Source organism: Uloborus diversus, chromosome 1, assembly GCF_026930045.1.
Source record: "Uloborus diversus isolate 005 chromosome 1, Udiv.v.3.1, whole genome shotgun sequence".
Classification (NCBI taxonomy): Eukaryota; Metazoa; Arthropoda; class Arachnida; order Araneae; family Uloboridae; genus Uloborus; species Uloborus diversus.
Genome location: NC_072731.1, coordinates 267,725,364 through 267,797,452, shown reverse-complemented (window position 1 = coordinate 267,797,452; position 72,089 = coordinate 267,725,364).

Here is a 72,089-nt window from a genome sequence, read left to right as displayed (position 1 = left end):
TTCCTCCCCCTGATATAACCAAAGATTGCTTTCAAATGTGGTCTTAAAGCTTCAATTTCTAAACATTTTCAGGGGGGAGGGGGGCATGGACCTTTCATTTCCTAACACCACTAAAATGTGAATAACATTTGTATTAAGAAGGACAGTTTCGAAAATGTTTCAGGTGAAAATGTCTTTGAAAAAAGAAAGTTTTGTTAGCAATTATTTTTTTAAATCTTTTCATTCACAACAAGTTTATTTGAACATTTATGAGATATAAAAATCGGAATTGTGCGTAAAAGGCAGAAAAAGTTGTCCATGCCACTCTAAAGAAAACGCCTAGATCCGGCGCAAGCAACACCAATGCTCAACTTGCACCGCGAATTCATTTTGTCTTTCATTAGTAAAACTGGTATGTTAATGCGAGCAGACGATCACGAAATAGTTCTTTTAATAATTAGATAATCTCTTTTAAATTGTATTAGAACGAGCAGACGTTTCTTGTATTTAACTTACTTCTAATGAATTTATTTTTACCAAAAGGCAATGGGCAATGTATATGTATGGGCAAACGATAATTTGAAAAAAGGCGTGGTCGCCTCGTTTGGCTAAAATTAGCCATTTTACTGTTTTTTGATCACACTTGGCTCGAAAAATGGAAAAGCATTATCCGAACTGATCTGTATTTCGCTAAGAAATGTAAAATTTATCGATCAGAATATTAAAATATATAAAGAAATATTTTAAAGAATAGGTTTCGAAAAACAATAAAGGTTTTTTAATGCAGAACCAATAAACCTTGCACATACATACACATGAAATGCCTTTTTAGTATTTTATTATGACTGCAACTGTTTCCATTATAGTATCTGGAAGAAAGAGAGGTTTCTCTGCAGGTTGGCTATTTTTCGCTAATTTCACGAAGCGTTTTGACTATTTTCCTAAATTTCCACCAGTCAGCCGTAAATTACCATTGGAATTCTGCGTCAATTGCTTTTATCTGTACAGCCACACCCGTTTATAACATAGCCGTATATAGTGAATTTATAGCTATAACGTGATAGCTTATTCAATTTCCTTCCACGCTTTAGTTTATTATTTAAATTTTTATGACGAAAATACAGCTATAAGGAAATTTTTATTTGATCCCTTAGACTTCGTTATAAACGAGCCCCTGTATTATAAAAGATACAAATTTGAGAATTTTTGAACTCCTGGAAGTTGTCCGCTTATCATCAAAGAATACGTGTTAACGCTCGAGTATTCCTTTTTTTTTTGTATATATTTATTTAACACTAAATACAGACACTTGAATATTTACAGATGAGAAGTTTATATTCATGCATCTTATGATGAATATCGTGTAACGCAACATGTAATTTACTTTTTTTACGAAATATTACCTATCGTGGTTCGCAGATTCTCAGTTAAAATCTTAAGAGCGCAAGAGTAAGAATGTTCTTTTCTGTTACCAGATTCACTAAATATAAATAAAACTAGCTGCGTCGCTCGGCTTTGCACGGTTCACCTCGAAAATAAAAGTTATGTCAAGTGACGCTGGTTCAACACTCAGGCTTGAACCAAAAAAAAAAAAAGAGGTCAGTGAAATTTTGCGGCAGATTGCAGAAAACCCCAAAAGAGTAAACATTTTAAATCCCCTCTGATTACAGGAAAGCCTCAAAACAAAACAAGAATTTTATCTGTTCATATTCGAGAAAAAAATAGCAATAGATCTGTCATCTCAATGATTTTCTTCACTGCTATATACATTTTAATTCGGAACTCCAGCGCTCGAATACGCTACCTTGCGGTGATTTACAAAACTGCCGATGGAACTAAAACATTGCCACGTTGCGTTCCACGTGTGTCTGTTGACGTAAACACAGGCAGTTTGTTCTGAGTATTTATTAACGCAATCGATGAGTCTTAGTTTGCTTTCAGCTACAGAAATTAATTCGTCCCTTAGTAGTATTCTCGAACTTCTCAAAATAATGTTAGTTTTCCTTATTTCCTTCTAAAATATGAGTTGATTGAAAATGGTGAAAGCGAAAACTGGATTAACAAACTTGGATAACGTTATACAAGGTAAAAAATTTTATTGTTTTGTATGAATTTGTAAGAATATGAGTTTTTTTAATCTTAAATTAATTTAACTAACCATCTTTTACAGCAGCATTTAGTTGAAATGGACGGTATGCAAAATATTTTCTTGAATATATTATCGTAGAACAAAATGAAAAATGTTTAACCGAGAAAGAATTTACTTTATTCCTTTTATTCTCAGCTGAAAGGTTTCGCCAAATTTGTTTAGGGCTATAGTTTTAGTATTGTGCGAGCAAAGTAGCCTTGGCGAGATTTCGCGTTTTTAGTTAAACCATTTTTAATTTTTATCATGAGTGGAATAAAATGATAGTAAGATTACAGAATTCGATAAGTAAAAAGAAATAATGGTCAATCAACTGAAAAGAAAACTACCACCATATATAAATTTTGAGTACTCATTTTATTTATTTCATTCTGAGTGAATTTGAATAAATCAGTTTTTCAATTCGATGAAAAAAAAAAACGAACTTAACAACATTGACTGGACACTTTTCCTTAACCTAATTCCACATAAATGATTTAAATAACCTTTGTTACTACAGTATCCTACTGAAATAGAGAGTATGCAAATAAATTTTCTTGAAAATATAAAATCGCAGAACAGATTGAAAAGTCCAGAAAGAACGTTAAGAATTTGAACAATAAAAAATAAAAGTTCGCCAAAAATCTATTTATAGGGTTATGGTTTTAAAATTGTGTGAAAGAATAATGTATCTTGACAAGATTTCGCATATCAGGTAAATCATTTCCATGACGAATGAATTAAATGCATGATTTCTTTGGATATCCAATCATATAGTCATAGAAATAAATTATCTAGTGTTAAACGTTACTCTTGACAGTCTGCCACGTATGTGCACTATGTGACAAAAATGTCAACAGATGCCGGATATGTCACGAAACTGAACTTAATATGTACTAATGTATAGAAAAAACGGTACAAAATGAAAATGCCGTTCGAAGCGAACCAAAAATTTATGAATTCCGAATTCAACATCGTGAAAATGGCTGCTAAAGAACAACTTACTGTGTGTTCTGCATTAATTGTTTACTTTCGTAATACTTTTTGGTTTCTAATCTCTTTCTATATGGGTCAGAATAACCAAAAGACTTTGAAAAATCTTTTCAAATGAATAAAGCGAAAAAATCATACATACGAACAAAAATCACAAAACTTTTAGCATTTTCTTCGTTACCACATGCGTTTGTTTTAGTTTTTAAGTCGGCCATTAGACAGTGACTGCAGTGCCCCCTATAGTTCGTTGGAGTTGCAAATAAAAGTGTTGTTGCGGAAAGTTGAGATGAAGCACTGAATAATAATTTAAATGGAGGAAAGCCTTCGAAAAAGAGGAATTTTATGTCGAAATATACGTGTCATAATTGATAGTTTTTAATTGATATCTCCGCTAATTATAACCATAGGATTATGTTAAATAGCCAAGCATAAAGACGGGAAGATTACGAATCCATCGATACCTGGTTCGATGGTCATTTCACTGTCGTTCGGAAGAAGAAGCTTGATCATACATAGATACATAGGTACGCTAGGTTTTCAATTATATAAGAGATTAGAAACTAAACTAAAGAGAGTTAAAACTTAAGTGGAGTTACAACATATCAAGAAGAGTTGAAACTTAAGTGGAGTTACAACAACACGGGCAGCCCTGTACCAGCCTTTTGCCAGAACTCGTTACAGACATTATGAATTCAAAAAGAGCTGTAAACGCTTGACCAAGACCGAACAGCGTACCCCTCTAATAAGCCGTGAAGGCACCATTTATTCGCTTCACCTCTTCACCCCAATCGTCGTAAATAATAATTCATTCGCAGCGAAAGGGGTTGTGTGTGGGAGGATGAACTGACCTCTTGGCGAAGACCTCGGGGGTCGAGCAGGTGATGCAGGAATTTTTCCTCCACAATCTGAAGAACGTTTAAAATAGCTTTTAACCTTTCGCCACTTTCGGATATTGTTGTTACCCTGGGTGCGGGTGACTGACATTTCAGTTGTGAATGAGTTATTCAACAAGTAACTAAAGTTTAAAACTTAAAAAACCCTCGACGGGGTCGCAAATGAAGGATCAAGAGGGAGAATTGAAAATCCTTTTAAAAGCCTTATACTATTACAACGATAAAATTAAAAATTAAAAAAAACCCCCGACGGGGTGGCAAATGAAGGATCTAGAGGGAGAATTGAAAATCCCTTTAAAAGCCTTTTACTATTACAACGACAAAATTAAAAATTTAAAAAAAAAAAAAAACCCGACGGGGTCGCAAATGTAGGATCAAGAGGGAGAATTGAAAATCCTTTTAAAAGCCGTATACTATTACAACGATAAAATTAAAAATTTAAAAAAAACCCGACGGGGTCGCGAATGAAGGATCAAGAGGGAGAATTGAAAATCCTTTTAAAAGCCTTATACTATTACAACGATAAAATTAAAAAATTAAAAAAAAAAAAAAAAACCCCGACGGGGTCGCAAATGAAGGATCAAGAGGGAAAATTGAAAATCCTTTTAAAAGCCTTATACTATTAAAAAAAATCAGTTACAATCATTTTATTTGTTAACAAATAGAAACTGGCAATAGATAAAAATTTTAAAATTTCCTTGTCGGCCAACAATGAATTCGGTTACCAATCGCTGAATAAAGGCTTAGCCGTATTTAAAATCTGCTTTAAAAAGCGTTGTAATTCAAATTCTATATAACATGGAAGTTCCAAACACATTCTATCAGACGCTGGGAAAAACTCTATTTTTTAAACCTGACACACAAAGGAAGGGGGTTAGAAACTTCACATGTCTGTGTATCTGTGTGTCTGTCTGTGGCACTCTAGCGCCTAAACGAATGAACCGATTTTGAAAAAAAAAAAAAAAAAATTGTTCGAAAGGAGAGTTGATCGAGAGTGTTGTTAGCTAGGTTGCATCTTTGGATGACATTCATTAACGAAGATATTAATTGAAAACCTCTAAAAGGTTTTTCGCGATTTTCGCAGAGAAAGCATAGTTAAAAATTTAAAATTTAATAAAAAATAAAGAGAATTTTTTTCCGCGTCTGATAGAATGCGTTTCGAACTTCCATGTTTCATAGAATTCGAGTTATAAAGTTTTTTTAAAGCAGATTTTAATAACGGCTAAGCCTTTATTCTCGCGATTGATCACCGAATTCATTGTATGCCGACAAGGAAATAAAACGAAATGATTTAAAATTTTTATCTGTTGCCAGTTTCTATTTAATAACAAATAAAATACTTGACATTGACTTTTACTAATACAAGGCTTTTAAAATTATATTCAATTATCCCTCTTGATTCCACAGTTGCGACTCAGTCGGGGTTTTTAAAATTTTTTTAATTTTATCGTTGCTTGTAATTTCTCTGCCGGCCAACAATGAATTCGGTTACTAATCGCTGAATAAAGGCTTAACCGTGTTTAAAATCTGCTTTGAAAAGCGTTATAATTCGAATTCTATATAACATGGAAGTTCCAAACACATTCTATCAGACGCTAGAAAAAATACTCCTTACTTTGGTACTAAATTTTATAATTTTTAAATAAATTTTCACTGCAAAAATTGCGAAAACCTTTTAGAGGTTTTTAATTAATACAATTAATGTCATCCAAAGACGCAACCTAACACTCTCGATCAACTCTTAATATCGAACAATTTTTTATTTTTTTTCCAAAATCGGTCCATCCGTTTAGGTGCTATGGTGCCACAGTCAGATGTTATGAAGTTATGATCTCTCAAAAAATATTGTATTGAAGTGTAAGGATAAATTTCAACGGAAAAAGTCGGTACTTTTTATACTATGAAATCTAAGAAAAGCCTGGATAAGGTTTACTTTTCCGTTTCAGCAACGGAAACAGTCGGTACTTTTTATACTATGAAATCTAAGAAAGGCCCGGATAAGGTTGACTTTTCCGTTTCTGTTCTGTCGCGGATCCTTTTCTATTTTCCCTAAACAGGGTAAAAACAACAAGCGCTTATTTGCTTGTCAAATGTTTTTAAATTCAATGTTGCAGAAATCTAAAATTTTAATGTTTGGTTTTCCAAATAAGAAATAATGCAATCCATTTAGTAAGATTAGTAGTTACATTGAAATGCGGAAAAAAAATTAACCGCACAAATGAACTAAACCATTAAATTTATGAAATCTGGAAGTATCAGAATAAGGTTTATGTAACGAGGTTGTTTCCTTCAGTCAAAAGTACTACTTTTAGTCACTGAAATGGATAGAATGAGCAAAATAATAATAATAATAATAATAATAACATGGACCCAGAAAATACTTTCATTTTCCGAACAGTTATTTTTAAATTATTTTTTTCCAAATGTCCGATTTTTCAAACAAGGCGTGGTCTAGATGACGTCACAAATGATGCTTTTTGGCGCATCTTTGTACCGCGTTTCCACGTTATGATAATCAAGAAGCGAATTAAAATTGCGCTCTACGCTTGCTATCAACCCTATCGTTGCCAATACACGTGAGTAAAGATGCGAATTAAATATTTTGCTCTGTGAATGGCAACTCAGAATGGCATTTCATCATTTGTGATGTCATCGGCAAGAAATGTAAACAATGAAAGAGCACCGATTTAAGTAATTTTTCAAAATTATAAAACTTAAACAAATTATTTAAAATATGGTTAGATCCTATGTTTTTAAGCATGTTTTTTCAAAAAAAAACTTAAAATATTGGAAACGATCCCACTGTTGAATTTGTTTTAGCGTTAATGTATTTTTCATTCTTTCTGTTGTATTGTTTTGCTAATTTTCGGCTGCATTAATTGAAATTTATTTTCTACGACTACTTTAGAACAACTGTTGCTTGTTTTGTTCCATTTCAGCAAGACATTCAGAAACACTGCCACATGAGAATAATTACGTAAGAATTTGAGGAATGAAGTATTTTACTGAATTTATCACCGAAAGTGCTGCTCCAAAAATTGGAAACGACTTCGACAGAGCTCCAATCCGCAGATAAATTTCCCGGTTTCCTTGCATTAAGATAACAAAACAAGTCTGTTTACTTGTATTACCTTTATACCTTCCCACCAGGGCTGTGGAGTCGGAGTCGGAGTCGGAGTCGAAGAGTCGGAGTCGGACTGATTTTGGGGTAAAGGAGTCGGAGTCGGAGTTGTTAGAAAACTTGCCGACTCCGACTCCGACTCCGGGTTTCTTTTTTTTTTCCTTTTCACTGACTCTCCTTGCATTTTTTAAAAACTGACTACCAATTGGTTCAATTACATGTATAAAAAGATACTAATGAGAAAATAACTGCCATTATGGCAATCAGCTAGCCTGAATGCTTACCGAACTTACTGTAGCCGTCCTCTAGTTTGCTTGCTTTTTAACTTAACTAATAGCGACTGTCAGCAAACGGTTTTGTTGCCTAACATTTTCAAGTAATCACTTTCAAATAAAAATAGAAATATAGTGTTTTGTTCGATCTCAGTTATAAAATAGCGAAAGAAACGTAACAAATTAATAAGTCGAGGCCCGTAGCTAAGCTTGAAACGTTTAAGGATGATCGACAAATTCAAAAACGTTCTGGCGCGAAAGCACGAACCCAAAAGATCCGATGAAAAATAATCTAATGTTTTTTCTTTATTAAGACTATTTCTATAAGCTTGGTACTCACTAAAAAGTATGGAACAAAATAAGTGTAAATGATTTCTTGATTGCAACACTCAATAATTGCAGCTAATCTTAAAATCTTAATATTAAGGTTAATTCTAAAGCAGACAATAAAATTTAAATTAAAAATTTAGCGAAGAAGAAATATAGGTATAGTAAAAGCTATTCGTACAAATTTGTATACCGCCGCATTTTGTGTAAAATTAGCTCCTGATGTATATGTGCCCTATTTTCGTTGAAATTTGATTGATGAAATATAATTTAAAATATATTCGCGAAAAATTTCAGAATTAAAGTATTTATAAACTCTGAAATTAACTTTGGGTGTCATCTACCTGATGGGTGTCACCCAGGGCAAACCACCCCCTCTCAAGAACTTGGATTTAGAAAAAAAAAGCTTTTTTTCTCTCAAGTTACAGCTTTCAAAAATTGAAAGCACACGATTTGATCAATATCTATTTGTTAAACATTAAAGGGGGGCAAATTACAGATAATCCTTTTCAAATTTTTTAAAAGGGATTTTTAAGTCATCTCACTTCTTAACTCGTAACTGTTGGAAAATTTGATTTTTAAATTGAATTTCTAACATTGTATGCGTCTTGGGTTTACAATAAAAAACAAAATGCGAAATTTTCATGAAAAGGAATCAATATTTCGATCTCTGTTTAGAGGTTTTCCCCCTTCCCCTGAAGGGAGAGAGGGAGTTGAAAAAATACAATTAAAAAAATCAAAAACATCCGGAGTCGGAGTCGGAGTTGGAGTCGGAGTCGGGCGTTTCAAAATCCAGGAGTCGGAGTCGGGGTCGGAGTCGGCCATTTTCCTTCCGACTCCGCAGCCCTGCTTCCCACCCTCCACAAAACTGACACATTTTTTCTTTCGATCAGCGATTTATTTTCCGAGATGAAATCTTCTCTTATCTTTATTATGGCACGTCGTCCTCAGAAAGAGAATTCTATGCGCCTCCCCAACCCACATTTCATTTCTGCTCTCAATACAGAACTCTCCCCATAAATTATTGCGCATTTCCAACTGTTTGGGAGTAGCCTTCATTTTACCACATTTGTTCGCTTGAAAGAGAAAAAAAATAGGTATCCACCACGAAACAAATCTGCAAAAAATTCTCTTTTCCGAAGGGTCAGCTGTGTAATGGATATATTGCTGTTGAAAATTGGTATGTTTATAGGTTCGGTGGATGGTGAGGAGCTGTGATTGTGTTTATCTTTGGCATATATGTATGGGGCATAAATTACGAAAAGAGAAAGTCAGGTAATGACAATTTATGAGATGGCTTTATCCGCTTCTCATAGTTGTCGGATGCTTTGTGCAGCATAAAACGGACCATGCAAAGATGGCGAAATTATTTTACGGTTGTTGATTTGATGCTTACAGAAAATGAGTTCCAACAGTCATTTTAATTTTAAGTCATGTGGGACGAGGCTGCACTCCTTCATATATTTTAGTATACAGTGAAACCTCATCACAGCGACTACCAATGCAACGAAATGTCCGTTTCAACAAAATACTTATTCCGTCTCGTTTTAATTGAAATGAATGATGGCGAAACACTTAATTGGAATTCATTTTAAAGTTAAGAACACTTTAAATTTTAAGCTGATAAAATGCCTTTGTTACAGTAATATTAATTTGTAACCGAATTGCCTCAGCGTTTGTTACCAGTGAAAAGTTAAAAAAAAAAGATTCTTTTTTTTTATAATTTCAAAAACAAATTCAAGGTAAAAAATTAAATAAGCCATTCATTTGAAACAAACAAACATACAGTGGCTCCCAAAAGTGTTCGTACACCTACGACTTTCAATGAAATAGGACTCTATCCATTGGTTAGAATTAATATTTTGGAATAGGTATTTAATTACAAGATCTATGATCATTTTTCAACAAAACTAGATGAAATTTTTAAAAAAAAATATTAAAACCTAATTTTTTAAAAATCAAAAACCAAAATGTGCCGGAAATTTTATTTCACAAAAGTCTTCGTACACTTTAAAAAATGTCTACATATTATTGAATAATCTAACTTTTTATTAAGTTATTATTTAGTACAATATCATACAGTATCAACAACACCTTTTAAACGTCTGGGAATATATTTCATTCTTTTTTCTTTCTTTTTTTTGCGTAATTTCTGAGTAAGTGCTCAACTACACTGTTATAACCAGAGGTTCCAGACGAGTGAATATATTCCCCCTAAGGTGAAAGCATGGTGACCAAAGGTGCCAAACTGGCCAGGAAGTAAAGCAGAGGTGCGAAAGTAGCAGACAGTCGTAGACAGGGGTGCCAAAACAGCAACCAATCGATAAATGACTTGCTGGCGCATGCGCTTCCGGCATACATTCACCATTCAACCACTTCAATATGGCGGACGAATGATAGGTTGCACTACGCGTGGCTTCTACGTCTTTCACATTGAATGAAGTACACTATTGGATTAAATCTCAGCTTTTGTAGGATAATTCTTTAAAATAACAAGTAAGTACAGCTTTTGATCACTTTGTAGCTTTTAGGGCTTTCAAACATGGTTAAAAGTACGTTTAATGGTTTTTAGTTACCGTTAGTCCGTTACGATACCGTAGTACCGTTAGTTGTTTATTTTCAGGTTACCGTTACTGTCGTGAAAATTCCATCATTCAAAACGCTACTAAATGTATCTATCATTATTTTCTTGAGTACTCGATAAGCAACATTTAATCACCGAAATAGTAACCGCAATGATATTTGCAATAATCAACAAGTGAGAGCCTAAATAAAAATGATTCTTGTGTTTCGTGTAGCGAGCGCAAAAAATAAAAAAGAAATCTCTCTCCGTCTATCTTTTTCTTTTGCTTTTTCGTTCAAGTGTTTGAATCATTTCCTGTTAGCGGTTATTCGATAGTGTTAGGAATTTCTTTAAATTTTTAACTGTCGAAAAATTTTATGCGCATTTTATTTTATTGTTATTTTGATTGAAATTTTGAACGTTTGAGAAACGATTTTGTTTTTCCGTAACTTTAATATTCAAGAATATTTTTGGCTGTTCATGTAAATAATTCATAAGTACATCTACACTTTACTTTCGGTGTGGTTATTTCTCACAAATGATCATTAACTTAACTATGATTATTCAAATAATTACTCGTCTTTAACTTTAAATATATTTGTGACAACTCTTTGATGAGTACGCAGTATTTTTTCACAAGTTTTTTACCGCCCCGAGAGTTATTATAATTATTATTATTTATTTTATTTATTTTTAAGAAAAGGATAAAAATTTCACAGGTCCGCAATGTTTTTCATTTGTTTTTACCGACCCGTGGGTCAAAAGAGGTTGAGAAACACTGATGTAGAGAATGATCAGATGAATTAAAGCCGTGAGCACTTCTTAACTATGTTGAAAACTCTGAAATATGGTCAAATGCTGTAATTATAAGTTTTAATCATTTCCAGTACTGAATTCATGCAATGTGAAAAGTGTGCAAAACGTAGACTATCATGAATCAAAACAAAACTATTAAAAAAAGAAAAATACACAACTGTATTCAAAAACGCACACAATACGGGGAGGGGGGAGGATCTACAGTAAGGGTGCCATTTCTCTCTCCGAAGGTTCATTCTTTTCACCCCGGCTGCCTATTTTTTAAAAGGTGCCTGTTTTTCACCCTATTTAGAGGTGCGATTTCGGCTCCGTATTGGGTGCCGCTGGTGAACAAGCGTTTCACCCCTGAAAGGTGCCGAATGCATCCTGTAGTTTTAACAGTGTACACTTCGAGTCTTTCTGTTTCTAGCTCTATTTTCGTTTCAAAGCCGTATTTTCGTAATCTAGCCTCCAGATATCTCTAAATATGTTACATTAAGTTTAAATCTGGAGATTGAAGGGATATTTTCCAAACTTTAGGACAATTTTTGAAGCACTAGACATAAACGTTAAAAACCGTGTGCTTCTTATCGTTATCTTGATAAAAAACAAAGTTGTTTCCGATAACCAAATTTTTGGCTAATAGTTTAAAATTGGTTTTTTAAATATTTAAATGTGCAGCATTATTCATTATTTCATCAAAAAATTCCAAACTACCACGTCCTGATGCTGATATGCACCCTGATACTAGAACACCTCCACAGTCCTGATTAACTGGTCAAACTCAGTTCTTAAGATTAAATTCCTAATATTTTCTTCTATTCACAATTATACAACAATTTAACCAAAAATGTTAAATTTTTCTTCATCTGTAAGTTTTCTATTTTTCGCACGACCACAAGAAAATTTCTGCGGGAAGAGGTCCCATTTAATCTAGCTAATCAGAGAACTTGGCGAACAATTTTAGGTGAAAATTAAATGTAAAAAGTTTCATTTAACTCTGCAGAAACCTTTACAGCACTCAAATGTGTATTTTTCATAGTTTTTTTTAACTGTAAATCTCCGATCACGCTTTGTCAACTTTACCGGTTGACCTTTTCTTACCTTGTTTTCGGTCCAATTCTTATATTTGAAGCATTTCATCAAGTACTTTACTATAGAATGGAATAAATTAACTAATTTAGAGACATTTGAAATCAATTTACCGCTACTGCGAGGAAAAAATTCAAATTTCGAATGGTGTTTGTGGTTTTTTACGAATACCAGCCATTTTAAAGTAATAAGCACAAAATTAGGGAATAAATTAACAAAAAATTAAAGCCAAATGACTTTTAAGGGTCCACACAATGCAAAAATAATGAAAAAAGGACATATGATAATTTTAACTATAAATTTATTCGAAAATATTTGAGTGTACGATGACTTTTGTGGCGTATTATTTCTCCGTCTCTTCGTTTTTTGACCCATTTCAAAAAGAAAATCCGTCAATATTTCGAAAAAACTACAGGGTTTTATTTAGAATGACATAGGAATGATGTGAAAAAATATTGGACTTCATATTCGAATTCAGTTTCGCGTTATTTTGGCTTTACTAAAAAATTTCAAAGTGTACGAAGACTTTTGGGAGCCACTGTAGAAAAAGTAATGAATCAATTAAATACAAAACAAACAAAACTAAATTTACTTGCAATGCTTGAAATTCCTATGACATCGGTCCATTAATGCGTCAACATCGAAAGATTATCCCCAGAAAGATAATTTGTACTGTTATAAAATGACCCCTCAGTTTTTTTCACACAACAATTCTTTAAGCATTTATCCACAAAAGAACTACGAAATTTCTTCAACTTTTAAAAATTTGAAATTCGAAAGGAAAAAAAAAACTCGCTTACCAGATGTGAGTTTTGAAGAGAAAAACTTTTAGAAACTCATAGAATTTAGATCGTCTGCAGTAAAAACGGTTTGATTCATTCAATTAGTTAGTGAAATAAAAAGAATGAAAAAAAAAAACTAACTGCAACAAAAACAAATTCTAACTTCAGAGAAAAATAATATTTCACGCTTGAGTGCAGAGAAAAATAATATTTGCGTGTTTCAGTAATAATCATTGAGTCGATTTCAGTTTATTTATTTTAGGTCAACATTGAAAGCTTCGTTTCTTTTAATCAGTTGCCATCTCTAAAATCTAAATAACGTGAAAAAGAAAATGATTTTAGTAATTCTTCATTCGAAAAATGTATCGTCTGCTTGATGGATTTAGTTTGATCTTCATTTCTTTAAAAATATTTGTTTTTAATTTTGGCAACTAGTGAACATTCCGTTATTTATTTGAGCTTGAATGTGCTAGTATTCTTTTTGAAAGATTAGTGCTGTAATTTAAAGATTGCAATCGATAAGTGAGTTAATTAACTTTTTTGTATGAATTTTTATTACTTTGATATTAATTTTCGATTTTTAGTTCTGAATTATGTATTTATCATGTTCGTGTTATTATGAATGAAAAGCTAAAATGATGAACAATACCATTTTGTTCTTGTCTAATAGGTACATTAATAAGTTCGAAGAAATAAACTTGAACGGCGATTTCGAAAGATATGCTTGTTTTTTTTTTTTTTTTTTTTTTTGTAATTTTTTGTTTTCAACTCCAGGCATTTTCTGTTTTTTCTTTATTTTATTACATAAGATATTTTTGAGTTACATTCTACGTTATAGTGGAATTTATTATCAATTTCACGGAAACAAAGACCAGATAGATATTGTAAATTTAAAACTTAATTTGCGAGATGTTGAGCAAATTATGAAGATTTCTATTTGGCAAAAATATTTCCCATTGCTTAAATGGTTGTTGCCAATAGCTGTTGCCAATTTTCTTCCTCACACTTTACTTTGACATTTCAATAGAACTTTTCCTATTACGTATGACTTTGTTTTTAATTCTGAAAAAATTATAAATGAGAAAGTGACATTGTTTGTTTGTAACCTTTTCAAACCTTAACTTCTCAACAGGTCATCATGAAATTTTGTGTACACGTTGTCAAGGGTGCATAGTAGAACTAGGGTACCCTTCGTTTAGAAAAAGAAGTATTCCATGTTATTTTCAATTTCAAATCCTTACTTCTTTATCTTTACTAATAATAAAGCTAAACGTCTCTCTGTCTGGATTTAACGAGGATGTCTGGATGTCTGGATCTCTGTGACGCGCATAGCGCCTAGACCGTTCCGCCGATTTTCATGAAATTTGGCACAAAGTTAGTTTGTAGCATGGGGGTGTGCACCTCAAAGCGTTGTTTCGAAAATTCGATGTGGTCCCTTTTCTACTCCAATTCTAAGAACAAATATCATAAGATGGATGAGTAAATTACGAAATTATCATAACGTGGAACCGTAACATGGGCACAAGCTAATTGGCGAAATATGAAATTATCATAACGTAGAACCGTAACATGGGTACAAGCCAATTGGCGGGAAAATTCACCACAAATTATTTGTAAATATACAGGCGAACCAAAAGACCTTTTAATTTTTCTATTACGGGCAAAACCGTGCGGGTACCACTAGTTAATAATAAAGCTGAAAGTATCTCTGTCTGGATATCTGGATCTCTGTCTGTCTGTATGTCTGGATCTCTGTAACATGCACAGCGCTTAGATTCTTCGGCCAATTTTCATGAAATCTGGCACAAAGTTAGTTTGTAGCATGGGGGTATGCACCTCGAAGCGATTTTTCGAAAATTCGAATTTATTCTTTTTCTATTTCAATTTTAAGATAATTTTACCGAGAAAAATATCACAACGTGGAAGAATAAATTACGAAATTATCACAACGTGGAAGAGTAAATTACGAAATTATCATAACGTGGAACCGTAACATTAGCGAGCAAATTGGCGAGAAATTCATCATCCATTATTTGTAAACATACAGGCGAACCAAATAACCATTTAATTTTTCTACTACGGGCAAAAGCCGTGCGGGTATCGCTAGTCTTTACTAATAATAAAGCTCTATGTCTGAATCTCTCTCTGTCCGGATCTCTGTCGGTCACTATCTCTGTCTTTTGTTCTTCTCTGTCTGTCACTCAGTCGGGGATTTTTAAAATTATTAATTTTATATCGTTGCTTGTAAGTTAGTGAATCAATATAGAAAAAACAGGAAGTACGTGTGTGTGTGTGTATGTTCCCAATACAAATCCACAGTTTTCGTCGGATCTCGACCAAATTTGGCAGGGAGGTACTTGGGTAATGGGCACCCGAGAAGGAACGTAGGGGGGGTTTTTGAGCGCCAAAAAAGAACCGAACGGATCGAAATTTAATTTTAAGACTCGAAAATGGCTCTTTCTACCCGAAATATTCATCTGATTTCTTTTATTCAGGTCACATTCGAAAGCCCGAAAAAAAAATCCCACAGGATTCATCCACATCCTTCAAATTTCAAAACAAAAAGGCTGTAAAACCACCGGGAAAAAATTAAAAGCACTTTAAGCGCTAATGTAACTCCATTTTCATTTCAAGACATTCGTTTGCGCGATCTCATTTTAAAATTGGCGTGAATAAAACCATTCAGAAGGTTGCCACTTTTTTTTCTCGATAATGACTAAATAAAACTTTGTTAGGTTTCGGAGGTAAAAATTTCTCATTTTGGTTATGATTAGGCGATTTATCATCTTTCTCTCTTTCTTTCTTTTTTTTTTCAGGATTTTAGTCGTATTTATGGGTGGTAGCGTTTAATTTATTCGGGAATTTTCGATTTGACGTTTTCTTTCTTTGAGAATGATTATTTTGACGGGAAATTTTAGATTTTTTTTTCTCCTCTAATTGACGTCTGATTGTTGAATGCGCGTCACTTGACATAACTTTGATTTTAGAGGTAGACCGTGCGAAGCCGGGCAATGCAGCTAGTAAAGAATAATGGAGTGTAATCTTTATTACTAATAATAAAGCTGAAAGTCTCTCTGTCAGGATGTCTGGATCTCTGTGACGCGAATAGCGCCAAGACCGTTCTGCCGATTTTCATGAAATTTGGCACAAAATTAGTTTGCAGCATGGAAGTGTGCACCTCGAAGCGATTTTTCAAAAATTCGATTTTGTTCTTTTTCTATTTAAATCTTAAGAAAATTTTCCCGAGAAAAATTATCATAAGATGGACGAGTAAATTACCAAGTTATCATAACGGGGAACCGTAACATGGGCAAGCCAATTGGCGAGAAATTCACCATACACTATTTGTAAATGTACAGGCGAACCAAATGACCTTTTAACTTTCTACTACGGGCAAAGCAGTGCGGGTACCGCTAGTAGTTTATAAAATCATTCCAATAAAATTAGGAAAACAAATATTTTTTTGCTAGTTAGTTAGCTCTTTTATGTAAGCAAGGCCTCTTCCGAGACAGAACCCTCTCCGCCACTAATTTGTTAAAATTCCCTTTGAGCTACTGTCGTCAAAATTGAATTAGCACCTGTGCCCTCAGAAGTCAGCATATGAACAAAATTTTGTTCGAATCCATCCCTACTTCGTAAGATACAACAGTCAAGCATACCTAAGAAAACATTCGATTACTCCATCCCACTAGAAAGAATTGATGCAAAAAATTAATCAACATCAGTTCACATGTCGGTACATGTGTACCAAATTGCGTTCAATGTCATGCTGTAATTTTTGAGCCGGCAAACATTTGGATAGAAAACGATTTTTTTCTTTATGCGGCAAAATACTATTGACGTTTTCTGTTTTTATTAAACCACTTCTACCTGCATTGCCCTACGTTGCACAGTCTAAAGCTGTGTCAAGATTCGAAGTAAATTGAACCATTTAATTCAAAAACCAATCATGCGACAAACTCTAAAATTTCAAAAAACCGTTTTTGCCTTCGTATTAAAATTTTTCTACAAGCTTTACAATGTTTAGAACTAAAAGGGATACATATTTAGGTATATTTCTTTGAATAAACAATGTTGTAATCATCATTGAGTAATTTAATATGGTGATAAGATGGTTTCCTAAAATTAGCAATTTTGTCGCTGGTTTTTGAAATAAACGATTCAATTGTGGATTTGCATAAAGAACCTTTCGCCCCCCCCCCCCCCCGCCTATTCCTGAGGCAAAGGATTTCCAAATTGGCCAAAGATACGACGAAAGCTATATATTTATTTCAGGAAAATTCCCCTGCCCTATGGAGAACGGGGGGGGGGGGGAGGTTTGCACCTCGCAGCGGGACGCAGATGTTAATTATTGGTTATAAAAGGACATCTGTGCGAAACTTCGCAAAAATCCGACGTAAACTGAATCTGTATAAGGAGCAAAACAGATGTAAATAAATTATCGCGTAAATGATATATGAAGAAATAAAAAAGAATGATTATTTAGCATAAAAATCAAAATTTGGAGGAAATTGTATGATTTTTTTTTATGTGACTGAAATTTTTTCTGAAAATACTGAATGAGAATGGTGGTGAAGAGCATTCCGAAAACAACCATGAAATGAGATTTTACTGCAAATTACTTATTTGTTGACAATTCTGCCGTCAGATGGCAGCATGAATGGTAATATTACTTTAGGAATTCCATGTTAGATCAAACAAAAAAAGTAAGTTTCGAAACCCACTATTTTCGATTTTCATAAAGCATGGCATCATGGACACAACTGCAAAGATAGTAATTCTGCCAACATTGTAAAAAAACTCAAATTGTGCAAAAAAAAAAAAAAAAAGTATGTTCTTCAAAAGACTTCAGTTCTAATTACAGTAGAACAAAAATTAAAAAACAATTGTAAAGCTAAGAAATAGAAATTTCTTTTGAAAAATAACATTACTTACTTTTCAAAGTCATTCACGTTGACTTTTGGCCTCAAATATCTCAACCCTCGACCCATCAGAAATTTTTGAGCACACTATATTTTGCTGCAGCAACACTATTATTCCACTGTATCAAAAATTAAGCTGGCACCACAACAGCAGGGCACTACAAGGAAAAAGGCATGTTTATATTTTTTCTGTAGATATTTTATATCGTCTCTGTCATAATACAATTATTTTTATTTTTATTTTTCGGGTTTTATTATCCGGGTTTTTAAAATGTGATAGCAATTTTATATGATGAGCATAATTCTTAAAACAGAAAGAAGGTGCAATGAGTTTTCAAAGATTTGGTATTTGCTTTTACAGACGGGGGGGGGGGGGATACATTCAAATAGCTTTCCTGGTGAGTATCGTTCCAATAAAAACATTCTTTTTTTTTTCAAATAAAATGGTTCTAAGTGTTTCATAAAAGTTATGATAAGACGTTAACCGAGTTTTTGAGTATCGTTGGGACACATTTCAAACGTTAGTTGCGAGGAGAACCCTGCCATTATGCGCAAAGCTTTGCCATTCGAAAAAAACTTGCAGTTTTTGATTGGGACGAATTATTATCAAGTGCAGTAACCAAGTTCTTACCATTTTGTTTATCCAATAAAATTATCATCACATTCTAGCTTATATTCAAAAAATCTATCGATCACTGAAAATATGTTTCATGAATAATGCATAAAAAATATGAAAATAATTACATTATAACAAAAAGAATGTTAAATATCGATCACTGAAACTTTGCATGTTTCATGAATAATGCATAAAAAATATGAAAATTATTACATTGTACTTAAAATACACCGCCAGCTCAGTTTTTCCATCCGAGGACTGCAGTTTCGTGCTTTTTAGCACTCAGAATAGGAATCACATGAGCTGGAGGCGAAAAATCTCTTAAGGGAGCCAAGAGAGCCAAACTGGTAGCTAATGCAGAATTAGCAAACCAGATGAGCGACCGCAACGATGGTGTGGTTCAACTCAAAGATGGATGGCAAAGCTAAGGTATTTCAACAAAGCAGATTGATGGCAAAGCTAAGGTAACTGAGCTGGCGGTGTATTTTAAGTATTTCTGCCTTAGCCCTGGCTTTAGGGCGGTAACTTACTACAAAATAATTACATTGTAACAACAAGAATGTTAAATATCTACAGAAAAAAAAAGAATTTTTTTTTTTTTTTTTGCAGTGTCTTCCCTTTGCGGTGTCAGCTTAATTTTTTGTCCAGTGAAAAAATAGTGTTGGGGGCGGGGGGGGGGATACAATATGTTTTTTTTTCTTCAAAAATTTCTGAGGGGGGGGGGCTGTTTTGAGATGTTCAAGGTCAAAAGTCACGGTACATGAGCTTAAAATTTATATCTGTCTTGAGAATGTAGTGCATATGAATAGAAAGCACCATTTGTTAGCTTTATAGTAGTTCTTGAATTTGTATTCAACTATAATTAGGAGAAAAGCTTCAGTCATTTGAAAAAATAAAAAAATAAAAAATAAATAAATAAATAAACACACATTTTTCCTTTTTTTGCCGCTCATTTTGAGTTTTTTTTATAGGCCTTCATTTTCTACAGTTTTCAAAATATAAATCTGAAAACTGGCAGGATTACTTATGTCATGCATGTCCTTTGGGACAAATTTTATTAAAATTAAGAATAATGAAGTCAACAACTCATCGGATTGTATTTATCTGACACGGAATTGCTCATCTGCGGAAAATGAGTTTACACTAGCCGCCTCGGCCTCGCCGCGTTCGGCGGCTCGCACACTCCGCTGCCATATCAGAGTCCCCCGGTGGGTTGGTGTACAACTCTGTTCTTCTAAAGTACTAAAGTACTTCCTTCGACTCCACTGTAATGAACTTTACTAGTACGGGATTTAACCGCAGTGACATCAGAAAAGACGCGGAAAACGAATGCACTACTTCTTTTACGTTCTAACTTTTTGGGATGAGCAAAACTTCTCGACGGAAGTTTTATTCCTCCTCAAATTTTGATCGAAATATATTGAAACTATGGGTAAACTTTTTAACTTCAAAATAGCTTTTGCAAAGCTGCAGCAAAATCCCTTTTTTGTTGTTTTTCTGAAAATAATATTTGACATTACATTGCTATTCTTTTTTACATCTCAACCAAGGAATGCTGGAATCTGCTGCAGAAAGTTTTGGAAACTGGACAGAGGAAGAAATGTACCTGAAATCTAAATACGAGATTTTGAAGAAACTCAAAGCAAAGTCAGGTCGAGCAAGATCCGGAAAGAAACCCGATGGAAAGGTGGTCACTCCGCGAGATTTCCCGAAGCAACGAGCACTAAATATGCTCAAACGCAAAGTCGATAAGAGTAAGTCGACGATTCTGTCCAAAGGCACGGAAACGAAAGATTTTAAAAAGGCTCCTAAACGAGGCTTGCAAGTCCAGCCCATGCAAAAGAGGTAGGATTAAATATTTTGCTAAAACAAAATGAAGTGAAAGCTTTTTTTTTTCTTTCTCTCTTTAATTATTTTTTTTTTTTTTTGAGCAATCACGATTGCTTATTGTTCTCACTTGACAGTTTTGGATTCCTATGATTTTATTCTCCCCCCGCCTCCCTATGCAGCACCGCGGTCGACCGGCCACCTCAAGATGCTGCTTCTCTAGCGCAAACCGTCTCCCGGTTGCGTCCATATTCTACACACACGCGCATACATACACAACTACACACACACACATACACACACAAACACATACACACAAACACATACACACACAAACACATACACACATACACACACAAACACATACACAAACACATACACACACATACATACAGACACCTAAATATGCACACACATACACACAACTACCCACACATTCATGCCTGCACACAGACACAGAAACACACACACACACAAACACATTCATACATACACAAACACATACACACACACACACAAACACATACACACACAAACACATACACACACAAACACATACACACACACACACACAAACACATACACACATACATACAGACACCTAAATATGCACACACACACATACACACAACTACCCACACATTCGTGCCTGCACACAGACACAGACACACATGCCTACACACACATACACACATACCCCCCACACATAAACACACACGCCTACATACACACACACACTCGTGATTGCGAAAAACATAATTTGAATTCAAGATGTCAGGTTCAAATTAATTTTTTTTTTTTTCGTTTTTGATGTAAGGTATTCTGACCTTAAGAAAATTGGACCGAGTTTCATAATCGTTGTTTTACTACAGCTGGTAAATCATAGTTCTTATACTTCATATTTAACATCGAGTTGAGGCCTCCTTGGGCGCGTGGCTGTGACTGCCTATGGACGGTACATATGGGGAGATGAGGCACGTTGGGCAAGTTTCAATTATTTTAATGCTATTAAGTTTTTTTTTTTAATTTCCGACTAACAAATAGCACCTATGGCCCTACAAATTCTATAATGATATTACATGGTACAATTATATTGACAAATTTTATTGCAGAAAGTGTTATTTCAGTACTGCTGAGCAATTTTCAGAGAACTGCAGCTTTATTTTTTTAATGGGGTTTCACCAAGATTTCAGGAGAAAAAAAAAAGAACTTCTTTCTCGAAGTAAGTTTGTTTAGCACACAATTATTTACAGTTTTATTTTTTTCATCACAAGGAAAAAAATTATGTCATTAATTTTTCAGACCAAGAGCATGGGGAACGTTTGATAAGACCAACCTACCCCAAATAATTTAAAAACTTTTTTTTCTCTTAAATCTCAATAGTTATAGCAATATTCTAAGTGTGGGTATATCATACATTTAATACTTTTCATGTTACCTGTTTGGAAATGATAATAATAAAAACTTTGGGTGAGAAAATCAATGGTATATTTAATGATTTTTTAATAAAAGTTACACTAAAATAATTTTACCAAAAGATTTATTCCATATCTGCACTTTTTTACTATCTATATTTCAAATATTCTCCTAAATTTTTACAGACAATTGTTTCTAAAGAGTAAAATATGTGATACAAGCTATAACAAAGTTCCTATATTAAACTTAATTTTTTTCCCAAGCTAGCGTTCTACATATAGAAACAAAGCAAAACAAATAATTGATTGAAAGAAGAAAAAAAAAATTTTTTTTTCTTAAGATTATCTAATTTCTTTTTTTACTTTGAATTTTAGAAAACAAAGATATACTAACTTAAAGATGCCAATTTTATTGTACACTTTTTCTCTGAAGTATATGGTATTAGTAGAACAGGATTCTTGTCTTTTTGGAATTGTTTCATGCGATGCAATGAAGAAAAGAGCTTTCCCCCCCCCCAGCAAATATTGATGTAATTGTGCGTAAACGTGACATATGACTTAATATTCCAAAACCCAGTGTCTTCTCAGGAAGTAGTATTGTTATGCTCCCAGATATGATTAACGCATCTTTTGTTACCTTTATTCTGTATTAATTTTCTCATTAATATTCAAGAATTAATTATTATTATTTTTTTTATTTTTAAAACATAATTGTGTACTAATGGTGAATGCTTATTGCTGTGCTTCAATTAAAGATGATTTATCAATTGAAATCAATTTAATATGTTACATTGATCTTTAAACTTTACGTTTTCCACTGTACGCGTAAAAGAAAATGATTTCATTACAGTATTGGGTAATATTTATCACTAAAATTACAACAGAAGTTGTTTTCGTAATGCGGTCCAGCGTGCCCCACAAGGTGGACCAACGTACCCCGCGCGTGGGGCACGTGGTCCACTATATAAGGTCCCTCTTCTCTCAGCTTCAATGAGATGACATCTGCCTCCGGCTTGGTTATTCACTATTCATGACTGAGGAGTTCTAATAAGAACGAAACTGCTGTCTTAGGATGTGATAATCGGGCTGTCTGGTATCTTGCATGCATCATTGGGGGATGGTTTTCTCGGTCATTTTTTGACGTCACAAAATTTAGAACCAATAGAGAAATTTACCAACTCGAACACTTTTCGCAGATCGGATGGAGAAAACAAAATATCATTATGCTAACGTCAAAATAATAAAAATAAACATTCATTATACTCAAATTATCTTCAGGTACATTACGCAAGAAGACGAAAGTGAACCCAGATCCATAATAGTGAGAGGACGTAACCTGACAAAAGATTTACTGAAAGACCTTTTCAGTCACGCCGGAGACATACGGAAAATACGAATGGAGCACCAGGAAAGCGCCGTCATTACGTTTCGAAAGAGAGAGCAGGCAGTAGCGGCCGTTCGAACAATGCACGGTCAGTCACTCAACAGTGAAGCAGATGGTGGAACAATGCACGGCGAATCGGTCGATGGTGAAGTAGGAGCTCGAGGAACGCTAGGTGGATCAGTTAAAGGTGAAGCAGCTCGAAAAATGCATGGTGAATCGGTCGACAGTAAGGCAACAATTGGAATAATGCACGGCGAATTGGCAGACGGTGAAGAAGGAGTTCATACAATGCACGGTCAATCGGTCGATGGTGAATCAGGAGTTCAGTTAATGCACAGTCAGTCTGTCAACGGTGAAGCGGCAACAAAAGTAATGCCCGTCGAATCAGTCAACGAAGCACAAGGAATTCAACCAATGTGCGGTCAATCGGCTAACGGCGAAGCAGCAGCTCGAACAATGCCCAGTGAATCCTTCAAAGGTGAAGCAGGAACTCAAACAAAGTACGGCCAGTTGGTCAACAGAGAAGCAGCAGTTCGGACAATGCACGGTGAACCAATCAACGGCGAAGCTGCTACTGCAGCAGTGCACGGCAAATCGGTCGATGTTGAAGAAGGAGCTAAAACTATACGCGGCCAATCAGCCAAAGGTGAAGCGGCAGCTAGAACTACAGCAGGTAAATCGGTCGACGGTGAAGCTGGAGCTCGTACAATGCATGGTAAACCAGTCAAAGCTGAAGCAGAGTTTGGAACAATGCTCGGTGAATCAGTCAGAGATAAAGCAGGAACTCAAACAAAGTACGCCCAGTTGGTCAACAGTGAAGTAACAGTTCGGACAATGCACGGTGAACCAATCAACAGCGAAGCTGCAACTGTAGCAATGCACGGCAAATCGGTCGATGTTGAAGAAGGAGCTAAAACAATACGCGGCCAATCAGCCAAAGGTGAAGCGGCAGCTAAAACAATACGCGGCCAATCAGCCAAAGGTGAAGCGGCAGCTAAAACTACAGCAGGTAAATCGGTCGAAGTTGAAGCTGGAGCTCGTACAATGCATGGTAAACCAGCCAAAGGTGAAGCAGAGTTTAGAACAATGCTCGGTGAATCAGTCAGAGATAAAGCAGGAGCTCGAACAATGCTCGGTGAATCAGTCAGAGATAAAGCAGGAGCTCGAACAATGCTCGGTGAATCAGTCAGAGATAAAGCAGGAGCTCGAACAATGCTCGGTGAATCAGTCAGAGTTAAAGCAGGAGCTCGAACAATGCTCGGTGAATCAGTCAGAGATAAAGCAGGAGCTCGAACAATGCTCAGTGAATCAGTCAGAGATAAAGCAGGAGCTCGAACAATGCTCGGTGAATCAGTCAGAGATAAAGCAGGAGCTCGAACAATGCTCGGTGAATCCGTCTACAGTGAAGCAGCAGCTGGAATAATGCACGCTAAATCCGTCAACAGTGAAGCAGGAGTTCGATCGATGCACGGTGGGTCAGTCATTCTTCACGTGTCCCTTGTGAAGAAAAGGAACAATTCTTGGGGAGACCTGAGTATCGAAGAGAGCAAGAAAACGCGTGACGCCAAGAGAGAGCGATCCGTCTATGTGACTTTCCAAGGACTCCTGTCACAGAGCGATTTGCAGGACTTCTTCAAGCCAGTCGGGAACATCAATCGCATATTCGTGGACAGAAGAAAACAGTTCGGTTTCGTCACCTTTGACAGTGAAGACCAAGCCTTGAGAGCCATCAAAGAGTTGAACGGTAAAAAGCACAATGAAGTGGTCGTCACGGTGTCGGCCCAGAGAGTCGGTAAGAGGGATTCTAAAATGATTTTGAATGACTCGCAACTTGGAAATGATCGCGAAATGATATGTTATGATAGCGTATAAATGGTATAAAAATGTATAACATAATAACGCATAAATGGTTTGAACTTACCAGAAAACCAATGTTGAAAAAAAAAAAAAAACCTAAATAAGTAGTAATCGAAAGAGCAAAATGAAACATTTTTCAGGGTGCATAAATAAATTGCCTTCGCTTCCCTGTTATCGGAATACGAGGTCTAAAGCCGGCTGAAGTTTTACAAAAAGCCACCAAATTTAGCGAGTTTTGGTGAGTAATAGGAAACATTTATCACTCGCTTTGCAGGTGGATGTTCTGCCACATGCAGAAGAAATCGAACGCGAGAAGTTTGATCCTTAAATTTTCCGCTAAGTCTTTAGTTTAGACGCCTTTCGTGAAGTTTTGAGAAACTTTAAGATCTTATATCTCTATGACAGGACCACGTGGACAAATAAATTTTTCGTCAAGAAAATGTCTCAAAACGCTTTTTCGAATATTACCCACTTTAAGTTTGGTTTCATTGTTTCTCTATTTGTGTGGTTCCCTGGTTAGTAAATATTATGATAACGTATAAACGGTCAAAACTTACTGTTACTCAATAACATGCTAATGGCTTGAACTCAATAAAAAAATTTGTTATGTCAATGGTATGATTGTTTTCAGCAATTATGATTATTGCCCAAAAGAAAAAAAAGTAAATAAACTGCGCGAGCCCTTGATTCCTTACTCTTATTACGTTGACTTTAATGCTAACACGTTGATAATTTCTGCAGTGTCATTCCTCGAAAAATGTCAAAGAGCCAGTGGAGTACCAATGGGGTCTAGCGACTCTGGAGAGAGATGGCATACCCCATCACACTATTTTATAGGAATTAATTAAATTCAAAAGCATTAGCAATTCATTAAGAAACATTAATACTTTTCGTTCTTGACCCAAAGACAGGGTACATTTTGCAGTTCTATTCATAGAAATGTATTTATTTTTTCAAAAGGACAATAATTTTGAAACTTTTCTTTAAAAACACCAGAAAAATATAAGTACAGTAAACATAATTTACACATTTACTCTCTTAAAAAATTTCAGCGATTTTAACTCAGACTGAGTAAATTTTCACTCCTTTCCAGTATCGAAAGCGCACTTTCCTTATAGGAGTGAATTTCATTTCTTTTGCGGAGCGGTTATTTTCACTCCTTTTGGATAAGCTAATTTCACTCCCTTTTGATAAGTGTTTTTCACTCTTTTTTAAGACTAAATTAATATCCTAAATGAGTGGCTGCTTTCCATTTTGGAAAGCCGCTATTTCACTCTTTTTTAGAATAAAATAGGTAAAATCATTTCACTCTCATTTGGTGAAATTGTTTTTTAAACGTGTTTTCATGTACTTATGCTGTGTATTTGAATTCAAAACTGTTATTTCATTTGAAAAAAAAATTTAGTTTTTAAGTTAAAAAAAAGAAAAAAAAAAAATTTTTTTAGTGTTTCCGAAGAGGATGAACAAAAACTGTATGGTAAGTACGAAGAATTTTCTTTTTTATTAAAACTTTAGCTAGTAATATTTTTTGAACTACTCGTATATCGTTACAAATCACCCACGTGCAATATTACGTACATTTCCGAATCTAAAGATTGAAATAAAATTAAAAAACCCACACAGTTCCAAATAAATAAATTTAAAATTTTGAAACTCTATATTGATATTCTCGGTGTGCCTTTTAACATTAATAATGTTTTAAAAGTTACATCAATCCAAATTAATTTAAAAAGTCACTCATAAATTGTGACAAAATACGTTTGAATTCAATTTTGTTTCTTCGGGGCCATTCATTAATTACGTAAGGACAAATTTGGCAATTTTTGACCTTCCCTTCCCCCTATGTAAGGGTATGTAAGACTCCCCCCACCATCTTACGTAAGATTCTTTTTTTTCTTCACAATAATAAAATAACAAATATTGCATCACTGGGATCGTTCTTAAATTAACTATCATTATTTTTTTTAAACATTTTTGAGTAAAGAAATGTTTACTGTAAGGAATCTAGACCGAATGTTTTTTCGACAAATAATTTTTGTATATGATGCGATAATAATTAAAAATAAGACATGCAAAACACAGTGCGATTCTTTTATTATATTTTACACGTTTCATTCTTTGAAACACAAGTAAAAAACAGCTCATCCTATAATACAAACTTTTACCTTCCTGAAGCAAATGAAATATAATATTTGCCAAACCACTTGACCGCGGATTTCTATATAAAATATCGGCTTGGAAAATATTACGAAAGAATGGATCTAACCCCCCCCCCTCTCCAAGCATGGGTATGTAGAGAATTTTCCACCCCTTCCCCCTCAGGACCCTTACTTAATTAATGAATGGCCTGTTACACATATGAATGAGTGTACTATACAAAATTTATGATACTCTTTAAAGTTTATTACACACAAAAACAATATTTGATTAATTAAAAATTATGCAGTGGTTGGAGCTCCGACCATCGGGAGCGGATTCGGTATCCGACCTATAGATTTGTGCATGGTCAGGTCTGTAACACCTGCCTAAAATACATATACAGTACACACACACCAAAGATGCTAACGACTGTTTCAAATGTCATATTTTTGATTCGAGGACCGAAACAAAATTGTTGATGAAAGTTTCATTAATTTGGAAGAAAAAGTTACAAAAATTTCGCCGTAACATTGCACGTGGGTGATTTGTAACGATATACGAGCAGTTCAAGAAATATTAACAGTTACAAGTTTTAATAAAAAAGAAAATTCTTCGCACTTACCATGCAGTTTTTGTGCATTTTCTTCAGAAATCTCATTCGGCAACAAATATTGTTTAAATTCAATAAATGAAGACTTAGATAGCGACATCCACTTGGTATTCGCGACCAACGTTAGTTAAGCCGAACGTGGAGGTATAGAAGATTCTCCCTAAACAAAATCACGTGACAGAATCGAACCAATGAAAATGTTTTTGAGTCCTTCTTTTAAAGAGTGTTTTTATTTTTCGCTCATCTAAAGGAGCGTTTCCGAATTGCACGCCAATAAGGACGAATTTTAGTCTTGGTTTTTTCGTAAAGCGTCTTTTTTCGATAAAGTTAGCACTCAGAAAGAATGAATGCACCCGCAATAGATTTCACTCTTTTTAAGAGTTATTTTTTCGTTCTTTTGAATTAAGAGTGTGCAAAAGAAAGAAAAACGAACTTTAAAAGAAAATTTAAAACGTTACAAAGATTCTATTATGAGTTGAAAATTTAAACCAGTATAAAAACTAAATTTCGCTCGGAGCCTTATTTCGGGTAACTCCAAAGGACCTTAATTTTTTCGAACGCATAGGTAGGTAAACGCTCTTGCGATTCATTTCGATAGTTATTGAGCAATCACGATTGCTTATTGTTCTCACTTGACTGTTTTGATGTGCTATCATTTTATTTTTCCGCCAGCACCCTTCGCAGCATCATCGTCGACCGGTTCCTCACGATGCTGCTCCTACAGCGAAAACCGTCTCCAGGTTGCATCCATATGCTACGCACACGCGCATACATACACAACTACACACACACGCGCGCACACAAATACATACACACACAAACACATACACACGCACAAACACATTCAAACACATACATACGCACACACACGCATACATACATATACACACACACAGACACCTACACATACACACACACGTACACACAACTACCCACACACTCATCACACTCATGCCTGTACACAGACACAAACACATATGCCAACACACACATACACATTCCCCACCACACACAAACACTCATACACACAACTACCCACACACTTATAACTGCACACAGACACAAACACACATGTCTACACACACATACACATACCCCCTACACACAAACACACATCCCCCCACACACACATAAACACACATGCCTACATACACACACTCGTGATTACGAAAAACATAATTTGAATTCAAGATGTCGAAATTCAAATTAATTTTTCCTTTTTAAGTTTCATTTCATTTTTTTCAAGCCCGATGACATTTGAAGCAGATGGCCTAGGATCTTACTTTACTGGCGGGTCATGCCTTTCCTTGGTAAACCATTTCAATCCAGGTATTACGCATCACTGTGATGTAGACGTTCAAGCCAAAAAGCAAATATAAGTTGAATAGCCGGAGACAGCTTCTAGAAGCTCGTTCAAAGAGATACTATAGAGGATTGTTCAGGAAGCTATTGTGCTTTTTTACCGTTTCAGCTGATCGGGTGGGGAATGCCTTTGGAGGCATTGTTTGCTGGGAAGATTTCGGTACATTTTATCCTGCCACTGATTCGATTCGTCTTTTTATTCCATTTCTTCTTTACCAATAATAAAGCTGAAAGTCTCTCTGTCTGGATCTCTGTGACACGCATAGCGCCCAGACCGTTCGACCGATTTTCACGAAATGTGGCACAGAATTAGTTTATAGCATGAGGGGGGGGGGGGGGGGGTTCCCCTCGAAGCGATTTTTCGAACATTCGATTTTGTTCTTTTTTTATTTCAATTTTAAGAAAATTTTACCGAGCAAATTATTACAACGTGGAAAAGTAAATTACCAAATGTAATTAATTCACCTTCATTTAGGGGCAAGCCTTTGCTCTATAACTTCATTTTTTTTCTGGCAGGTTCAATTACCACGCTCCCCCCCCCCCCCCATCCCCAGCTTTGAGAAATTAACGATGAGCGAGGTTTTTGTATTTTCTGATAAACATTGCAATGATTATACACTTTCCTCTTTCCCCCTGCAAGAACTCGAAATGACAGCGGTACTAGATCAACGGTTTTCTGAACTCCAGTTTTAAATCAAGTTTCAACGAAAAAAAAAAAAAACGACAGAAATCGGGTGAATTTTTTGCCTGGCGTAAAGGTCGAGAGGATTGCCCTGATTATAAGAGATATTTCGTTACGCTTATGTGTCGCTCTTGATTTTCAATACCATAACAGGGGTGGCCATTCCCCCCCCCCCCCAAGTTCAATGGCGCAAATCCCCCCCCCCCATTTTTCTTAACCCTGTTTCCCTTTTTTACTCACCTTTTTATTTTATTTATTTTTTCAAAATATTTTTATTTATTTATTTATAATTATTATTATTATTTTATAAGAAAAGTTCTGTGCTACGCCAATAACATACGCACCCACAAACTAAATAAATAAATGAAATAAAATATAAACAGAAGAAAATTAAATAAATAATTTAAATCGAAAATAAATCAATAAAAATTTAAATAAATAAATTAAAAAATCCCCCACCAAAATTTTGATGGCGCAACTCGCGCCATAATCCTCCCCTGTGGGCACCCCTGATAACAAAAAATAAAACAAAATAAAGCTATAGTTTGATTTAATTTTTTCTGCCCGAACTGAAAATTTCCGGCCTCAAGTGCTACGGGACCCTAGGCTGCGCCTGATCGTAAATCATTCCCTGTTTTCATGCGTGTTTGTAAATTTATATATCCCTTTTGTTCGCAAGGATGAAAATAGATGGCAGCACAGGAAATGCTTTAATGAAATGAAATCGGTTCACTCACCTCTACTCGATTTAGCTAAATTGCATGAAGCAAAAAGAGACAGATTGTTCGAAGTCACGATTTAGCATCTAAGGTTCTATTAAGGAATTAAGGAATTAATTAAAATCCATCAAAAAGAAGAATGAACGTCGACGATGCCTTCATTAACGATTTAAAAATATTAACCTCATTTCCCAAAGCAGTGTAGCTCTCTAATTAAATTTAAATCGATGAAAGGATGATTTTGTATCGGAGTTTTTAACGATGACATTTGCCTCTATGATGCAGCGATTAATTTAAATCGTCTATCAAGAAGTATCATTCCAGAAATTGCCGAAGCGTAATCTCTCCATTTTAAAGTAGTACAGCGTAATTATGAAATTCAATTCATTTTAAGAGATTTTTTGGCGCGGGGGGGGGGGGGAGGTTAATAATATGATCCATTTTACCACTTTAATGATAAATTGGACGGCATAATAAATTAAATGTTGCTTTGAATTGACGCATGCTTTTGTTAGCCAGGTGTGGTCGTGGAATAGTCGCATGGAATTGCTGATGAAAGTAATAAATTACTTTTAAATTTAAAAAAAAAATCGCTTTCTGAATAACCCCTAAGAACTAAAAAGCAAAAAATAACTGATTACACGTACGTACTATTTCCTACCCGAACCTAGAAATGAAATTTATTTTACAATTCCAATACAAAAATTGACTATACTATACACCCAATTATACGATGAATTATTTTAAATCCTTAACTAATTATATACGATCTCTCAATTTTTAATAACCTTTTGAAGTCGGGGCCTCCTACAAACTACTTAACGTAACTGACAACCCACCGAATCCTGAATTAAACACTAAGTCTTTAAAACTAAACCTACTCAGTTAAAATAAAATTTCATTAAAATAAACGAAATCATAACCCCCTTTTTTGAAATCGGTTAAAAATAATGAGAGAAAGAATGCGAATTTTCTGGTAAATTGTTCACAGATATGTCAAGGTTACCCCGCCCAAGGTTTTATTGCATGGCCTCGAACACCTTGGAAAGAAATTAATTATCTTGAACCATTAGTTAAGCAAGAGCATCTATACCATTAATTTCTGTGCACGTCTGTCTGTGTGTCTGTAACTTTTCTCCAGAATGGCAATGTCTGCCGCGTTAAGACTGGTACCGTTGGACGCAGGACATACAGGGAAAGCAATTCCGAAGAGAAAAAACATTAAAATCATCAACAGGAACTCGCCGCAGACAGCATTGAGTCACCGCTGGTGGCGAACGGGAGTTGGCAAGCGAAACGAGCAGGGGGCAGAGCTACCTAGTCCTTAAATGAAACCTGTTCATTTCCCCCAAATCCTTATGTAGTTGTTTACAGCTTTTCTGGCTTGTGAATGTGTTGCTGAAATTGCAAGGCTAAAACAGATCTAACAGTTATTTAAAAGGAGTCTTAAGAAATGAATTGAAAATGAAAATATAACAGAGGGAAGTAACCAAAAATAAACCAAGGCTAAAACAGATCCAACAGTTACGCAGACCTTCTAACACATCCAATGCTTAAGTATTGAATTCGCAACTCCAATGAACTATAGAGGGCGCTGCAGCCACTGTCTAATGGCGGATGAAAAAGGTAAAACAAACAAATGCCGTAACTTATAACTTGCTTTGACGCTGAGTGAATGGCAGTAATTTCTCATCGTGTTTGCGGGAAGCTTTATTTTCTATTTTTCTGAAATTACATTACACCATAAATTATCTGAAGCCTGTAATTTACCCCAAAGAAATCAACGTGGAATGGAAAGTTTTACCTTATTCTTTAGTATTATTAATCACCGCAAGGTAGCGTATTCGAGCTCTGGAGTTGCGAATGGTTTAGAGTTCGTTTGTTTGGAGGACTTTATTTTTTTGTTTTAAAGCAACTATTAGTCTTATTCAATGGATTGCTTTTATTCAACAGGAATTTTTAAATTTTAGCAATATTGATTTTGGCATCGCTTGGCGAGCAAATAATCGCTTCGTTGTTTTGATCAGTTTGATAAAAAAAAAAAAAACTTTGAAAATGAGCTGTGCAATACCTATAACCTGAAAGTGCCCCCCTTACGTGGGCTTTTGTTAGAAATTTGGTGGTTTAGACAAAAGTACAATTCCCCCCCCCCCCCCCCCAGTAAACTTGATCCCTTCTTTTAAGTACAATACAATTAATAAAATCATAACTTGAAAAGTTTTTTTGTTACGATACATCAATAATTTCGGTTTGAGCTTTTTTCAAATAATTCATTAACTATTGTGGGTGAATTTGGCCTAATCTGCCAGACGAAAGGGGATGATAGAAAAGCCCAAGTGGAGCTTAGAACCACCCACTATCTTGTTCAATCTGTAACCGTAACCGAATTATGGTTGATAGGAGGAAAGTTAGCAAAAAAAAAAAAAAAAAAAATTCTGAGGAAAAGATCGATTTCTGAAATTGCTAGAAAAGCTACAGACAAAATATTTACATACTTAGAAAGAAAAGACAAAATCCTATGAAATGACTTTTATTTTTATCAAGTTAGTCAAATTGTTCAGTGAGCTACAAGCTGTGAAACATTCGAAGTACTCAAAGTTCAATTGGCGCTAACGGCTCTAAACGGTAATTTCAAAAACAATCGTTAGAGCTACATGCAGTTAAATCTACCAAAAGACTAGTCCCATCCCACTAGCTTTCAAATGAAATCGCAGCTAATCAAATTGGGGTTCAAAGTCGGCAATTTAAACAAATTTAGCCTTTTGTTTGAAACATTAAAATTAACATTTGTCTAAAAAGGAGACTAATAAATGTGCTAGAGCCCTTTGAGTACAAGATCCCCATGCAAATATCTACCTACTTCTGCCTTCTGAACATAACACAATTTTTATACATAATTATGTTTTGTTAAGTTTATACATGGTTATGTTTTGCTGTTTTTTTTTAGTCCAAATACACATTTACGTAGGGGGAACTCGCGCCACCATCTTGGATTCTAGGTGCGTTTTTTTAAAGTTTTCGTTTCATATCGTAAAAACTATTTACTTTAGCGTAACTATTCAATTATGAATTAAAGAGCGTTAAATGACTAGAGTAAGCGCCCATGAGTGCCAGACCTACGTCATAGTATAAAGGCCCAAAATTTTTCTGCGGAAGGACATTCCAGAAGGTAAAAAAGGTTAAGCTGCGGGTCACGCTGGCTTTGACAGGAAACAGGTAGCAAAGTGAAACAGGTAGCAAGGCGAAGTCACTTGAAAAACCATTTCAAGTGACTTCGCCGTCTCCACCCGGTCACCTCCAATTTGAACGAAATTTTATAGAGGTGCAGACATGCCTTTGAAACTCACCTGTACAAATTTTCAGCTTCCGAGATCCAAATCCTGAGTATCTAGGATCTATTAAAAAAAAAAAATAATTTGAATTCTGAAATTTTGAATTCAATTTATGTTTTTCGCAATCACGACAGGACCCTACTCATTGGACTTATTGCTACCAGAAAGGACTCCTGTCCCCCCAAGCCTGCCCTTCCTTCTGGGGGTTACGTGTGTATATTTGGGTATGTGTGTACAGGCGCACGTGCGTGCATGTGTAGGCTTGTGTGTGTGCGTAGACCTGTGTGTATGCACTTAGGCGTGTGTGTATGCGTGTAACGGCTTGTGTGTGGGAGTGTGTATATGCGTAACAATGCGTGTGTGTGAGCGTGCGTGTATGTAGGACATGGGCGCCACCGACCAGGAAAAGCGGCTACCGGGGGACAGTCGCGCCTGTAGAGGCGCGAAAAAATTAAAAATATTAATTTGAATTTTTGGCATCTTGAATTCAAATTATGTTTTTCGCAATCACGAGCGTGTGTGTGTACGAATGCGCGTGTGTGTTGTGTAGGCGCATGTGTGTGGGTGCACGTGTGTGTGTATGTATGCATGTGTGTGCGTTTTGTGTATGCAGTGCTGTGTGTAGGCGTTCGTGTGTGTGTGTATGTAGGCATATGTTTGTGTCTGTGTGGAGGCATGAGTATGTGTGCGCGTGTTGTGTATGCAGTGCTGTGTGTGTACGCGCGCGCGTGTGTGTGTGTGTGTGTAGGCGTTCGTGTGTGTGTGTGTGTGTATGTAGGCATATGTGTCTGTGTGGAGGCATGAGTATGTGTGTGTTTGTGTCTGTGCGCAGGCATGAGTGTGTAGGCGTGTGTGCGTAGTATATGGACGCCTCCAACCAGGAGAAGCGGATAGCTCAAGATCGGGGGACAGCCGCGCCTGGAAGACGGCGGGCGGTGGTGCTGCAGAGGCCCCTGGTCCAAGCTGAAAAAGGAACCGGAACGCCAAGGACCGTCAAATGAGAACAATAAGCAATCGTGATTGCTCAAAAAAAAAAAAAAAAAAAGGCTACAAAATGTTGGATCAGCTTTGTGAAATTAATTGCCATGTTTGGCTTGGCACGGTTTCCCAAATGGAGGCCATTTTGGAGCCCACTTTTTTTTCCTTTTTACGGCATTCCAGATCCTCATGATTTGTGTCTTCGAAGCTGAAAATTTGTACAGGTTAGTTTCAAAGGCATGTATGCACCTTTCTGGAATGTCCTCCAAATCGGAGATGGTTGGATGGTGACCACCAGTCACGTGACATGTAATGCATGATGTTTAGCTTTTTGCAGCAATTTAACGCACCTTTGCTACCTGTTTCCTGCCAAAGCAAGCAAGACTCAGCTTAACTAATAGCGAACCTTCCCCACCTGCTGTAATGTCCTTACGTAGAAAAAGTTTGGGCCTATATAGTATGACGTAGGTCTGGCACTCGTGGGCTCCTGGACTCCTTTAAATGGATAAACGATAAACATGGAAATTTAATGGAAGATTTAAAACGATACTTTTATTTTTCTTGCAGCTGTAAGAGGTGCGGTGATATTTAATTCCAAAGTACGTGAATGAAATTCCGTTAACTTTGAAATTAAATATCTCCTCACCTATTACAGCTACAATAAAAATAAATTTTTATAGGTAATTTTTAACCCCCGACACACAAAGGAAGGGGGTTATAAGTTTGACGTGTCTGTGTATGTGTGTGTCTGTGTACCTGTGTTTTTGTGTATCTGTCTGTGGCACTCTAGGCCTAAACGGATCGACCGATTTTGAAAGAAAAAAAAAATTCGAAAGGAGAGTTGATCAAGAGTGTTCTTAGCTAGGTTGCATCTTTGGATGACATTAATTAACGAAGATATTAATTAAAAACCTCTTAAAGGTTTTTTTTGCGATTTTTGCAGTGAAAACATAGTTAAAAATTTAAAAATTTAATACCAAAATAAAGAGAATTTTTTTCCACGTTTGATAGAATGTGTTTGGAACTTCCATGTTTCATAGAATTCAAATTATAACGTTTTTTTAAAGCAGATTTTAACAACGGCTGAGCTTTTATTCACGCGATTGATAACCGATTCATTGTTGGCCGACAAGGAAATAAAACGCAATGGTTTAAAAAAATTTATCCGTTTATAGTTTCTATTTAATAGCAAATAAAATACTTGACATTGATTTTTTATAATATAAGACTTTTAAAAGGATTTTCAATTTTCCCTCTTGATTCTACAGTTGCGACTCAGTCGGGGATTTTTAAAATTTTTAATTTTATCGTTGCTTGTATGTTCTTTAATTCACCAATGAATAGTTTCCTCCCCAAGTAAATAGTTTTTTCGATATAAAACAAAAACTGAAAAAACGGTGACTGGTGATTTTCTTGAATAGGTAATATGAGGACATACCCATAAAAAACGAAATATGATTAGGATGCAGTAATAAAGATAAGGATTTTATGGCCGATATCCACCAGTACACTTATCATAAAGATTATTTTCAGTGTATAATGTTTTGTAATTTTATTTCTTATTAGTCTTAAATGATGGGAAATAGTAATCTGAAAATTTTGTATTTAAAGTTTTGCTGTTTCAATTCATTTATATGTCTGTTTTTTCCTGAATAAAATGTAATTTTACACAAAAGACTTTTTAAGCTACTTTTTAAGCTAAAGTCTGCTTGAGTTAATTTCAAAAAATTACGTGAATAAAATCAGCCAGCAGACAATTCAACAATGACGATAAAAATTTTGTTCTTTAAATAAATATTAAGAACAACCGTCGTCATGGCAACCTGAAAAATCTGAGCAACATCAACTTTGGTCGAGTGAGGATAATAAGCAATTCGTGATGGCTCAATAATTAACGCTACTATCGATCGATATACTATTTATTCCACAAGTTTAAAGAACTCCGAGTATTTAATAAAAATTTTAATTTACTTCCATGCCTTCAGCTTCAGTGAAAGTTCATATATCTCTTTGCACAAACACCAGGAATTGAAGACAATAGACCTATGCGATAACACAATGCTCCTTAGGTTTCAATAAAAAGATATTTCATTTTCTCTTTCTACATCAAATATTAAAACCTTTATCAAAAATCTTTTAAACAGAAGTTTGAATCCATGCAATATAAAAACGTTACAAACAAAAAGCCGCTTTGTCAAAAGCAACAAGAAATCGATATTTTTTTTATTAGTTATTGTTTTTCAGTATTTTTTTTTTTTGCGAGAAAAGAAATTACCACTTTATCTTTTTGCAAAAAATGCTTTGATATGTTTAATTATCTCGACTTTTAATAGAATTATTGGTGAAATAGTTCTAAGGGAAACTTTTTTTTTCTGCATCACTTAATAAATATATCTTTTTTTTTTGTTGTTGCAATATAGTTTCCTTTTCCGTAGAAGAAGAATCGCTTTTTCTAAACAAAACCTTTTTCTTCTGTTGATTGCAGAAGAGAAACTGGAGAAAATGCTTTGGGGCCATTCCACAGAAAAACTTCTACGTTCTTTACTTTAAATTTTCTCCGTCTCTGTCGAGTCTTAGCTTTCGTTGAAAAAATATTTTCGATTTTATGTGCACAGCAGTGAAAAAACATGACAGGAATAACGTATTCGGATGTTTAGAATGTTCGATTCATTGGATTTCAGATTATCGGTATTTTATTGTACTCGCATTTGAGCACATTAGAAGCTAGTTAATCAACCAACGCTACCCGACAAATTTATTGCGCGCTAGTCTCCTTAAAGCATTTGAAAGCAGGAAGACATTCGACGTCATATCGCCGTTCGTATTTTACTTAGTCTACCTTCCTCAAACGAGCTATGTGTGCATCACATGACTTCCTTTTGCTCCAATTTAATGTCATTTCCCCATTACTGGCAATTTTAATGGGATTCAGTAGTTTGCTCTCTAAGTAGCACCAACAGTGGCCAAATTGAAACCAGATTTAAAAAAAAAAAAAAATCGGCAAATTTGTCGCCAAATTTGTCGCCAACAAAACTTGGCGAAACAAACACTGGCGATACATCGCCAAGTGTCCGCCAAATTATAACACCACTTGAGTTTACATCGACATTAACAATGATTTCACCTCCCACTAAACTGGCAAAATAATCCTTTAGAAACACCCAAATGCGACCAAAAAGGGAGGTGCACACCTAGACCTCACTAGGAGTCTACGTACCAAATTTCAACTTTCTGGGACATACCGTTTTTGAGTTATGTATGTGACATACATACGCACATCCGCACATACGCACATAAGCACACACGCACATACATACATACATACGTACATACAGACGTCACGAGAAAACGCGTTGTAATTAATTCGGGAATCGACAAAATGGATATTTCGCGTTTCTATACGTTCTTAGACACTTATCCACGTGTTGTAGAGTCGGGGAAAAAAGAGTAAAAAAAAACATCTTGAAATCAAATTGTGTTTTTCGCAATCACGTGTGTGTGTGTGTATGTAAGGTTGGGTGTGGGGGAGATGGTATGTGTGGTTGTGTGCAGGCATGAGTGTGTGGGTAGTTGTGTGTAGGTGTGTGTGTGTTTGTGTAGGTGCCTGTATGTATGCTTGTGTATGTATGTGTTTGTGTAGTTGTGTGTAGGTGTGTGTGTGTTTGTGTAGCTGTCTGTATGTATGCGTGTGTGTGTATGTGTATGTATGTATATATATGTGTGTGTCTGTAGGTGTGTGTATGTATGTATGCGTGTGTAGGATATGGATGCAACCTGGAGATGGTTTTCGCTATAGGAGCAACATCGTAAGCATCCGGTCGTTACGGTGGTGCTGCAGAGGGTGCTGGTGGGAAAATAAAATGATAGCACATCAAAACAGACAAATGAAAGCAATAAGCAATCGTAATTGCTCAAAAAAAACCCCTCAACATTCATTCGGGGGTGAGTAAAATGGAAATGAAGTTCGATTTTTGAGTGAAATTTTCTTCACGAATACAATACTTCCTTTTTTTGTAAAAGGAAGTAAAAAAGTTTTTGAAGGCACCCTTATCGTTAGCGAGCATTTCTGAAAAGCTTCCCTCCCATACATCACTTCAAAAGCCGTGATCTTTCTCGGCATTTAACTCCCAGCGAACGAAGCGTTTCTTCTCCGTCGGGAGATATCATTAAATTCTCCTCTTTTGTTCCAGCTCTTGTTGACACTTCTCGGAGCTCCTGCTCCCCGTTCAGGAGCTCGCAGAAACAAAAAGAGTCCGCCATTGTGAGCTGCAGACTATTTTAAACAACAAAGAAGGGGAAGAGCCCTCTTGTCGCTATCTTGATGGATAACGGTCATTAACTATTAAGAGTTTTCTTTCGTGTGACAAGTCATATTCCACCTTATCGGAATATGACTTGAGAATTTTACGGATTGTGTGAGAAATTTATAAAATTAAGATGTTATCTATGCATGCGAAGAAAAAAATTCCTCGCACAGGCATCAGTGCCAAACATTTAACACTAATGAATTAAGATCGCTAATTTCCCAATGGGGTCGTTTCCAAAATTTTAAAAAATATTTTGTTCTGAAAGAGCATGCTTAAAAACATGGAATCTGACCATTTTTTAAATAATTTGACGAAGTTTAATATTTTTAAAAAATTACTTTAATCGATGCGCTTTCATTGTTTACGCTACTGCCGATGACATCACAAATGATGAAATACCATTCCTTGTTGCCATTCACAGAGCATAATATTTAATTCGCATCTTTACTCACCTGTACTGGCAATGATAGGGTTGATAGTAAGCGTAGAGCGCAATATTTAATTCGCTTCTTGATTATCATAACGTGGAAACGCGGTACACAGATGCACTAAAGTTCATTATTTGTGACATCATAAAGACCACGCCTTGTTCGAAAAATCGGACATTAAAAAAAAAAAAATAAATAAATAAATAAATAAATTTAAAAAAAATGAATTTTTGGCATCTTGAATTCAAATTATGTTTCTCGCAATCACGAGCGTTTGTGGGTGTATGTATGCGCGTGTGTGTTTGTGTAGGCGCATGTGTGTGGGTGCGTGTATATGTGTGCATGTTGTTTACGCAGTGCTGTGTGTGTATGGATGTATGTGTGTAGGCGTTCGTGTGTGTGTATGTATGCATGTGTGTGCATATTGTGTATGCAGTGCTGTGTGTAGGCGTTCGTGTGTGTGTGTGTGTGTGTAGGTGTGAGTTTGTATGCGCGTGTGTGTAGGATATGGACGTAACCTGGAGAGGGCTTTCGCTATAAGAGCAGCATCGTGAGGAGCCGGTCGACAGTGGTGCTGGCAGAGGGTGCTGGTGGGAAAATAAAATGATAGCACGCCAAAACAGTCAAGTGAGAACAATAAGCAGTCGTGATTGCTGAAAAAAAGAAAAACTGTTGGGAAAATGAAAGTATTTTCAGGGTCCAAGGAATTTTTTTGCTTATTCTATCAATTTCAGTGACTAAAAGTAGTACTTTTGACTGAAGGAAACAACCCCATTATCGGAATCTTCCTGTTTTTACGAATACCCGAAATTTGTAGCGGATATGACATGAACAATTAATTACACGTTAGATCCAATAAATCATGAGATTGATATAGAAGAAAGTTTTGTGATGGTCACCACAAACTAGTTTAAGGATGTTATAATTAGTTATGTTATACCTTGTAATAGAATTTGACAGTGTAAAAATTAATTTCAATGCAAATGCATTTGAAATACAATTATTAACATATACGTAGCATTCTATTTTCATGAATTAAAAATCGCGCATTGAAAGTGAAAGAAAACAAGCATTGTTTTCATATTACAGCTTTGCAAAAAGACTAAGCTTTTGTAATATGATTTCAATGTACATTAACAGTAATTACTTTCCCACGCCAATAAGAGAATTAGGTTTTTATCTCTTTACTAGGATGTAATAGCACTTAACTCATCAGGATATTTTTTTTCCCAATAAAATAAGAGTAATCAAAGAACAGTTTTGAACGAAAGGGGGGAAAATGGTAATATTTTCTCAGGATGTACTTTTTTTTTTTTTTGACGAATTAAGTTCTGAACTTAGGTGCATTTAAATTTGGCTTCCCGAAAATGTTACCATTTATTGCGTGTATAACTGTGTAAATGTTTATTTCCGGTGAAAATATATTACGCACCACAAAAGAGAGTTGCTTTACATTTTGATACAAGTGACTCTCGCAGGCTTACCTGAACGATTGAGAGTTGGACGATTTTTTCTGTTTGGGGGCTGTCCGAAATGATGTGAAACTTTTACAAATCAATTTTGATCCTTTGTCACATATTGTCACACTTTCCCTTAACGCCTTTCCCCGTGTTACCGTCTCGTAACACATTTTTCAATTTTGAGCCAAATTGTCTACGCAGTGAAGTTAAAGTTTATGACGTTCTTGAAAGAGAAAGCTTATATTAAAAAAAAAAAAAAACATTTATTTGAGACTATTTACAATATTTACATCTATCTTATTCAACTTCTACTAGTGAAAAATTGCCGAATCCTTACCATATCACCTTCAAATTAATAAACAAAATCTTATTTCATTTTTATGCTGTTGCCACAAGTCAAAAGTCAATTTTTGTTGCCTCGATGTGGAAAGGATGATCATTACTTGGTTTCAAGGCTTATCTCCATCACCCCACCTCTTGTCACATGCCGCTTTTCATAAACACTTATGTTTATAAAAAATGCGTGATGTAACTCTTATCGTTACCCCTCGCTCCTCCTGTCATAATTTCACGACACCCCCCCTCAAATCATGAAATCATTTACGGACATCTCCTTATCTTAAGAGCAATTTTCTTGCTATTGTTGACTAATTTAACGAGTCTGTTCCAAGCAGGGCCACGGATCTAGCCAAGGTGCGGCTCTGGTCCTAGAGTTCATGTGGGCCCTCCCCCTTTCCCTTCCTCTTACGCCCCAAACTATCATAATCACAATGTGCTATCATGATAGTTTAAGCAGTTTTCTCGTTTTAGAATGAGTCATAACAAGATGTCTACTCATCTGGAAAGAATTATTGCAATGAAAAAGTGGAAACTCAAAATTCGTTATAAACTTCCGTTTTCTTCACCCTCTTATGAATACTGATCAGTTTTTAATGCACGTCCGTATGCGTGCATAAATACCTGGGAATGTATACGGACATTAAGTATCCGAATTAATTATCACGAGTTTGCTCGTGATAATTAACTAATTCTAGCAAGTACGTAAAAACAAAAGAGAAGAAAAAAAAAGGTTAAATTTCATTGTTAATGGATTCAATGGGGTGGTTTCCTTCAGTCAAAAGTACTACTTTTAGACATTGCTATAGATAGAATGAGCAAAAAAAAATTACATGGACCCAGAAAATACTTTCATTTTCCCAACCCTTTTTTAAATTAATTTTTTAAATGTCCGATTTCGCAAACAAGGCGTGGTCTTGATGACGTCACAAATAATGCACTTTGGCGCATCTTTCTATAGTGTTTCCACGTTATGATAATCAAGAAGCGAATTAAAATTGCGCTCTATTGGCAACCTCTATCGTTGCCAATACACGTGAGTAAAGATACGAATTAAATATTTTGTTCTGTGAATGGCAACATTGAATCGCATTTCATCATTTGTGATGTCACACGACAGAAGTGTAAACAATAAAGGCGCACCGATTTAAGTAATTTTTTAAAATTATTAAACTTAAACAAATTATTTAAAAAATCGTCAGATCCTATGTTTTTAAGCATGCTCTTTCAGAAAAAAATTCTTTTAAAATTTTGGAAACGACCCCTTTGGAAGTGTGATCTAAAATTTGGGGAAATGTTTTTAGTGAATACCATGCTTCCATCATCATTCATCGTGTAGGGAAGTAGACAGGAACTGCTTTAAGGAAGGCGAACACCGTAAATATTACTATCTTCAATATTCAATGCACTTTTCTAAAACTTTATACGATTATTAAATATGACATAAATAACACATTTTGACTACTTATTTGCAGAAAAAAAATTCGATAGGTTTTTTTTTTTTTTAATAAAAAGCCATATTTTTAGCAAAAAACTACCATTACCTTAACACTTCCATTGCATTCACTTTTTCATTATTTTCAAAACTTTTTGTGTTTTTCTCTTCGTGAGATACACTGTTAAAAATTTTCCGGAAAATTTACGGTAATTGTTACTGGCATCCATGTTGCCAGTAACTATTACAGTAAAAATCAAATGTTACTGTAAAATTTTACGGTTTCCTCGGTAGGCCACAGCAACCAGTTGGCGCTGGGATCGCTTATTTCTCCGGTATAAATTACCGTAAAAATCAGCGATGCGTCGGCGATGCAATTTTACAGTAACAATTACCAGAAAATCTTCCTGAATTTTTAACAGTGTACCAGAGAGTTATATGACCCTCGATTTTTTAAATAATTAACTAAAAACAGGTTTTATGGGTAAATGTTTGAAAATTTCCCAGAAAAACGTGTTTTTTGTCGTCTAAGTTTAATTGATCATTATTTCAAATCCACGTATTGCATGCACATTAACTTTGTGAGGTTTATATCACAGTAATGTATTCAATTACCATTTTTGCAGAGTTCCAAATCTTTAAAGTAATACATTTTTCGATAGAACGTAAATGAAAACTTGAAAACGTGGTTATGAGAAAATCAAGAAAGAAAAAGTAAATTTCAGATATAAGCAGTGTAATTGAGTTTAGTAAATTTCTTCTAGTTTTCTCAATAATTCACCGATTTAAAAAAATATTTACGGATTTAGAAAGAAGAACAATAGGGCTCTCTGAACTTCTCAAAATCGATTTCTTCCGAAAATTAGGCTGTTCTCCTACCTTGAAATCTCACCACATGGCTGTCCGCGCAACTAAGATAGCAAGCTATTATACAGAATTAGTGTTTTTCAAATAAATACAAACTGATATTAAGGGGGTCCGGGACACAAAAATCGTCAAATTTTGCAATTTTTTTTTATCATTTGAAAAATTACTCCGTTTTCATCTACTTAAAAGGACGTTTGAACTTTGTTTCTATCTTAATTAGAACGAAAAATATAATTATTTTTGTTGCATGCACCTAACTAATGCGTATTTAACTTAAAAACTTTAAACGCGTTTTTCTCCATGATACAATTTTTCCCGATTTCTTGCATTCAAACTCTTATAAGTCAGGAACCGATAGAGATAAAGTAATGAAATTTGGAGCATATCTTTTTCAAACAGTTTACTTTAATTTTTATTCGGCGAATTTGAAAAAAACGTTTACTGCAAAAAATATGATTTTTTTAAAAAAAGTATCTTTGAATTTTTCGAAATTTTTCTTCAAATATTTTCTATTTTTTATTGAATCAATGTTTTTAAAATCGCCGAATAAAAATTAAAGCTTAGACATTTGTGCATAATTTTTTGAAAAAAAAATTTGAAAATTGACCAAGAATATTTTGAGTTATTAGCAGTTTAAAGCAACAACATTTTTTAAACAAAAAAAATTAAATTTAAATAAAAAAAATTTTTTCTTCAGTATTTATGTTGTGATTTTGCTTATTAAATAGATCGTGAATCAGTGCAAAAAATTTCAAAACTATAAAGTATTTAATAAAAAAAATTTCAAAATGTGTCCCGGACCCCCTTCTGTCTCACATTAACATTCATAAAGATTTTGTGGATGCATAAATTTCCATCATCGGTCCTGTTTCAACGAGAAACGTAATAATTTTCCAAAACCATTACGAAACTTTGAGCCATCATTAGCAAAGTGCGAAAGCTTTTTCCCCCGAGGACAAATAACTCAGCTTATTACATTTTATACTTAAGTTGTCAAAAAAGTTTTTTTTTTTTGGTAGGATTTAGGAATGAGTTTACTTTCCAGATTAGGAATTTGCTTTGTTTGCTTTAGAATAATGAGCACCGGAAGAAAAGGAAATGGAAAGAAAGAAAAAAAAATCGCCATGTGCTGTTTGAAGATATTGCGGGCATAAAATGAAAATAGGATTCAATATGTGAATATTTTTAATCGCAAAATAATGAAGAAATCAATTTGATTAACTAATACATGCGATGTAAGTTGTCTTGGGGATCTTTTTAATTAGCATGTGTGCGTAGTTACTATGTAGTGTACGTTGTTAGTTTATTATTGACTAGTGGTACCCGCACGGCTTTGTCCGTCGTTGAAAAATTAAAAGGTCATTCGGTTCGCCTGTATATTTACAAATAATGGATGACGAATTTCTCGCCAATTGGCTATGTTCATTCGCTCTCCCATTCCACGTCATGATAATTTCGTAATTTACTCGTCCATCTTATGATAATTTTGCTCCTAAAAATGTTCTTAAAATTAAAATAGAAAAAGAACAAAATCGAATTTTCGAAAAATCGCTTCGAGGTGCACACCTCCATGCTACAAACTAACTTTGTGCCAAATTTTATGAAAATTGGCTGAACGGTCTAGGTGCTATGGGCGTCACAGCGATCCAGACATCCTACAGACATGCTTCAGACAGAGAGACTTTGAGCTTTATTATTAGTAAAGATAATATAATTTTACATTTTCAGTAAAGATGTAATTTAAGTTTTTAAAAATAAAAATTGGATAATCTGATTCATTTACTTAAATATAGAACATTTATTTGTTCAAGTTAAAGGAAAAGGAATGGAACAGTCTTACAGACATAAAAATAATGTGAACAACTAAAAACAAAAAACGCTTTTACCATTTGACATTTATTTTTAAAAATTTATACATTCCTTTCTTCTGATACAGTCATTCAGGGTATTTTCTTCTTCTTCATGAACTTAATGCTCAGGTTTTATTTGATGAGGACTGCACTCTTAGGAGATGTTTCGCCTCCCTTACTGAAGTTACATTTTTTAATAGTGGTACCCGCACGGCTTTGCCCGTAATAGAGTATTAAAAGGTCTTTTGGTTCGGCTGTATATTTACAAATAATGTATGGTGAAGTTTCTCGCCAATTGGTTTGTGCCCATGTTACGGTTCCACGTTATGATAATTTCGTAATTTACTCCCATCTTAGGATAATTTTGTTCTTAAAATTGGAATAAAAAAAGAACCACGTCGAATTTTCAAAAAATCGCTTCGAGATGCACACCCCCATGCTACAAACTAACTTTGTGCCAAATGTCATGAAAGTCGGCCGAACGGTTTAGGCGCTATGCGCGTTACAGAGATCCTGATAGACAGAGATCCGTATAGAGATTCTGACAGACAGAGGGATTTTCAGCTTTATTATTAGTATAATAATATAATAATAATAATAATAATAAAGATTCTATACAGTACAGAACATGACAGTATTTGCAGCACAAAGGGGGGGAAGTGCATCCGGAGCTGGGGTTGAAGTCGAACGCACCGTCTAAAACATGTCAAATCAATCACTCTGTCCACTCGACCACTGAGGCCCCCATTCAGGACATCTTTGACTCCCCATTTAACTATTTCGAACCGCTCCACGTATTATTTGCAATGAAAACTTTCTGAGAAAACACGAATTTGGGGTGTTCTTTTACAACTCTATTGTAGAGCTGCAGATTCGGTGTCGGATTCGAATCCGAGGATCGAATACTTCCGAATACTTTAAATTCCGAGAATCGCATTCGATGTCTGTCATTTTACCTCAGTGTCGGCAATTTTTGCCGGCACTGCAGAGTCAGTGTCGAAGTCGTGGAGCCGGAGTCGGACTGGACGGGACTGATTTAGGGGTAAAGGAGTCTGTGGCTCTGATATTCTTGGAGTCGGAGTCGGTCATCTTCCGTCCGACTCCGCAGCTCAGGTGTTTTGTTGTGTTTTGAGCACTTTTACTTTGATGATGAGGATCTATTGAAATAGCTGTTTGCCGTATTTTCTTGCGCTGTATTACACCTTTGTTTTTTCTTTTCAATCATATTTTAGCTCAAAGCTTATTTGATCCCATTTCATCAAACAAAGTTCACATTTTATTATCTGTATTAAACCCAATAAATAGTCAAAATAATGTATGGCATTACTAAAACAGCAGTTTTTATATCAATTTGGCCAAATATGTCGGCAAATACAGTAGACTCTCGATAACTCGAAGCTTTAAAACTCGAATATTTCTTTTTTCTCGAAGATTTTGTTCGATCGCCAAACAATTTGGTACTTTCAATAAAGTTATCTCTATATCTTGAATGTACTTCTTTTAAGTCGAAGTTTTACTCAAATTTAAATCGTTTCCATTTTATTCTCAAAAATGCAACCAAAATATAAAAAAAGGTGTTTTTTTTCTCCCTTTGACGTTGCTTTTTGCTTTTCAGCTTAGTTGAGGGAGAAAATCTATTTCAATAGTGGACCTTAATGCATACAGTGTTGGAACATTTCGCGAGAAGTAGCCGATTCGGCTACTTTTTGTCGTGGCTGACGACCTAAAATTTTATTTGCTACTTAATCGTTGACAAACTTGAAATTTTGGCAAAAATGAGAAAAAGAGCCTTATATTTTCTGGATGACTCAAATAATTTGCTTTTGGGACGAAAAGATGTTTAAAAGCAAATACGGACTGAAACCAAGAGGAAAAAAACTGGACCTACGACATACAAAATAAATGACGTTTTAAGATGCGATGATAAATGTAAGCAGTCGAGAATAACTTCCTTTTTTAAATGTCTTTGTAAAATTTATACTCTGTAAAGATATTTTTAAGTAGTGCTAATGATTAGTTTTATTCAAACAAAAAATGTGAATGTCTATTCATTTTGCACTATTCCTGAAAAAGAATATAAAATTTATTCTTGAAAAGGCTGGGAAAGGAACTTCCGATAACTCGAAGGTTTTAACCGGTTCCTTGGGTTATCAAAAGTTATCTTAAGTTAACTGTACTTGGGTTGCCATCCAGTTGTAGAATGTCGTCAACGAGATATTGTTAGTTACCAGTAGTGATAAATGCATTTTAATCCAAACAAACCCCTATTCTACACTATGGCAGAATTTTATTTACTAGTATCACCTATGGTCGAAATTCAAGAAAACAAAAAAGCAAAATAAAAAAAAAGACATATTTTAAATCTTTTTGCGTTTTAATCCGAAACCGATAGCGTTGTTCTCAAGGTAATAGACCAAATATAATTTTTGCATATTTTTAGACAAAAAATGATGTTTTATTTCTTTTGAAATTGTAATTATAAAAATCATTGTGATTGGCACAAAAATTTAAGGAGTGCAAAAATTTTATCCTTCCCGAAAGAAGGAATATTTAAAAATGTTTTTATTATTAAAAAAAAAAACCTAAATCGAAACAAAAACAAAAACAAAAAAAAAAAAAAAAACATGCATAAAAATGTAAACAGATAAAATAAAAAAAAAAGAAAACGAGTTAATAATAATAATAATAATAATAAAAACCATGAGGTGCCCACTCAAATAATATCCCGAATGTTGTGTAAAAATACATGACTCTAATGAGGAGGAAAAAAAAAACATGAGACAAAATTACCGAAAATGGAATATTTTTATCTGATTTTAAATTAACAAATAAAAGTACGTAAAATGAATAAATTGAAATGAAAGCAGATAGCCTTTTTTTGCCAAAAATAGTAGATAAATGTATATTTATCTGCTAGGATACTTCACTGTTTAATGTCTTATCTGTTATCTATCTGCAGATAGTGTATTTTAATAAATCGAAATATAAGGCGGCAGGGCTGACTTCAATGCTAAATTTAGGAGCTACATTTGGAGCTCATTTTATTTCATTGGAGCGTGGAGAATCTTCCATTTATATTGGGTAATAAATCACTGTCAAGGAGGAGAATTTGTTTAACCTTTTGAGCGCGCAAAAATTCTGAGCGTTAAGTCGGAGTTTGTACCCTTCGCTTTTCCAATAGTTTTATTAAGCAAATTGGATGGTTTTTGATATAGAAAAGGTAAAGATTGCAATGTGTATATATTATACTGCTTGAAACTTTTATAAACCAGGAAAACCACTGGCTGAGAAGATGGGCCTGTGTCGTTCCAAGTCAAAAAGTTTACAAATCTACAACAATTACATGTTTCGTCTGATATTACTTGCAGTTTTTAATTATAACAGTTCCTATTTTTTCACGAAAATTGCTAAATTAAAATGTAAAAGTTTTAAAGGTAAGCAAGAAGTAAAATACATGCGAACCAAATGACCTTTTAATTTTCGACTACTGGAAAAGCAGTGCGGGTACCGCTAATCATATAAAATGCGTTGTTCTTTCTTTTGGCACTGTAATTTTCAAATTAAATTTCCATTCATGAGTTCATTTTCAAAACTATGCAATTTATCTGAACTGTTTCACATGAACATTTATGTCATATTTTTCATTTTATGCTTAGTTTTACTTGTTGTTTTACTTCGCATTATTTGAGTTGCAAACCAAAGGAGAAAAAAAAAAAAGAATACTTTTTGGTGTTTTCGATGAAGCGTGCTCTTTTCTCCTTTTCCCTCTTCTAGCACAAAAAGATTTATTAAAAACCGAAACGCTTGACATTACCAAGAGCGGGAAAATGTGTAAAGTGGCCACTATTTTCAAATTTAATAACAGGAACCATTTACTTTTTGCCTCTGCCAATATTGTACAACAGTGTCATAATAGGGACGTAAGCAATTTTTCAAGAAAAGAAAGGTGCTTTAATGCGACCCTTTTTTTTCCTCCACGATTCTGGATTACAGTCTTAGTTTTGGGTTTCTTACAATAGAAACAGTGCTGACGGTTGCACCTTTTTTGCCCGGTCCTTAATTATGAAAAAGGAAAACTTTCTTGGAATTTTGCCAAAATCAATGGTGATTTTTTTTTTCGAATATTCTCTTTTATTCGAGAAAGGAGGCTCTGAAAAATTTACTCAAAGCTTTTATGGCTTTAGAAGTTTTTAATTAAATAGCTTCTAAAATCGAGTGTCAGAATTCATCTCAGCAGAGAAAATAAAGTTGTAATAGCGTAGTAGTTAATGCATTTTAGAAAGTATCGACAGATAATATGATAGCAAATTAGTTTTACAAAACGCAAATAAAATAGAATTATTTTATTGCAACATTTTTTATTTATCGTCCGCAAAGCTTTGCTTAGTTTATTTTTTAACTAGATGCTGCATACAATGTACTGGTAACAAAGTTTTGTCAATTTTTCATAACAATTTGAACTGCTAATTCTTCCGTTGTCATGAAAAATGCCACGAAGCAATTAGTAGTACTTATTTAAAAAAAAAAAAAAAAAAAAAAACGAGCTTAGTTGTGTTTCTAACAGTAGCACAAACGGTAAAGAAGGTGTATAGATGCAATAAAAGAGTATTTTGAAGGAAAATAAGGCTGCATAATATGTTGCACATTTTTTGAAAAAAATCTTTATTAATGAATTCTGAGAACATTTCTGCCCCTACAATACAAATGTGCAAGTTTTACTCTCTTTAAGTTTTCGTAGGAAAAGTGTTTCAAGCATTTTTATCCACTTAGATGGGAAAAAAATATGATTTGTACTTTAATATTGGCGTTAACTATTTTTGAGTTGCGAAAAATAGCCTTAAAATGATCAAATGAGAATCGCGTGCTCGTGTTTTACGTCAAAAGTTCTACCTGATAAAATTCGTGATCCAAAAATTTGAGTTCAAAATCGTAGAAAAAAGAAAAAAAGTCTTCAGATGAAAAATGTCTTACTTGAAATTCACCGTGCAAAGTCAGCGGGAGCTGGGAGGGAACAAACATACTAACAGACATACGGACTGATATTTTTCACATTAATATATTTTTAGCTTTCCGTTATACTTCCTTTTACAAAAAAAAGGAAGTATTGTACTCGCGAAAAATTTTTCATTCAAAAATTAATCTTAATTTCCATTTTGCTAACCCCCGATTGAATGTTGAGGTTTTTTTTTTTTTTTTTTTTTTGAATCGAACACACGTGGATAAGTGCCTAAGAACGTATAGACACGCGAAATATCCATTTTGACGATTCCCGAGTTAATTACAACGAGTTTTCTCGTGACGTCTGTATGCACGTATGTGCGTATGTATGTCGCATAACTCAAGAACGGTATCTCCTAGAAAGTTGAAATTTAGTACGTAGGCTCCTAGTGGGGTCTAGTTGTGCACCTTCCCTTTTGGTTGCATTCGGGTGTTTATAAAGGGGTCTTTTGCCCCTTCTTTTGGGGGGGGGATCATTGTTGATTTCGATGTAAACTCAAGTGGTGTTATAGTTTGGCGGACACTTGGCGATATATCTCCATTCTTTTGGTCGCCAACTTTTGTCGCCAAGTTGGCGAATAATTTGGCGATTTTTTTAATTTTAAATCTGGTTCCAATTTGGCCATTGTTGGTGATATTTAGAGAGTGAACTATTGAATCACATTAAAATTGCCAATAATGGGAAAATGACATTAAATTAGAGTAAAGGAAGTCATGTGATGCATACATCAGCTCGTTCAATATTAAAAAAGCCTTATAAAAACACTTCTATTTTTTATAAATCTTTTTAAATTTCTTTATTTTTATATTTTTGGAACGAAAATCATACACAATGCGACCATCTATTGCACCTCTTACTCGCCTTTTTTAACATTATGATTTAATGTCTAGAAGGACTTTTTAGACAATGGCAAGTGAATAACAAGAGTCTGAAAAATCCCGGCGCAGAAAAATCCTTCCTGGGCGACTAGTTTTTAAATGCAAATACAAATACAAATGTGACGACCAGCAACAGGCTCTTGGGCCAGCTAGGCTGGTCCTGGTCAGTTTATGAGTCCCCATTGACGATCAATAGCCCTCTTAAAGCCATCCACCCCCTTGCTCATGACCACCTCTTCCGGGAAGCTGTTCCGAGTGCCCACAACCCTACTGAAGTAGTCATTTTTCCTTATTTCCAGAATAGACTGAGATTTGAATAGCTTAAAACAATGACCCCTCGTCCTGCTTTCGGTGCAAAAACTTAATCCATTGACATCATTCATTTTGATAAACTTAAACAACTGAATCATACACTGAATTTTCCAAAACTTTGAGAAAAATTCGTTTTGCACTTAAATATTTTTCTAGGCTCCTAGTTTTTATCGGTCTCTGGGTATAACACAATATAATGAATTTCCAAAATAAAATATTAAAATGTAACATGTCGAATAAAAAGTTTAGTGTCATCAAAACTTTTATTTAAATGAATAGAGCACACGCATCAAATTTTTACTTTTAACTCTCATTCAGACATGCTCGTCTATTATTGGACGTTTGCCAATTCCATAAAGTCCTTGGGCAGACTATACTGCCGTGTGCAGGTAAATGGCAGTATCTGCAGAAATGAGTTTTCAAGATATTTGAAAAAACGCGTTTTGGATTCAATACTAAATATGGAGAAAGGTTGGAATTACACGTCTTTTTCGAGCCTTTCTTTCAGCGGAAACCAAATAAACGAGCTCGTGCAATAAAGATAACGTAAAATAGATGACAAAAAGGCAAAAAAATGAAAAACGAAAAACGAAAAATTTGCAGATACTGGCCTTTGCCTGCACACGGCAAGTATAGTTGAAATGTTTTGATAAAATGTAATTGTTGTTTTTCTCGTGCGTTAATGACGGATAGTTTCGGATTTACTTAAATACATAATTAAAAATAGTTTTTCTTTACATAAAAAGTGAAGAATTTGATTTTTTTTCTCCCAAGTGCAGAAATGTAATTTTTTTTTTTTTTAAATTTCAAACTAGAATGTACAGGCAGGATATTGTAAGCAAATCAAACGTTATAAAGTATTTAAGTGAGCAGAAAAAAACAAGCCTTACGATAACAACTTAATTTTTTTGATTAGGTTGACTTAGAATGTTTTATTTAGTCCAGGAAAGTCATTAAAGTTTGTGAGTGAATTTCACCCGGCAAGCAACGAAATTTGAATATTTTCAATCATGAATGTTGACTTTGAAAAACCCCGAGTTGCATTTTTTATTTCATATTTTAGAGCGGCGGAGAAATATGACGTAAGAGACGTGTATTTTCGTTTTTTTTTTCTTGATTTTGCTGGAATCTCTTCGCCCTGAGCAGAAAAATGATTTTACCGGAAGTATCGGTGGCTTGTGTTTATAGGAGGTGATCCGACAGTTGTCAGGTAGGGGAAATAAATCACTGTCAACGGAGGAATTCCTTTAATATCGAGAACAGAATAGTGATTGGGTGTTGATGAGGATGGCGGAGGGAATGTGAATATAATACGGAAGATAGAAAAGGGTATAAAAAAATCGTGATTTGGCGAAAGGTTGTGAAATTCTTAGGGCTACGTGTACATGTGTTTAGATTTCGATCAATTTCCATTGAGCTGGTGAAAAGAAAGGGAATGTGAGGGGCTGTCCATAAACGATCTCACACTTTTCACTCCATATTTTTGCCCCTTCTGATTTTCGTCGCAAAATGTCACACTTCGCTTGAACCTCTGTTCTTACATGTCATACTCTATGACATCATCATTTTTCTTTCATCATCATTCTTTTCATTTTTTTTTCATCATCACATGTCTTCCTTTTGCTCCAATTTAATGTCATTTCCCCATTACTGGCAATTTTAATGTGATTCAATAGTTTACTCTCTAAATATCACCAACAGTAGCCAAATTGAAACCAAATTTAGAAAAAGAAAGAAAAAATCGCCAAATTTTTCGCCAAGTTGGCGACAAGACTTGGCGACCAAAAGACTGGCGATATATCGCCAAGTGTCCGCCAAATTATAACACCACTTTTTACATCGTTATTAACAATGATTCCCCCTCAAAAAGGGGCAAAAGACTCCCTTAGATACACCCGAATACAACCAAAAGGGGAGGTGCACAACTAGACCTCACTAGAAGTCTACGTACCAAACTTCAATTTTCGAGCACATATCGTTCTTCAGTTATGCAACATACCTACGCACATACATACATACAGACGTCACGAGAAAACTCGTTGTAATTAACTCGGGAATCGTCAAAATGGATATTTCGCGTGTCTATACGTTCTTAGGCACTTATCCACGTGTGGTCGAGTCGAAGACAAAACTCAACATTCATTTGGGGGTGAGCAAAATGGAAATTAAGGTCGATTTTTGAGTGAAATTTTTTTCGTGAATACAATACTTCCTTTTTTGTAAAAGGAAGTAAAAAAACACAAAGGGGAAGAAAACAGGAATAATAAATATTCATACTTACCCAAGTGTCCAAAAGGGAATTGATGGAATATTTTTGTGGCATTGTGCTCAGTCTCGTTGAAAGCACCTGTTGGATACAAAAAAGACAAATTTTGTATTTACTAATTAAAATGAAGAGACTGATAATTTCAAACATAGTGGTTATTTAGAATTTTTTTTATGTCTATATCATCAAGGGACAGCAAGGACATTTAGCGAAGTCAACAAACTGCTGATGGGTAATATTCTTTATTTCAAGAATAAAGATGCAGAGATTTATGTCTTTCAAATGTTCGTTAATACGATCTCAACTCCTTAATTAAAAACTAACAAAGTCAAAGTTTTTGCTTAAAATTACTAGAAAGAAAAATAAACACTTAAAAATGTCCAAGCAATAGTTAAAGTTGAAATTATGTGCGTATGTATGTCACATGACTCAAGAACGGTATGTCCTAGAAAGTTGAAATTTGGTACGTTGACTCCTAGTGGGGTCTATTTGTGTACTTCCCTTTTTGGTTGCATTTGGGTGTCTCCAAAGAGGTCTTTTGCATCTTTTTGGGAGGAAATCATTGTTAATTTCAATGGAAACTCAAGTGGTGTTATAATTTGGCGGACACGCGGACACTTGGCAATATATGGCCAGTCTTTTGGTCGCCAAGTTTTGTCACCAACTTGGCGACAAATTTGGCAATTTTTTTTAAAAAAATCTGGTTTCAATTTGGCCACTGTTGGGGATATTTATAGAGTTAACTATTGAATCACATTAAAATCGCCAATAATGGAGAAATAACATTAAATTGGTGTAAAAGGACATTGTTTAGCTTCTTCTTCTTCCTTTTTTTTCAATCATCGAAAGATGTTTTAAGTTCACTATAAGTGTTATAATTTGGCGGACATTTGGCGATATATCACCAATCTTTTGGTCGCCTAGTTTTGTCGCAACTTGGCGACAAATTTGGCAATTTTTTTTTTAAAATCTGGTTTCAATTTGGCCACTGTTGGGGATTTGAGAGTTTTCAATTGAATCATATTAAAATTGCCAATAAAGGGGAAATAACATTAAATTGGTGTAAAAGGAAATCATATGATGCACACATCAGCTCGTTATTTACTACATTCTTGATGTTTTCCTTTTCCTGTAAAATCTTTTTTAGCTGCTTCTTATTTTAATTAATTTATTTATTTTTCTCAATCATAGAAAGATGTTTTAAATTCACTATTTTATCATAGTTTCATACGTTTTCATTTCCCGCCCCGAAACCATCCCGTTTCCAGCATCGCAGGTTGCATTCACGTGCAGATTGTTAAATCGAGTAGATATCAAAACTGCTATGCGAAGTCGAGAAACTCCATTCGAGGATATCATCCAGTCAGAACGGACTGCGGGATGGGTCGTAAATCTCTGTCAGCTCAAGAATTCCTTTAACATAATACGGAAGTCAAAAGCACTCAACCTGCAACATGAGCTCGCGATCAAGGCTGCCAGCCATATCTAAAATTTAAAATTTGAAATAAAAAGGGAAAAAAATAATAAAACGTTTATGGTTAATGAAAACAATTAATAGAAAGAAAATCAAATTTACTCCTAACAAATTCAAATTTTCGCTATCAAAGATTGCAGCTTTAAAGAATTATTCTGCCATGTGCAGGTAAACTGCAGTATCTGCAGAAATGAGTTTCCGAGATATTTGAAGAAATGTGTGGTGAATTCAATACTAACAATAGGGAAATATTGGAATTAGACTTTTTTTCAGCGGAAACCAAATAAGCGAGCTTGTTCAATAAAGATAATGTAAAATAGGTGGCAAAAATGTAAAAAAATGAAAAATGAAAAATTTGCAGTTACTGCCCTTTACCTGCACACGGCAGTATTACGTAACATACTTAGCATCAACATCATCATTATCAATAATAAATATTGCTGTTATTATTATTATTACTATTGTTATTATTACTATTATTATTGTTATGTTGTTGTTTGTTGTTTCTGATGCCCCTTGCAGCACCCAAGGTGATGGATTACGAAGACGTTAATCCGTTTTTGAGGCTAATATAAGCGGCTTCCGTTTGACTGAGCCCCATTTAGGTGGAAGTCCGGTTTTTGCTCAGATACATAAGACAAATAGCACAATTCAGATTTATTACAATACAAAGAAATCAGAAGTTATTATTATTATTATTATATTTTTTTGAAATGTTCTTTTCTCTTTACGTATTTCTATCTTCTGTAGTTGATTACTCCATGTTTCTAAATGCTATAGATTTCCATTAACTTTTTTCTATCTCATGGGGTCTTTTATTCGCACTAAATAAACGAAAAGAGCACTAATGAAGCGGAACACTTTAAACGTTACGTCATAACACAAAAAGTAAACTTCGAAAAATAAATTGTCTGCGCAGTAAGAAACATGCACAGCAGCGTGCAATTTAAAAATGTCAAGTGAGCATGCATAAACAAACATTTAGTTATTCACAGTGATATTCCCATCAATTTTTCGGAGGGTATAGTCCCAGTAGTAGACTACGCACACTATGTGTGTGCGATAATATACATAATATGTCATAATATGAAAACTTTTGAAGCTTGAAGGTATACGCTATAGGTTTAAAAAATGTTTGAGAGTATACGGGGTATATGGAGCAGATCCTATGGGTACACCCCTGGTTATTCATGAGTAGTACAAAATCGCGCTTTTTTTTATTGTAGGTTAGCCCCCACCAAAACACACGTAAGTAACGTCTGCAATAAAAAAAATAATAAAAAAACATCTAAAAACACCATTTGTTTTGAAGTAGACAAAATGGATATGAAAAACATAAAAACATATTTATTGTAAGCAAATCCATGTATGTGGTGTGCATACAATGTCTCTGATGTGCATAGCCAGGGCCTGATTACCGAACAGGCCCACTAAGCCTGGACCTGGGGTCCCATTTTCTTAAGGGGCCCCAAATTAGTTCAAGAACTATGCACAGCAATACAAGTATATGAAAAATACATGTATTTAAAAAAAATTAAAAATTATGACTTGTTAATTGGAAAAAAAAAGCTTCCTTAAAGGAGAATTTTTATTCATTATGCCAGTAACGAATTTACTTTGTCACAATTATGAGGGGCCTCAAAGGGGATTCATAAATGCACATGATAGAAGATTTATACATAGTTCTGTGGTAGACAAAGAGGCCCGCTTAAGTGCATTCCGAAGGGTCCTATACCGATAAATCAAACACTGCGGAGTATTCAGGGGGCCTCCAAATTAATGTGGGCCTAGGGCCTCACTTTTCGTTAGTCGGGCCCTGTACATAGCTCAAACACAAAAATACTTCACCCGTGAGGCAGCAAAATCTAAAATGCTTAGTTGAATAGTTGCAGCTAATCATACAAGTTAAACAAATTTAAATCGCGCAGTTTGATTTCTCGAAAAGATCGCTTGGATTAACACATATTCGTCCGTCCGGTGAGAATTACATTTTAAACTAATTTAATCCGCACCGGTCTTCTGGCAGATAATCCATTCCCGTGACACTTTTAAAGCGATTAAATGAAAATTTAGTTAACGCAAGTATTGAGTCGTGCAAGTGAGCCGCCTTCTGAGGAAACACCCCAGGGATACATTCGGCACAGTCAGGGGTGTTGCCTTGACAGGAGAACTTGAGAAAGTTTTCCAAAAGTGTCCAACGTGGAAGGGAGTTCGATCAAGAACCCCTATAACTGGAGAGGCCGACGCATCCGCCATTTTGGAGCAAGCGTACAACAGGGAAAGCTACCTTTATTGGCAATCATTCGCCAAACAGGGAACGAGAGAGTCGGAGAGCGAAGGTGAACATTGGCGAAATTTTGAAAACAGTTGGCGTCGTTTCCAGGCTGCCAGTCACTTCGCGGGATATTATTTATCCATTTCTTTTTTCTTTCTGGATCTGCTGGAAACCTGAAGAATTGAAATCATTTTTTGGAGCTGTTTACACAATTAACAGTCGAACAACCTCCTATTTGACTCAATTTAACACATGCTAAAGAAATGTAAACATCAGCAGCAATGCTATCGCTACGAAGAACTGTATTAAGTTTGCTCCAAAATGGCGGATGCGTCGGCTCCTCCACTATAGGGGCCTTAGTTCGATCGAACAGAAACTATGTCACGTCGCTGAAGAACAAAGTAGCATGGGATCGTTCAAAACCAACTCGCACTCAAATGTTCATTTATCATATTACGGTAGGTAAACAGATTATTGCAACTTAAAGTTATATTTAGTTCTTTTCTCTTTGTATTCACAGTTACCGCTGTCTATAAACATTTTTTACTAGCTGCTTTTGCACGGTCTACCTCGAAATTAAAGTTGTGTCGAGTAACGCAAGTTTAACCCCTTCAGTCGGAATTATGAAATATTTGACCAAAAATGTTGATATTTGCTACACAGTGAACTATGGTTAAGGGTATCGTATAGACAAAATTTTGAGTTTGTAGGAGAAAAATTAAAAGAGTTATGGCGCGTCCAATATTCCAAACTTATATTTTTGAAATCAATATTTCATATACAAAAACGATAAAATACCGAACAAACTTCATTATAAAATATTCTACAAGCAATTGTAAAGCATAATAGTATAAGCGTTTGAAACGATTAATTAAAAATTGTATATTTTTTAAAAAGTAAGGAAAAAAACCTCGCCTTTCAGATGAAAATCCATGGTTGGAAAAATGAGCCACTCTCTATCTCTCAATCCTTATGTCTGTGTTGTCAATCCCAAAGCGAAAAATTATTTCACAGATTATAATAAGCAGAACGTAAAGAGTCAACTACAAAAAAAAAAAAAAATCAACTAATTAAATCAATTATTAAATGATTAGCAGCTGTTTAAAGTGGTTGTCCGGTATACCGGACACCAGGTCTGAAGGAGTTAACAATTTGATTTGAATAGTGGAAAAAGAATAACTGTAAAATTTCCCGTGCGGAAGGTCTATGACTTAAAATTGAAATTTAGACCTATTTAGATTACTTTTAGATTCCAAAAAATCAGTCATTGTTATTAATTGGCGTTGGATTGGTGTTATTTTCCGTTTCACGGAATTTCTGGTAGGGTTGTTTCTGCGACCTATTAAAAGGGCGAAAGACCCTCTATGTGAATTCCTTAGCATCAAAGCACTTCTGTGCCAAATTTAACGAAGATTCAACGTAAACTGAAGGTTTATATATGGAACATACACACATATGCAAACCGCCATTTTTACACACATAAAAGATTACCATATGTAGAGGAAGTGATGAAAATATGGAAGCGTGTTGGTAATGTAGAAACATAACCTGTACGGCTTGTGAGGCGTTGCACTTTTGCGGCGAACGCATCAACTTGTTACTGTGTTTACTAAGCCTGTAGGAGCGTTGGTAGTCAACTCGTGGTTTATTATCAGTGAAGTTGTTGTTTTGAGTTTTTCGTGATTTTTCAAACTTTTGAGGTAAGTCTTTAAAGTTGGTTTAATTACATAGTCCATTAAGCTATTTTTTAGTACTTAGGCAGTTTTTGGTTAAGCAAAAAATACTCTACAATCTGCTACAATTAAGTGGATTCCTAGCTTGAAAATATAGCCTAGTTTTATCTTCATATTTCAATATGACTACGCTGGTAATGTGGAAGCGCTACACTGGGGGTAATGTGGTAATTTTTCGAATGATGTTTAAGGGGAACTTTGGATCAGATCTTTGGTTTGTGAGTCTTGGTACCATACTTTGTGCGCTGGATGTGTAAATGATCATTACATTTGTGACTTTTGCAAGTGAACATTTTATTTTAGCTATTTTTTTTAATTATATTTTTTTATTAAAAATGTTTAATTCTTAAGCCTTTGTATTAGTTTTGCTATGTAAAACAAATACACATTTAAGTATGATTTTTAAAAAAAAATTAGTGTTTTTATCCAGAAAACAAATATTTCCACATTACCAGCACATTTTGAAAATCGGGTTAAAGATACAATTTATTATTAACTATTATTAATATAATGTAAAAGTAATGTTTTGCATAAAACCAAAAGCTGTCATTGTTATAATCTTTTTTTGAAATGTTTTCCAGAATTTAGAGAAATTTCATTGATAAAAAAACTAGATAAAGCAAAAATTAAAACAGTTTTTCAATATTTCCACCACTTCCTCAAACTATAATATTTCAATTGTAAATTATCTTTAGTATTCCCATTACTCGTGTTGTTAAAATATTTTCTATGCATATAACAAATGAGATTGTTGGTTTGTTTGTATGATCGCTATACAATACCACTTGATTCGTATACCGCACCATTCACTAAAAACGATTTAGAAACGTTCCCGGAAAATAATGGGCAGCTAATATGTCCAATTTCTTCCAGCAACATTTCTTGCAAAACCAAGAACGTTTTCTGGTAAAAATCAGTAACCTTCCTGAAATTATCCTTGACTCTTTTTGATGAATTTGGAAACTTCCCCACTTTTTTAGTGTGTCTGGAGCCTTCAAGGGACATTAGGTAGGTTTGATGTAACTGATTAGAAACTCTTTACTAAGAAAACTCCAGAGGCATCAATGGAACCATGGCCAAAGCTAAGAAAGACTTGCAAGTAAGAACCAAGATCTCCCTTCCATGCAACTCCTTCCTTGAAAAACTGCAGCTATCAAGAGATTTGATTCGCTCTCATTAGCCGCTTTCACAACGCAGTTTTTGACACTGTAAATTCCCGTTCCGGCATCACAAAAAACCGATTGAAAAATTCCCTATTTCTATGTAAAAAGAGGTTTCCCATTGTACCACAGAAGGCGGTTTTTACCCAGCATCCTCAGGGACCGATTTACACACTTGCGTGCCCCGGGGCACTGACAAATATGGTGCCCCCTCTAGAAAAAATTAAGGTAATTTTTGGATATTATTTCGATAGAAAGAGAGCTCTAAAATAAATTCCCGATTTTCATGTAAGAAATTTTTTTACAGTCACAGATGGAAAAACTGTGATGGTCAAGGTAAATCATAATGTGCGTTCCCTTGTTTTCTCCTTTGTTTTCTTGTAGTAAATTCTTCTATAATGTCCTTATAATCAAGTTTTGCGGTCAAAATTCCTTCTTTTGATAATAGAGCTAATGAAGATAATTTACTATCAGAAATGAGAGTACGCAAAGGACACTCAGTTCTCTTCAATAGCGAAAATGATCGTTCTCCACTGCAATTGGAGATTGGCAAAGTCAAAAACAATTTCAGGGCTGTATCTACATCATTGGCATTTACCAAGTTTATGGATTTTTTAAAACTTTTCAGCGATTAAACTTTCTTTTCCGATAATTGAACTAATATGAATAAATTCATCAGGAAAAGATTCCTCCAAATCACAGGAGTAAGATTTTTAAAGATCTTTTACACTTTCTCGAACATTTTGCTTGTCGTATTCAAACAAGCAAGAAAATTTCTTTAATATGCCATCATAGGCTGACATCCTGAATTTTAGTTTTGTAACCAAATTATCACAGATTACATAAAGGCAGGAAGCCTTGAAACTTTGCTTAGAGTCTAATATGACTTCTTCACCACATTGTCCATCATAAAACTGTTTTGGAATTTTTTTCTGTCTTTTTGCTCAAAAAAAAAAAAAAAAAGATGACAGAAATTTGGTGCCCTTTTTCCTTTGATGCCCTGGGCCCGGGCCCCGAATGCCCTGCCGTAAATCAGTCCCTGAGCATCCTTAGCGGCTAGTAAACGAACTTGTTTCGCGTAATGCATTCTGGGTAAAAACTCCGCTTTCACTTCAGAAGGGAGCAGGAGGAGAAAAATTCCACATATACTCCGCAAATAACCAGAATGCGGGGAAAAGCAGTTTTTTTTCGGGGTCGAAAGTGTCCATGGAAACGGCCCTATTGGGAGCTTAGTCACTCAGGAGGGAACGTAACCGAACTAAAACCGATATACTTGTTAAACACACTCAGTCAATCTTTAAACTGGTAGCTAGAAATATTTTCCCCAACAGTGAGAAGCCTGCATTCGTGGAACTTGTAGAAACTCAGGAAACATTTTTGCAAATATACTTGATTTTTCGATGAAAACCCGTGAAATCTCGAAACGTTCCACGCAAATAATCAGTGACGTTTCGGAATTTTTTTTTACAGTGCTTGGCTGGTCGACATAAAGTTGGTGTACCGTACCAATATAGATAGAACAGTTCGAATGTGAATGTTCTTTTTTTCGACCCATGTTGGCGAAGGTTATTCTTTTATACTGCAAGTAATTGCGTTATAAAGCGTCTATTTTTCAGCATCAAAACTAAAGAATTTAAATTTTAAATATTTAAGTAAAAAATAAACAAATAATAATGAACTTACAAATAAACAAAATTCTGAAGAGAAATAGAAGAAAACTTAATATTTGAGTGTATTTTAATGGTTCTTTGAAAAACTTGGTCCACGCATAATTGGCTTAATCGCAACTGTAACCTAAAGGACTTGGAAAAATTTGAAAAATTAATAAGGCGAAAGATTTTCTGTGCAGTACGGCTTTTTCGCAAGCAAGAATTTTTCTTTCAAATCTTTTCAAAAATGACTAACAAGGGAAATGTGCTGCACTGTTTGTTTTTAGTATGGGAGGGCTTTTAATTACTTTCGGATCGCACGATATTAATATTATTACTTTCTCTAACAAATTTAATTTTGTATTCATGTTGTCTTTTTTTGAGAGTAACTCATTTATTAATTTTTCCAAAAATCTTATTAATGCTTCTGAGGTATTACCTAGGGAAAAGTTGATGAAAAATAAAGCTCAAATCTTCGGTGTTTTTCTAAACATAAATCTGCTTTCCTTATACTGTGCATTAGGTGAGGCACGATCTTTTTTATCATGGTTCACACTTTATTTAAGGGGACGGTGGACCTTGAAAGCTTGTTCTTTTATGTATTAATTTTTAAATGTGAAACTGGGCATAAAAGTTAGTAAGTTTATTAGCGTGCAAAATATCAAGCAAAAAAAAAAAAAATGCAACAAAATAAAAATTTGATTAAAATTAAAATTTTGAAATTTAAAATAAAAATTTTAAAATGCTCCACGCGATTCATTTTTTTGCATTTTTCTCAAACTATTTGCATTTAATCAGAGAACAGAACATTGGCAAGAACTTTGGGTATCTATTTAAGGATTGGTCCATTATTAACTGCACAGTATTTTTTTCGAGTAAAGCAATAGTTTTTGTTGCGAATATTGCATAAAAATCAAAACTTTAATATTTTTAAGCAACATAAAATTCTTTTGAACCTTAATGCATACCCAGTTTTATCAAACTACTACCAAAGTAGCATATTTTGAAATTTGAAGCATATCGAACAAAAATTAAGTCGCATGGAGCTTTTTTCAATCTGTGTCAGCATCGAATTTTCCAGTCCGAGATAAATGACGTTTAAAGTCTAATTTCACCGACATTTCATGATCTTCGTATTTTAATACCTCCCGAAAGATATTTTCACGATGACTAAATATTTGACATTAATACCAATGTAAGAATTTATTGAAACTTAGTTTACATGTTTGACAGTTTTACTTAGTTTTTCGACTTTGTTTACATGTTTTACAGCCATTTTAATCGAAAACACGCTCTGTTTACCTTTTTTTTAAACGCATACAACTTCGCGATAAAACATCATATCAACAAGCTGTTTTTTTCATACGATTCAGCACACTTCATATATTGTTACTTCCAAGGAATAAAAAAAATCATATTTTTGACCGATTTGAGCTATTTGGAAGGTCTACGGTCCCCTTAATGTATCCGACTTCGTTAAAATCGATATTTCCGATGAAATATTCGTAATTGTTTTTATGATTTCATTTTGTAGCCTGATTCATTAGCTTTCCAAAACTGTCTTAGTTTTTACTCTAGGTGAATTACAACTGGAGTTATAGCTGTATTATTACAGAGTCGTACACTGAACTCCAGACCGGAAATTGCATTTAAACGCGTTTTCTGAAGAACGACATTTTTGAGGAAAGCTGTCTACTGTAACAATAATGTCTCAAACAGTTATTCGAGTATTGATGTGAAATTTTCTGATATAGTTCTCTGTAATATGCTTGATGTTTTCCTCTAAAAGCTAAGCTGAATTTTATTATTAAGTAATATATTCATGCGGATAAGTTTAAACAAAGGCATTTGTTTACTAAAAAATACCAGTATAGGAACTTTGTTCGGCTATATTTCAGTACTTTTAAAAAAAAATAATGAAACCTTTAGAGCAAAACACACATTAATGTCACATAAATATATTACTACAAGGGTTTGTGTGTGATTAGAACCAAATTTTGTCCATAGCTGTTAGCGTAAGATACGTTTTTTTCGCTATTTTTCTTCAAATTTGTCCTTTTTTTCAAATAATGTTTTAAAAGCTTGTTTTTACACTTTTTTCATAGTTTTGAAACATATGTAATTAAAAAATAACATTTAAAAAAATGTCCAGGTTATTTTTCCAAAAAATGTCTTCGAACGTAGTCGGATACCTTAAAAAAAAAAAAAAAAAAAAAAAAAAGGATTAACATAAAAAGGGAAATTACCTCTTGGAAAATCAATCTTGTATTTGGTATTCGATACTTTTTGAACTGAACGTATCAGTAAATTCCTTATTATACTTCACACACTGTGTTTTCTTTTTGGAAGACAAAATTTCGCTTAAATTATGCTTGTATTTCTGAAAAGGATCAAATGAAGCCCCTAGGAGCAAAGTTGCGTAAGTGCCCAAACAATGTTTGGAGACATCTAGTAAAAGGGTTAGAATAAACTCTCATCTGCTCTGGGGCTACATATTTTTTCAAATATGCCTTTCTTTTGTATTTCATACTAGTGGCACCCGCGCGGCTTTGCCCGTAGTAGAAAATTAATAGGTCTCTTGGTTCGCCTGTATATTTACGTATAATGTATGATGAATTTCTCGCTAATTGGCTTGCCCATGTTACAGTTCCACGTTATGATAACTTGGTAATTTACTCGTCCATAACTTTGCTCGGTAAAATGTTCTTAAAATTGAAATACAAACAGAACAAAATCGAAGTATCAAAAAATCGCTTCGAGGTGCACACACCCACGCTACAAACTAATTCTGTGCCAAATTTCATGAAAATCGTCCGAACGGTCTAGGCGCTATGCGCAGGGCCCGATTAACTAAAAGTGAGGCCCAAGGCCCACAATGATTTGGAGGCCCCTGAAGGCTATTATTTAAAAAATGTGTGTATTTTTCGTATAGTTGTAATGCTATGCATAATTCTTTAAGTAATTTGGGGCCCCTTAGGAAGAGAAGGCCCCAGGCCCAGGCCTAGTAGGCCTGTGCGGTAATCAGGCCCTGGCTATGCGCGTTACAGAGATCCTGACAGACAGAGATCCAGACAGAGAGACTTTCAGCTTTATTATTAGTAAGGATCATTTTGTCAGCTAAAATGGAAATAAAATTTAGAAAGTTATTTTCTGGACCTCAATAAAAATTTTCAGAAGCATACGCACTTTCCATAAACTCATTTGCCGCCCCCTATTTTGGAAGCAAAATCTATTAAGTCGCCATGTTTGGAGACATTTGACGATTTCTAGCCAAAAATACCGATTCGGCGATATTTCGCCAAGCTCATGGGACTCCATGTTAACTGTTAGTGAAGCAGTGGAAAACATTAATATATAATGCCTGAAAGTGTGAACTAATTTTGAATGGCATAAACGCCAATTTAGCAAGATTACAACACATTAAGCACATAAAAATATCCTCTACTTCCAAAATTTGAAGCAATGTATATTTCTTAAAAAACGACATTTTCTTAACAAACGACATAAATGAGTTATTTGTATCAGTATATACGTAGTTTAAAACTAATGTTGCTTGCAGCTCTTGAAGTTCAGCTCTGATGTTAAGAAGAAATGCACTTTTCATGTGGAAATGATTGATTTCATCTTTTTATCACCCAGTTTCTGTGAAGGAGGATCAAGAAATAATAATTTTAGTCTTTAGCTACAAATTGCTCTTTAAGTGGCGAAATCTTTTTTTTCTTAGAAAAAAATCAATTTTGTGAATACTTTCCGTAGCATGTTATTAAAAAGTGGGTTTTCTTTTTCACTTTCATGTTAAGCGACTAATCAAACACTATTATTTATGATAATCAATTATCCAACGTATTGAAGCATAAAACATGCAAATTATTGCAGACACGTGTTTCGGTGTTACAAGGAACACCCTTTTCAATACAAAGAAGTGTGAGCTTCTGGATGAAAAGTTATCCGAGAAAAAGATGTTCCTTGTAACACCGAAACATGTGTTTGCAATAATTTCATGTTTTGTGTTTCAATACGTTGGATAACTGATTATTTTAATTTTCAGCACAAAGGTATTTATTCGTTAACTATTATTTATGGTTTTCTGGCGTAGATTCTCCCGTGGAATCGGCAGTATTTAAATGGAGTCGGAGTCGGCATGTTTTCTAACGGCTAAAATTCCGACTCCTATTCCCCTAAATTTGTCCGACTCCGACTCCACAGCCCTGGAACTTTCTCTCTGCTGTCCTTGTCCTTTCTTTGTGTGAATGTGTTATGAGCTGTGAATGGTTGCCTTACCCTATAAAGGGGTCCTTATGGTATGTGTGTACTGCGGAAGTCGGACTTCACACCAAATGATGGTACAGTTGGAAAAAGTGAAGCAGCGCACCCCAAATTACCAGCTTAGCTGGAACAAGACAACAAATACAAACGTTTCATTTTTTCCTTTCTTTATTTTACAATGAATCCACAAGTCGACTATATTAATGAAATTGGCAATGCTATTTGTGGGCAAATATTGAAGTTGTGTAGCTTAAATTTCTGAAGTTGTACAAAGTAATTAAGTTCTTGACTAACCGTTCTAAAACTGTAAACAGAGGTTCACAACCGTTACTCGTTAAAGCATTTTTTGTCACGGCTTTCTAAAGAGGTATTTTTATTGCGTTTTTAGAGCTTCTATTTCGAAAAATTTTCGGTTCTTTTAGCGTTTCTAAAGATGGCCTAGAAACGCGTTTTCAAGAGTTAAATTAAAAAAAATTCCAGGTTGTGGGCCCCCGAACCTCTTTAACCCACAATATTTTCCAGATCAAAGGTATTGTAGAATGTCTTTTTAAGACAATAAGTTAGAAAATTTCCGGAGGTAGGCCCTCAAATCTCTCCTCCCCGTAAAGTCACCGAAGTTTGTCTAAAACTGCGTTTTAAGAGTTCGTCAAATAGCATTTCCTTGAACCACCCTTTTCCTAAAATACTTAGAGATAACATTTACTTTTCAAACGTTTCAATTTCGAAAAAAAAAAAAAAAATGTGGGAACTCTCCCGAGCTTTTTCTCCTCCTAACATTATCAAAGCTCATTACGAATACAAATTAAAGAATTAAAAAAATCTCCCGGATCTAGCTGCATTCAGCAATCATGCAGTGGGTATTATTCTCCGGATTAGGTTCACATTGTAAATACTTATACCTAGTAGTGAAACTAAAAAACTGAAACCCTTTATCTTTCACTGTGTGCGAGTTGCGTTTGCAAAAAAAGGGGCATCAATTTCATGCCCCCATACTTTTTTAACCTCTCGACGGACTGCATATTTGCGTCTAGGGTAAATTATATAAAAATTAGTCATGGGTTTTATTTGTGTTTTGCACATCAGCCATCTTAAACATGTCATTTTTATCAGGATCATTTAACACAAACGTAGTTGTTTCTGACAATCGTACGAATTTAATGTTTTCGTGCATACATGTAACACCCTTTTTATTACTTCCTTTTACAAAAAAGGAAGTATTGTATTTGCGAAAAATTTTCACTCAAAATTCGGCCTTAATTTCTATTTTGCTCTCCCCCGAATTAATGTTGAGTTATTTTTTTTTTTCAACCCGACAACACGCGGATAAAACCCCGAAGTATCCATTTTGACATTCCCCGAGTTAATTACAACGACTTTTCTCGTGACGTCCGTATGTACGTCTGTTTGTATGTGCGGATATGCGGATGTATGTCGCATAACTCAAGATCGGTATATCCTAGAAAGTTGAAATTTGGTACGTAGACTCCTAGTGGGGTCTAGTTGTGCACCTCACCTTTTGGTTGCATTCGGGTGTTTCTAAAGGGGTCTTCTGCCCCTTTTTGGGGGGAAGTCATTGTTAATTTCGATGTAAACTCAAGTGGTGTTATAATGTGGCGGACACTTGGCGATATATCGCCAGTCCTTTGGTCGCCAAGTTTTGTCGCCAACTTGGCGACAAATTTGGCTTTTTTTTTTTTTTTTTTTTTGAAATCTGGTTTCAATTTGGCCATTGTTGGTGATATTTAGAAAGCAAACTATTGTATCACATTAAAACTGCCAATAATGGGAAAATGACATTAATTGGAGTAAAAGTAAGTTATATGATGCACACATCAGCTCGTTTTTTTGAGTTTGTGGCGGGTGGAGGGGATGACACCACAAATTACCACTCCGAGTGTCACTCATGCTAGGTACGCCCCTGATATACTCTCTTTGCGTGAAATTGAAAACATTATGACATTACCCTGAAAAAGTTCTCCCTTGTAACTCCGAAACACGTGTGTGTGGGATTACACTGCTATTTGTGCATTTTAAACAATGTTTGAATGTCATTTTCTTTTTTTACATCAAAATAGCAGCTTTTCTAAGGACGGTTTTTTTAAAATATCTTTCAACTCGCCCCCCTGCCAATTTTTCGCAAGGAAGAAAACAAGCTGAAGAAGAAGAAAGCTTTTTCCTACAGCGACAAAACTGTCTTTCTGCTTTTAAAAAGTCAATTTAGATCGAAACTTCTCCGAGGGGATGTCTGAAACTTTCTAATCTTGACATAGAATCAAGTTACGGGCAATTTTCTAAAGCACATCCTGCGACACGTTATATAATTCAAGATTGAGCCGAACTGTTATTACGACGCCGTAACTTTATTTTGTAATATTGATCGCCTGAGTCTGATAACTCTCTAAAGCTGCTTTCGTGACATTATGAAAGAGATAAGACTCTGAACGAAACTCTGCTCCCAACTCAAATTTTCAGTTCAAGTTGTTTAGAAATGCCTCTTGCCCGTTACGTTTTGTTAACCTATACTGTTACAAATGTTTTATGGGAAAATGCGCTAGAATCTACTAGAAAAAAATTTATTGCAAATCTCACATAAAGTCACAGATGATTAAAAACATGACATCTGCGGGGACGGAGATTGCTGATAACATTATCAAAAGGGAACATATGATTAGCGGGGTTCCTCAGGGTTCAGTTTTAGGGCCTCTCTTGTTTATTATTGTTATGAATGACATCAATGAGAATATTTCTGGAAGCATGAATTGTTTTGCTAATCATGTAAACGTTATGGGGATTGTGGAAAATGAAGAGCAATTAAAACAGCTTCAAGGGGATTTAGATTATATTACTCTAAGTGGGCGGATAGGTGGGGTATGGCAGTTAATGTAGGGAAATGTCAAGTAGTACACTTAGGTCATGGAAATAAGCGTACGAGATATCGTTTAGAGGGTTCAATCATTAGTCAGGCAGAAAATGTTATTGATCTGGGTGTCTTAATAAATCAGGACTTCAAGTTTAGTCAACAGTGCAGCATTGCAAGCAACAAAGTCAACAGAAAGCTTGGGTTTATCAATAGATCATTACAAACAAATCTAAGAAGTTTTTTCTGCCTTTATATAGGAGTTTTGTAAGACCCCATTTGGAGTATGCTGTGCAGTTTTGGTCGCCTTATGTGAGGAAAGATATTTTGTATTGGAAAGGGTTCAAAGAAGGGTAACTAGACTGGTAAGGGGACTTTCAGATTTAGAGTATGATACCAGACTTAATTAGCTTAATTTGTATAGCCTCAGGGGCGGATCCAGGAATTTTTGTAAGGGGGGTCAAGTTTCAGTGGCCAGTAAAGTGGAAAAAAAACAAAGTTCAAGTATAACTAGTTCTTTTTCAAAATAATATGCAAAACCTCTACAAATACTTTAATAAAAATTGTTATCGTGAAAAATAATTACAAAATTGTTCGAATAAATGAAAATACCATTTTTTTTAAAGTTTAATGTGTCGGGAAAATTTTCGTTTCAATGAAAGCAAGAAAGGCACAACAATGTTGCATTAAAATTTTATGCAACAAAATTAAAAGAAGTACAACATTGCCAGTGGCGCACACAAGGGAGGGGTCCAGGGGGTCCGGACCCCTCCCATAGGTTTTGTTTTTTTTCCCCGATTGATTACGGTCGTATGTATTTTGTACGTAAAATATTTCCAAGCAAAGATAACAATAATTTCAGTTCTAATAAAAGAAAAAATAAAATCGTTTTCTAAAAGATTTTCAAAAATATTGTGCACTTTCCTATAACAAATGACCTAAAAGAAGCAGAATGGTGATTATAAATGAACACACTATAATAACGATGTTTTTAGTTTTGTATTTATAGATTAAAATGAGATTCTATGAACTTCTATAACCATATGGTGCTTCTAGAACGATGAATTTGCTTTGCTGAATCCATTTCTTAACTATATAAGAAAAGTAAAAGCGTAAAATTATTTTGCTTTCTGGTAATTTGTTTAAGTATATTTCATTACAAAATGCTAATTATTTATTCAATACTTAAAATACACCACCAACTCAGTTATTCCATCCGAGGACTGCAGTTTCGTGCTTTTTAGCACTCATCAGCCCGGAATAGTAATCACATGAGCTGGTGGCAAAATCCTCTTAAGGGAGATATTTATTCAATAGTTTATATTTTACTATTTTCCGTTCACGCGAATCGACAAAATCAAGTCAATATGTTTGACGACGTATTGGGGTATAATATGAAAATGAGGCTTTCGATCTCGGACCCTCCCTTGTAAAATTCCTGTGTGCGCCACTGAACATTGCAGACATACGTTTCAAAGTTTGTACCTATTGTAAACGTACTCTGATATCTGATTAACGCATGGGCCTACTGGGCCTAGACTCAGCTCCCGATGTTTAAGATCCCTATCTTTTTCAAAGTTACGTTACATGCAATAGAATTTGCATTTGTTAGACTTAAAAAGACAAGTCTAACAAGACTTGGTAAAAAGGGATTATCATTGATTTTCTACACTAAATTTTCCAGCACAAAAAATTGACGTTCAACAATAATAATAATAAGTAAAGGAAAAATAAAATAATAATAATAAAGAAAATGTTTCTCATCACAGGGGAACAGCTGACCCTTTGACTCTCCCCTCAACCCGCCCTTGTATAGCCTGGAGCAAAGGAGGATCAAGGAGGACTTGATTCAGTTGTTTAAATTTATCAAAATGAATGATGTTAATGGATTAAGTTTTTGCACCGAAAGCAGGAAGAGGGGTCATTGTTTTAAGGTATTGAAATCACAGGCTAACCTGGAAATAAGGAAAAACTACTGCTTTAGTAGGGTTGTGGGCACTTGGAACAGCTTACCGGAAGAGGTGGTCATGAGCAAGGGGGTGGATAGCTTTAAGAGAGTCATTGATCTTCATTGAGGACTAATAAATTGACTAGGACCAGCCTATCTGGGCCAAGAGCCTGTTGCTAGTCATCACATTTGTATTTGTATTTGTATATCCATTTTCTAAAAATGTTCAGGTGGTGAAAAAAAGTATGAGGGTAAAAGCAAAAGAGTTTTATCATTTTTTTGTGGATACAGAATTGAGCACAAAAGCACAGCCAATTATATCCCAGAGCAAGAAATGTTTGTATAAAAAAAAAAACAAGGAAATATCGCCATTTTAATTTTGGATATGTGCCCTTTTGAACGAAAACCTAAATGTTGAGAATTCCAATGTCACTAAAACACTAACGTTTCACCTTCTCATAGTCTCTTATCGAAGTACTTAAACCTAAAACTAGTGGATTAAAATTTGAAGATTTTTGACATGTGTTCTTTTGAATCTAAAAGTCTTCGTTCTACAGATTCATTCAGGATATGTCCCCTTTTGTTCGAAATCAAACTTCTAGATGACGGATTTGTTACCTTTTGATCAAAAAATCAAAGTTTACACTTAGATAAACTAAGATTTGACCTGCTTAGACTTCATGAGAGTAAGTGATTGGATCAAGGACATCTGAAAGATTTAGAAAATGTTATAAAATGACTTTTTCTAAAAAGTGGATATGTTACTTTTTGATAAAGTACTCCTCAACTGAGAAAAATATTACA